Source organism: Carassius auratus, chromosome 37, assembly GCF_003368295.1.
Source record: "Carassius auratus strain Wakin chromosome 37, ASM336829v1, whole genome shotgun sequence".
NCBI lineage: Eukaryota > Metazoa > Chordata > Actinopteri > Cypriniformes > Cyprinidae > Carassius > Carassius auratus.
In genome coordinates this window covers 2,864,961-2,937,049 of record NC_039279.1, presented here as the reverse complement: position 1 = coordinate 2,937,049, position 72,089 = coordinate 2,864,961, and the positions used below count along the sequence as shown (strand labels likewise).

At 36.1% G+C, this 72,089-nt stretch overlaps 2 protein-coding genes across 2 annotated transcripts; one reads left to right on the top strand and one right to left on the bottom strand.

Moving 5' to 3' along the window:
- Window positions 1-44,227: 44,227 nt before the first annotated feature.
- On the top strand, window positions 44,228-47,276 carry LOC113055910 (serine-rich adhesin for platelets-like). Its single transcript, XM_026222291.1, has 3 exons — window positions 44,228-44,318; window positions 44,393-44,445; window positions 44,560-47,276. Exons 1-3 carry the CDS (start codon window positions 44,299-44,301, stop codon window positions 47,163-47,165), a joined length of 2,679 nt encoding a protein of 892 aa, XP_026078076.1. The 5' UTR covers window positions 44,228-44,298; the 3' UTR covers window positions 47,166-47,276.
- A 3,631-nt stretch (window positions 47,277-50,907) lies between these two features.
- On the bottom strand, window positions 50,908-62,424 carry LOC113055909 (glutaredoxin 3). Its single transcript, XM_026222290.1, has 11 exons — window positions 62,314-62,424; window positions 61,353-61,461; window positions 59,579-59,653; window positions 58,041-58,242; window positions 54,955-55,127; window positions 54,435-54,496; window positions 54,300-54,357; window positions 52,577-52,629; window positions 52,382-52,421; window positions 52,103-52,195; window positions 50,908-51,373 (listed from the first exon to the last, which is right to left on the bottom strand). Exons 1-11 carry the CDS (start codon window positions 62,388-62,390, stop codon window positions 51,323-51,325), a joined length of 993 nt encoding a protein of 330 aa, XP_026078075.1. The 5' UTR covers window positions 62,391-62,424; the 3' UTR covers window positions 50,908-51,322.
- Between the last annotated feature and the right edge of the window lie 9,665 nt (window positions 62,425-72,089).

The window sequence follows — 72,089 nt, the reverse complement described above, 5'->3', positions numbered from 1 at the left end:
GATGAGTACATTTTCAGCACATTTTCATTTTTGGGGGAACAGTTCCTTTAAGATAGCAAGAAAAATCATGTTTTCCGTAATATAATTCAAAAAGAGAGCATGTTTACATTCGCAGTAAGAGTGCAGTCCTTCAACCACATATTTATGACAAGCCCTGTACACAGTGAATAAAATTTCCCCACATTCTGCATATGCACTGCCTCCTTCTTGCTCTCTTGCCTTATTTTCTTGCACTGCAGAATGTTCTATCAGGGCGAATTGATGTTTTGGATTTACTAATGGCCGAATCAATGTCTAACATCCAACACGGCCTACTTGATTCACATGCATGAAAGAAAAATAACCTTATAAACGTTTATGCTCAGTGTTATTATGTTCTCATATCTTTCAAATCGCCTACTACATGACAAATGATTGGAGAAAAAATATTGACACCACCAAGGGATTTCATCATTAGTATTGATTTATACAAATCTACAGCTAGACAGCCTGGAAGATAAAATGTTCCTTTGTTCAACTATGTAAGGTACCAGAAGGTCATGCACTCATTTAGAAAAACAGTAGTTGAATGATCCCAGGGGAAAAATTAGAAAACAATCCTCATCAGAGCTTCATTTTTAAATGAAGTTGATTGCAGGGTACTGTAACTAGAAACACATTCCATTCCTGTACAGCTAAATATGTTTTTCTATTATGTTGTTAGAAATGCCTCCGTGCACAACGTGCTGCTGTAGTATTAGCCTATATGGTACTAAATCAGAATTTCAGAAAGAAACCTGACAGAAACACTCAGTACATTGAGAGTATTGAGATATCAACCTGATGCCTCCAGGGCTTTCTGTCCTCACCACTTTATACCTTGTCATTTCAAACACGGCAAAATAATAATAATACTCATATTCTCATCCACCAGATCAAGAAACTGTGTGTTTAAAGGAATACTTTACCTATAAATCAAAAATATGTCATTATTAATTCACTCTCACAATGTTCCAAACCCATACAAGCTTTTTTTTATATGACAATGAACTGTCAACCTCCAAAAATAAATAAATAAATAATAAAACACAAGTATAAAGGTAGATTTTCAGTGTATAAAGACTGAATGTTGGTCTGTTCCTCACCCAAAACTTTCACTTTTTTTGAACATAAAGCACAATTCACATTGAACATAAGTCATAAAGTCATAAAGGACACTTGAAATGTGGTTCATATGGATTCTGGGAAACATGTAAAGAACATATTTTCAGCCAGAGCCTATCCTTTCTCTATGCAAAATATGCAATCTGCATAGGGCCCCCGAAACACCAGGGGGCCCCCTTGCTCTCAAAGATGATTTAATTTTATTTATTTTTATTTTTTTTGGTCAGCGGTTATGAAAACATGAATGATAATTAATTTTTATGTGGTGTGCCGTCGCCCTTTTTATGTAAGAAGCAGTCAAACCGTGTATGTGAAAGTCGTACAGTTTTGATTGAGATAAAAAAAAAAAAAGAGTTAAGTGTATTGAGTCATGGAAGGGACACCGTTTCTCAAGCGTGATTCGAGACGGAGTGAAACACGGACAAATGCGTTTCAATCATTCGTTCATAACCACTCGTACACCAGTATATGGGGTATAATATATGAATGATAACTCTATTATGCCTTGATTATGCTAGTACCTGTCAGGCTTTGGTTGGGATTACAGAATAGCTATAACAATTAGTTATGTTCCTCTATCAACATCTTTATTGTAAGGATTTTTCCATCGACTTTGTCTGCAAGTTACATATTTACACCAGTAGGTGGTGAAAAGTGATTGTCTTTATGAGTGAATCATTCATTCAACCAACTCGTTCAAACACACTTGCTGCATCCCAGTTCACCCTACTATGTCCTAAAACATGTACTCTTTTTGTGAAGAAAAATTACAATCATTTGAGTAGCAGAAGAGTCGGCAAGCTTTGGGACATGCTAATTCTAATTACGAATACTATTTAGGACAGATATTGCGAATTGCAAAGCAGCAACTGATTAATTCAGGAAATATTTAAAAGAATCACTGAATCATTCACTCATCCAATTTGTTCAAATGCAATGATTCATTCAGGAATGCCTAGAGTATGGCGTTCTTCTTTTAAAATATTTAGTTTAGCAAAGAAAAAGTGATATAAAGTCAAATTTTGTCTGAAACCTAAGTTAATCGATTGTTTATTGAACTGTGACCTTGTACCGATGGCTGAATCAGTGCCGCTGCTGACACTCGGTAAACAAACAGCACTCTTGCTCGTGTGATATTGCTTAAACAACACCTCTGAGGTTGACAAAAGATAATAAACTCTGTTTGTCCTCCCTCTCTCCTCAGCGTCGTGACCTTGCACAGCTCTGTGCTCTTGGGTTCACTGGCCACTTTCATTTGTAACAGATCTTGCCAAATCCAGTCCAGCAGCTATGGGGGCATTATGGGAAATGTTCCATCACTTGCTCTGTGTCTGAAAGTAAAAGGTCACTCACAAGAACAGAGGAGACATTTTGGGGACAGGAAGTTATTATGACAAAGCTGTAAAGTTCGAAGGACTTTAAAATCTGCTTCTGAAATAAAGGGGGAAGCAAGACAACAAGATTTAAAACATGCTTGTCTACAATTCAGAAATAAATTCCTAAATTTGAATTTAGATAGAAAACAGGCTTCTACACATTAAAAACGTTTGGGGTTGGTGAGATTTTTTTTCATGTCTTTGAAAAAAAGTCTCTTATGGTAACCAAAGCTCCATTTATTTTTAATAAAAGTATTTATAATTATATTTTTATAATAAAAGTATTATTTACTTCTGAATGGTAATGGTAAATTAATTAGTTGCTAAGTTTGTGTTGGACTAATGAAGTTTCTGTTGTATGACTGCGATACATTTCTTGGCAATTTCTGCTCCCACCATTCAAATTCCATTTTAAACTCATATGGGTTTAGCCAATTCAGTTTAAATTTATGCTCATGAACTGAAAGTAAACAAATTCTTAAAGGGGGGGGGGGGGGGGGGGGGTGAATTGCTCGTTTTCACTCAATATCCTGTTAATCTTGAGTACCTATAGAGTAGTACTGCATCCTTCATAACTCCAAAAAGTCTTTAGTTTTATTATATTCATAAGAGAAAGATAGCCTGTACCGATTTTTCCCGGAAAAACATGACCGGCTGGAGGGGTGACGTGTGGGCGGAGCTAAAGAATCACGAACGCCAGTAGGCTTTTGCGTTGAGAGCGTTTGGAAGCTGTGACAATACCTTGAGGAAAAAAACATCATCCAAAACAAACCATGGCTAACAGTCAGATTCAGCCGTTTATTTATGATCCAGAATCAGATCCCGAGGCTGAAACTGAACGAGAGCAGCAGCAGCAATGACTCGCTCCGAGCGGGGCTTGAACCCGGGTCTCGGCATGGGAGGCGGACGCACTACCAAGGAGGCAGAGATATTTTAAGCAGTTTTACTTACCGCCTGCGGTTCCAACACACAATCGTGACCCTTTTTCGTTGGGATTGCATCATCCTTAAGAAATAAACGATGTGCAAATCCGGCGTCAAACTGGGCCTTGTTTGTAAAACAAGCATCTTCGAAATGCAGGGAACAAACAAAAACACTTGCACAACTCCGTTGATGCTCTGTAAAAATAAACTCCATCCACTGGTCCCTTAATGCTGTTTTTTCTTTGGTAATCTGTGCAGGGTTGTCTTACCCTGGCAACCAAAAACACACTCCTTTCGTGACATTTCGCGACGTTCTCGCTCTGATCAGTGATTGTCTGTGCTCAGCCTCTCAGTGCTCTGCTATGCGCGCGCTCTTCCGGCAGACGTGCCCTCAGGACCCATATAAGGAAATTCCGCTCCATCTAACGTCACACAGAGCCATACTCAAAAAAAACTTTCCGAAACTTGTGACAAACCGGAAGGAGTATTTTTGGAACAGAAATACTCCTTCAAACGTACAACTTAATTTTTGAAACTTTGTCCATGTTTAGCATGGGAATCCAACTCTTTAACAGTGTAAAAAACTCAGCATGCATGAAATAGCATTTCACCCCCCCTTTAAGTTATAAATTTGCACAACCCTGATTTGGAGTTGTTTACATTCGATTTGCAACATTACTAAATACGCAATCAGAATCTTTCTAAAACAGAAAAAAAGAAGTTTTGAGTGTGTACTGCCTAACAAGCATCATTTTTCTCCTCGGTCTTCGGGTATGTCCCCTGGACGATGCATGATGCTTCAGTCTAGATGATTAATTATTTTTTTTTCAATCATCTTTAACTCTAGAGCAAGACCAGGTTTGGACTAATGGCAGTCAGCCGAGCCAGACTGATCACTAGAGAAGAGAACTAAATAGTACTTCCTAATTACCTGTTCAAGAAAAGGCAGGTCGTTGCCAGCACTGTTACACTGGCTTGCCCAGATTGCTCTTTTCAGGACAGCATGACAGATAACAGAAATGGTGTGACCTGCGCAGACAGACTCACTAAATGATATTTCCTGGGGTTACTGGTGTTGAATTCCTTCTTAATGTGCTCAGCCTTATTTATTTATTTTTATTTATTTTTGCTAACGACAAAGAGGGGAATTCACTAAGATTGAATTGTCTGCATTTTATTTAGCACCCAATTCACTAATGAAATTAAAGTGAACAGAGTCCACCACACAACCTTTTGTTAGATCTCTGCATGGGTGGTGATGTTTGCTATAGTGTTTGGGACAAAGGAGTTTTCATTTGGCCCTCATTTTCAAACTGACAAGATCAAAAACGAGACACTTGTGAGGTTTGTTCATTTGTAGTGTGGAGACTGCCATCTTATATTACAATTCAGAATAATTGGAAATCTAATCAGAGATGAGGCAATTAGCTTCCTTCTCACAATATTCCATGAAGTTCATTTGTCCAGCTTTTAGCCTTGTACTCACATTGATTAGCACTTTAATGTTTGAACCTTAAAGTAGTTTTGTCCTACATTTATATGCTGAAGTGTGCAATTTTTTATGCAAATGTATTTTATTCTATATGCAAAAGTGACGCTGTTAGTCGAACACCACAAGTGGGAATATGTGTTTGGCTAAACAAAGGCAGATAGTTTGGGAAAACTTTATTATGAGAGAAAACCCTCATAATTATTTTGCTAGTGGCACCGACATGACACGCTTCAGCTTTACTCTGGGATGCAAACATTTCTGACTCCAGATATTGAGAACACACAACTTGAGCATCTTTCAAATCAGGTTTTGAAAGACCACAGCTGCCAGAACACATGTACAAAACAGTATTCTGTCCAGTAGAACATAATTACTCTCACCCACACAAGCCAATATGATAATACACACATTCTCTTTGAGAACAGAGAGATGGAGCGTGGTGATAAGGTGTTTGGCAAATATCTGGCATGTTTTTTATGCTCGGTGTCAGTCTCGGCTTCAGATCAGGATGATTCACTCTGAGCTCTTCGCTTTAGTTACAAATTGCCTGCAGCATAAACCTTCACTACCAACAAAATTAACTATTTATTTCTTGATTTCCACAGGCATTTAGTTAGCAAAGACAACCCACAGACTTCTGTAGGGATAGTCTGAGTCTCACAGATGTTCCCTGTCACAGTAAAAAAAATAAAATAAAAGCACAGTCTTCCAGGTGCACTGCAAAATGACCTTCAGCCAAAGTAAAAGGGATAAATATAGATAAATAATGTTGAATTGATTTTAGGGAGAGTATAAAAAAAAAAAGCCATGTGTATCAATATCATCATTCATTTTCAACAAACATATGTTTTCATGCTGTTTACTTCACCACTATCAACCCAGCTGGACCGAGTGTCTTGGGTAAATACTCACAGTAGGCTCGTGATGCTTTAACAAGATCTTAAAAATAATGTTGGTCCCAAGAGCTCCATCTTTGCATCTTAGAGCAACAATTCACCCACAAGTTGTCATTATTCATTCACCCTCATGTTATTCCAATCTGTGATTTCTTCTGTAGAACACAAAATTAATGAATAAATTTAATGAAGTTGAAATGGGAATCCTTCGTATACAGCTCCAAAACCATCATAAAATATACAAACTATATTCTTCTGAAATCAGTAGATTTGTGTGATGAAAAGATATGGATGCATATACATTATGTCCTTGTTGTATTACATTTACATATTAAAAGTTAAAAGAGGCATAACACACACACACACACACACACATTTTAAAAGAGACTGCATGTAGAAATGTATGGTAAAAATATATGCTGGTAGGGAGCTTAAAAAAAGGGTGTGCCCTAATACCAAACCTCTTACATATAAACACCATCCAGCAGCCTCAGGGGTCAACTTTTTTAAAAGGTCAACTCAGCTAAACTGCCTTGCAGTACACAGCGGTTGTTTGTTCCATAAACACACACACACACACACACACACACACACAAACACTATTTAATACAAGAAGCAGGTTTTTAATAAAAGCAACCTTACAGTAACCTTTGAGGATTTCAGAAAGCATGCAAGGTAGCAGCACGATCCATCTTTGTGTCTAACAAGACGTTTAGTGTCAGGGTAGAACTCGTGCCCTCACTCTCATTTTGTCATTGCCAAAGCAATTGTTGAGATTACATGAAAACAACAACCTTGTTATATCAAGCTATTCAATATGGAGAGAATTTTTTTACTGCTGGACAGGCGGTTTCAAAGCATCATGACATATTTGCTATGTTTCTCTGGAGTAGAGGGAAATTTGAATATGTGATCCAGCTGGGAATCCCTAATAGAGCTCTTAACCATCTGCATACTGACCCTTCCCTCAGATCTGTGCTAATGTCTTTCATTGTCCTTGAGCCCAGATGTTTTTGGTCATTAATTGTATTAATCATACACTATTTATTATAGATATACAGTATATAATTATTAAATGAAAATGTAATTTAACACTAAATAAAAATTATATATATATATATATATATATATATATATATATATATATATATATATATTTGTCTAATAGCCCAAACAGTAGATAATGCATATTTTTATTGCCTAATAATTCATATACATATACTACATGTGTATCTATGATGAAGCCTACACATAATATTTTCTTCTTGTGCATATTGGTGACAGTCGTGGTAGGAAATGCTCCCTTTACTTGCATGTCTTTGAAAATGTTAAGAACGGATTGTGCAGTTGGCACCCACGCTATAGACAATTGGTCAAAATCTAATATTGGTCAAAAATCTTTTCCCACCTTAAGCGTCTTAAATCCGATATTATCTTCCTTCAAGAGACACACTTACTCAATTCAGATCATCTTAGGTTGCAAAAACCATGGGTGGGACACATTTTCCATTCTAAATTTAATGCTAAGGCAAGAGGAACAGCTATAATAATACACAAAAAAATTCAATTCTCTGCCTCTAAAGTTATTAGTGACCCTCAGGGTCGTTTTATCATGGTGTCTGGAAGGCTATTTCATACCCAGGTCTTGCTGGTGAATGTTTACGGCCCTAATTGGGATGATAAGAACTTTGTAAATAAGTTGATTGCTGCTTTACCTAGCTTTAATTCAGATTATCTGATTTTAGGTGGTGATCTAAACTGTGTAATGGACCCAAATCTGGACCGCTCCAACCCAAAACCGCAGCCCCCTTCTAAAATGGCAAATTAAATCTCAGTCTTTTTGAGCCAGACTGGCTGCGTAGACCCCTGGCGCTTCTACAATCCCCATAATAAGGTTTATTCTTTTTTTTCACATGTACACCATTGTTACTCAAGAATTGACTACTTTTTTATCGACAAAAATCTCCTTTCTTCAGTAAAGGGAGTTGAATATTCAGCTATTGTAGAATCTGATCATGCTCCCTTATTACTAGATCTCTCCTTTCCATCTAATCTTACGAACCACATATGGCGATTTAATTCTTCACTATTGTCAGATGACTCATTTTGCAAACATGTATCCTCTTCAATTGACAATTTTTTAAAATTCAACTCAACGGAGCAAGTCTCCCCCTCTCTCCTCTGGGAGACGCTGAAAGTAGTGCTCAGGGGGGACATTATATCATACACTGCTTTTATTAACAAAGAGAGGGAAAGGAAAAGGCAACAGCTAATTGAGATGATATCCAAAATTGACAGTCAATACTCTACTTCTCCTACACCAGAACTTTATAAAGAAAGGATAGATCTTCAAAACCAATATAATTTAATTTCATCAAGTCACGCAGAACGGCTTATTCTCCAGTCACGAGGTTTTTTCTATGAGCATGGTGATAAGGCTGGTCGACTTTTAGCCCATCAGCTTAAATCCAGATCATCAGCTCAACATATTACTCAAATCACAAATGATGCTGGGGTTTTAACTATTGATCCCCTTGCAATTAATAACACATTTATGAACTTTTATTCTAGCCTTTATAAATCAGAAACCCCTAAGGATCAGTCTAAATTGGTAGAGTTTTTTGACATCATAAATGTCCCCACTATTTCATCGGAACATAAAAAAGATTTAGATCATCCCCTTCAGCCACAAGAAATATCTGCGGCCATATCAGCGTTGCAAAGCGGCAAGGCCCCGGGGCCTGATGGCTTTCCGATCGAATTCTATAAGAAGTTTTCTACTAAATTGTCTCCACTCTTGCTTAATATGTTTGAATATTCTTTGTCTCAAGGAACTTTACCAAAGTCCCTTACCGAAGCTCTGATTACACTTCTATTGAAGCCTGAGAAAGACCCAACACAATGTAGCTCATATCGACCAATTTCTTTGCTAAATGCAGACGTCAAAATCTTAGCCAAATTACTGGCTATTCGATTAGAGTCTCCCTTGGTCAGTATCATTTCAGCTAATCAGACTGGTTTTATAAAAGGTCGGCACATCTTCTCTAACATTCGTCATCTTTTGAATGTTCTTTACACTCCTCAATCCCAGGACACCCCTGAAATTGTAGTTTCGCTGGATGCCGAAAAGGCATTTGATCGGGTGGAATGGGACTACCTTTTTTTTGCTATGAATAAGTTTGGATTCGGCCCCAGATTTATAGAGTGGACCCGTCTTCTGTATACTTCCCCAGTTGCTTCAGTGGTTACTAATAAATGGCGATCCAAAAATTTCTCTTTATCAAGGGGCACTCGGCAGGGGTGCCCATTAAGCCCCCTTCTGTTTACAATTGCAATTGAACCACTTTCTCTGGTATTAAAAGCCACACCCTCTTTTCATGGTATAACCAGATGGGGTGTTGAACAAAAGCTCTCATTATACGCTGATGACTTGCTTCTTTACATTTCAGATCCTTTATCATGCATCAATGATATTATCAAAATCTTGCACAATTTTGGGACTTTCTCAGGCTATAAATTGAATATCTCTAAAAGTGAATGCATGCCTGTTAACACAATTGCCAGGCAAATGCCTGATTCTGCGTTCCCCTTTCACTTGGCAAGATCTGGGTTTAAATACCTGGGCATCAATATTGCACATAACTTTAAAGGACTATTTGAAAATAACTTTACTCCTCTTTTGATTAAACTTAAATCTGATCTTCAAAAATGGAGGATTCTTCATCTAACTCTGGCTGGTAGGGTGAACTGTGTTAAAATGACAGTTCTCCCGAGATTCTTATATTTATTTCAATGCCTACCCATCTTCCTATCCAAAGCTTTTTTCAAAAGATTAGACAAACTTATTTCTAGTTTTATATGGGATGGAAAAACCCCTAGGATTAGGAAAGAGTTTCTCCAGAAGCATAGGAGTGATGGGGGTTTAGCTCTCCCTAATTTCTTATATTATTATTGGGCAGCTCAAGTTCAAAAGATAGTCTATTGGATGCACCCATCAAGTACCACTGATTGGTGTGAAACAGAATCTAAATCCTGCACAGCAACCTCTCTACAAGCCCTATTAACATCTAGTCTACCTATTAAAATAGTACAATATACATCAAATCCGGTTGTTCATTCTACTCTTAAAATTTGGACTCAGCTACGCCAACATTTGCAGTTGAGACAAGCACTTTTGCTTCAGAGCCCAATATGCACTAATCATGCATTCCTCCCTGCCAAACTAGACTCTGCATTTAAACAATGGCAAGATAAGGGCATTGCTCAATTTGGTGATCTTTATATTGATGGTCTTTTTGCTAGTTTTAACGATTTGCGTTCCAAATTCAATCTTAATCAAGCCGACCTTTTTCGTTATTTTCAGATTCGACATTTTGTGAATGCCCAAAGCCCATCATTTCCACATATTCCATCTAAGTCTCCTGCAGACTCTCTGTTTGAAGCTCCCCTCCATTTACAAGGTTTTATTTCAAGAATATATACAATTTTCCTGTCCTTAAAAAATGTAGGAACAGACAAAGTTAAAAGTGGATGGGAAAAAGAGATCGGAACAGTATTCTCAGAGGAGTTCTGGAGCAATGCTCTCCATAGAGTGAATGGTAGTACCTCTTGTGCCCGATTGAGTCTTATACAGTTTAAGGTTTTGCACCGTGTGCACCTAAGCAGGGTAAGGATTGCTTCTTTTAATCCTGCTTTTGATAAGACCTGTATAAGATGTCACACTGAAGAAGCTGATTTGACTCACATGTTTTGGACGTGCCCTACACTCACTGTCTACTGGTCAACCATATTTGATACACTCTCTCAAATATGTAACGTACAACTGAAGCCTTGTGCTGAATTTGCTATATTTGGTGCTCCAACTGATGAATCGAATCTGACTCGAAGACAACTAAACATTATTGCTTTTGCATCCTTATTGGCTCGCAGACGGGTGTTATTACATTGGAAATCTGCAAACCCACCTAAAGCATCGCATTGGCTTCAGGATCTGATGTTATACCTACATTTGGAAAAGATTAAATATTCAATTAGACGTTCCCATAAATTTTCATATGTCTGGCAACCCTTATTATCCTATTTCTCTGCCATAAATGTTCTTCCTGGGGAGTAGTGGGATTTACCTTGTATAATAATTTATTTTTTTTTTTTTTTTTTTGACAAACTCATGGTCTTTGATGCTTCGGCACAAGTGCTTCAGGTGTTTCTCCAGGTATTTACATGTGTAAATATATAGGGCTTGTGTTTATTGTTGGATCATGGTTTGCACTTTTGATTGTGGTGTCCAGCTGTTTCTCTCTCTTTTTTTTTTTTTTTTTTTTTTTTTTTTTTTTTTTTTATTTATTTATTTATTTATTTATTTTTTTTATTATTTATTTATTTATTTATTTTTTAATATATTTTTTATTAACATTGCCAATGTCTAACTGTGGCATAATTTTATTATCTTAATTTATTTCATTATTGTATCATTATTATCATTATTTTCATCATCTTTTGAACTATCACTACTAATGAATATCATGTAAGGCAGATTGTTCTGGGTTGATTGGGGAGGGATTGAAAATGTAAAAAAAAAATACAATTTGTATATGCAATAGCATTTGTCCTTGAAATAGAAATAAAAATATTTATACAAAAAATCTAATATTTAATTAAAATATCAGTTTGGATCATGTCCCATTGCTAAAGGTTGAATAACCGATGAAACCATAGCAAGTGAAATGGTCCTCCAATCCAATCTGTCAAGTCGAATTGTAATTCCATTTCTGGTTTGCCTTAGAAAGACAATTTGCTCATGCTAGTGCATTAGCATATTTGCCCTCTCACACAGCCTGCGGCAAATTTTATTTAAACTAATTTGATTAGTGCAGATGCCAAGATAAATAAGCCAAAAGATACACCCTCCAGCAAAATATTTCAATTCAGGTTATAATAAACCCATTCCTCTGCAATAGATCTTTCTTGCTCAGGTTGTTTTGGTGACACTGGCTGCAAGACAAACTGGGATCATACAGAGAACATCATGCCAAGACGTAGCTGTTACTCTGTAAAAACATGATAATGTTTCTTGCACCACAGTGAATATGTATTTATAGAATGAAATGCTGCAGCTGACCATGCTAATTTGAAGTTACAGAAAAATTATAATAAATAAAATCTTGTAGAAATGTACAGTACCAGATTAAATTCAAGCTCTACTGATTACATTTGAATTACTACATAAAATAGAGTTCCAAAAGTCCTGGGGGCAGTTGCGCAATCGGTTATATTAAGACTATACTGTCTGACCAAGACAATCGTCTTACTTTTAATTAAAACTATTTATTTTATTTATTTTTTTCAGCTGACTTAAAGTTTTACCATTCTAAAAGACAAAAAAAATTGATTGCAATTTTTTTTTTTTTTTTTTTTATGAGCAAGACTTTATAAACTGCTAGCTGTAAGAAGTATACCAAAGTGCAGTAAACAGTTTAAATTATATGCGCTACAAACACTACATGTTAATCATTACAACATTACATTAAAATAATACGATGAGAATTCCAGTTTCACTATCAACCAACATGAGCCGTTTTGTACAGCTAAATATAACTGGAAGTGAATGACACCAGAAGCCTTACAAATTCAGGTTACTTTGGCTGCACTCACTCTTGCGTTCAGAGAATCAAGGAATATTTAGTATTTACTTTCATGCAAATGTTGCTTCAAGAGCTGCAACATGATGTCTAAATTATCGTCGCAAAGTAAAGGGACATTACTCGTGCTTGATCTGATGTCCAAGTACGGGTTGAACGGTTGTCCAACTGTTACACGTTTTACTCATTGGTATTATGTGCCAATTTTTTGGCATCCAAAGTGCACTTTATAAACTGTTTGCATGCAGTTTTCTGAAATGTCACATTGTGTGTTTTGCCTACCGTTTCTGAAGCTTCCCTGCCTACCAGAGAGGCAGCGACACAACACTGCTTCATTTCTCCTTTTTGTCATTGATGATGCAGCTCGGCTTCTCAGTTTACTGGGCTCATTATTTGTACAAGATGTAATTATTGATCTGTGGGCAATCTGTTTGGCCTCAAAGGTTTTTTTCAGCTCTTGTCTCAGCCCAGCTGTCGCTCTCTGCCTGGGTGGTTAGCATGTGGACTTTAGGTTTTAAAAACTAGAGGCAAACTGGTTTAGATTACTAATGACTTTTAGCTCTATCCCAGAGCAGATCATATTAGATGAGAAAACAAATCCCTAAAATTAGATTTATTATATAAACCCACATTGTTCCTCACAAATATAATAGTTACATGCTAAATAAATGGAAGTGCTAATGCTCCACAGGAATAGATCTGCAGTGTTGAAGTCTTTGGTTTGTGTAGCTTATTTCCCATGATGCTCAGCACACAAGAGCAAGCATATTGAACCGTGTACCTTTGTCAATAAATATATGGACAGCCCCACGGAAAACACTATCATTACCTTCAAGTGAAGACGCTATTATTAGCTCAGAGTGTATTCTTGCCGAAGATAAAACTGATAGCAGCCACTCTCATGAGAAAATCCCATTGAAAGCATTTACACTGGCACAGATGTGCTCGTTTTCACACTGACAATATTTCTATTCAGTGGGACATAAACAGCAGTGTGTAATGAGGTTCATAAAACCAGTGGACTGGTTAGTCGAAAACCTCCTCATGCTCCTTCATATATCCGACTGAACATCAGCAATGTATAAGAATTAACAATGTGCAAGCAGCCAAAACAGTGGCTGGCACTGTTTATTCCTCAGTCAGATATCTTCGAGGTGGAGAAAACTAGACTGTTGTGAGCTGTTGGTAAACAGTCTGACTCACTGCTTTACACTGAAGCTCTTTATATTATTATCATAAATATATATCAATTCAATCTAGACTCAACTTCTGTTGAAAGTGTTGATTCTCTTGGGAACAACAATTACTTTTATCTATCTACCTATCTATCTATCGAATGCACATCTGAACATCTCTCACGTGATCATGTGTGTGCTCCCTCTGTTATTTGTCATGCTGTGATGGATGGACTGCTAGTTTGAGTTTCTTGATTAATATTCTGCTCACTCTCCAGCTATAGTGTGTTATGTCACAAACTGGGAGTTTGTTCAGTAGGAGACGATATGGCAGGTCCCTCCAGATTCCAGAGAGAAATCTAATATAAAGTATTTTGACCTGGTTCACCAAAAAAAATAAAAAAAATAAATAAGACTGGAAGAGGTTAATCAAAGCATTTGAAATGATGCACCCATCTTTCACTTAATTGTTTTGTTCGAAAACATAGATTCATTCAAGAAATCTGACAACGAGACTCACAAGGTGCATTTAAAAATGGCTGACCATTAGCGATAATTATGAAAATGAAAGTCCAATACAATAAACTATATTGAATAAACTATTTAGATGCCAACTACTGTATATGAACAACCAAACACACACACACACACACACACACATTACCACTCCACTGTATTGCGAATATTACATTTCCTCTCTCTCAATACTCATTGTGTGTACGTCTATTAAAACAATGAAATGACATGAATTAACGTTTCTGCAGTTGGTTATACAACAAAGTTTATACCAAGGTCATATTTTATTTCATATTTTGTACAGATTATAACGTTTACTTACCCAGTGAGATTCACAATGTCTCACACAATAGAAGTTAAGATTAGTCTCTGAACCAGGAAAACTCTTTCATGAAGCTTTTAGGAACTTGCCTTTACATCTAAATTTAAAGTGAAAGACTTTCAAGAGAAATCATCACTGGATGTTTTATTTTTTTGGGTGAAGAAACACCTGAAGAAAGTTGAACTGAACATTCTTGTTGAATGTTTTTAATCTCTGCCAAAATATGATGGGATAATCAAAAGAACCTTCAAAGCCTCTCTAAATGAAATAGGCCCCCTCACAGCGGTTCTCTGATGGACTGAATAATTGGACCTCAGTCTGACAAGTTTAAACAGTCCAAGAGGAGATTCTGACTCAGTAATTGACCATTAGATCAACAGGAGATGAAGAATTACGTCTGATGGTCTGCATGCTTCCAAAGAATCACAATCTCAACATTTATTGGCTAGATAAAATTAGACAAATATTTTTCAGGGATTTCATGCACATTACATTTTCAATAACAGCACGGAAGGTTATTTGTAATGACATTTGAAAAGCTGCAATGAAACAAAAACCCATCCAGATGGAACATTAAATGAAATGGAAACTCTTGGTATCATTCACCTTCATTTGCATTCAAGGTTGTAAACTGAATTATTCATAAAGTCAGAGGTGTACAGAGGTCTCATCAAGATGCTTTGATTCAAAAACATTTTACACTATTATCCATTAAATCATCACATGGGAATACTGCACAACTTCAAAGTCTTTAAGTACAATTGTAAAAGCACAACAACTTACATGTGGTCTATATTAATCTGGCTGCTTTAAATTTGTATTCCTTACTGTTTTTTTTTTTTTTTTTTTTTAAATTGACATTCTATATACCGCTACATAACCAAGCATTTAAAAAAAAGAAATTTAAAGTAATTTCAATATGATTTAAAAACACAGACCTGCCAATAAAGAATGTCAACAATGGTGTTGTCAATGTAATTTTCAGATTTTATGGACGTTTTCCAAAAACCCAATCATTAAAAATCCTGTTAAAATTGTATTATCTCTTATCCTTTGATAATTTATATTTCAAAAAGCTGATTGGATAGATCTGTGGTTTGCATTACCCTATGCACATACATTAGAGAACATGGCAACTATTGCTTCCAGGCGTAATGTCTCGCATGCAGTGTTTTTGCAGCATATTCATTTTCACAAAACAAAAATACAACTAAACTGACTCAATAATCTCATTGAATTTAATCGAAGATTTTTTGGAGAAGCAAATTGAATCCTGCTGAAATCATTATAGCTGATAATTGTTGTGGAAATTACCAAAGGTGGATTCCTGCCACTGCTTGCTCTGTGGAGCTCTTAATGCCTTTCTAATTTATGGGAAACAGGTTTTCAAAAGTGTTGTGTTTTCATGAGCATATTTGAGAGTTTGCATGCCAAGAGAATTTCCTGTAAACCAGGAAATATTCTGTCATTTAAACTAATCACTTTTGAGTCATTAACAACTATATATGCTGGTATTTGTGTCGGTTGAAAACAAAAGAGTGAGTGAATTTAGATTTTATTTAAGCAGGTGTTTTTAAGAAGATAGCACAATTAACTTCTGCCTTGATCTGTTCAGTTTTAAATTCACTGCAGAGATGGTAACATCATGATCAACTATCCAATGATTTATGGGCTTCATTATTTAATAAAAAAGGGAGAACACTAACCCTAACCCTTAGTGTAAAAACAGTGGCTCTTAATGAATCTCATATACCGCATACTGTTCTGAACAATAAAACCTATATGGTACAAAAGAGCTAAAACTGGTGCATGCTGAAAGGTTGCTGCACATGGCAAAAATAATCTTGCTTCCATTAGAGTTTCAGATCAATGCGAATCATTTGAAACAGACAACACTCTTTGTCAGCAACGTTTAACACAGTTCTAACATCTTCTCACTGACAGTTTCATCTCGGTTGTGTTTAGTGACGTGTGAAGAGTTTGATATGCCAGCACTATCAGAGTGCTGCTGAAATTGTCCCAGACGAGCAGCAAAACATCTTACACAAAAAATAAACCATGGTCACCAAAAAAAAAAAAAAAAAAAAAAAAAACTTTAAAGAGAGAAAAAAAAAAAAAATTGTAATCTTAGCTCATTTGTTTTATACAATCTTTTAAGTCTATTTCAAATCCCAATGTTATATGAATAAATATGGATTAATGCATTTTATCATTTAAAAATATATTATATAAACATAAATACAAATGTTAATATTTTACATTTTAAAATGAATAATTATTATATTTTGCACAACCACGTTTCGTGACATTTAAGAAAAACTGACTTGAATGAATATGACATAAAATGATGACTAACTTTGAAGTACGTTTGATTCAAAACAACAACAAAACTGTGCAAAGGAACCAGCAAGTATCATTAAACCATTGATAATCAAAATAAATGATTCATCCATCAAGTAACATCATTCATTAACCTAAACGCAGGCCATTTGCAGTTGGGACACAGAAAGAATATATAACGTGTTCACTGATGGGCAGGTTTCAGACGTGGCTCCTCCAAAAATAATTCAGAGTCTGTTCTTTATTTCTTTTTTATAAAAGTACTCAAACCAAAGGGACTCCATGTCTCATCCTCCAGTTCTCTATATTTTCCGGGCAGTGTGCCGGTTTTGAATGGCACTTCAGGGGAGCTGAGCGCCGGCTGCACCACATGTTCCATCCCGACTACAAACTGTTCAACAAACACTCACCTAATTCTTGCCTTCCCCTTCTGTCCCCAACCACCTTACAGACGTCCTCTCTTGTCTTTTCTCCTCTATGTCTTTATCTCCCACTCATTTGACTGTTCTTGCACAGATGATTTGTATTCATGTTGATGTGAGCTCCTGCTCCCGTGCTCTCAGAAGCCTTGCTAAGATGACTGTTGGATTTGTGTAATGCCTCCCCTCAGCTTCCTCTTAGCAATCTCATATGTCACATTAACAATCGCATTGGATCTTCCGTCAGTCATTGTTGTTTCAATAGGGCAGTGCTGTGCGCACCCTACCAACACTCTAGCCATGGATGTTTTCCAGGCGTGTTGTCCTGCCAAGGCCTCCCTCAGGCTGGTTTCTCAGGGGTTTCCAACAGCGCTAACCCGAGAAGACAACACTAATACACTGAGGCACTTTTATTATGAAAAGATAGATGGGGAATATACTGTTTGTGTCACCTAGATAACACCTCTAGAGTAGCTTTATCCTCTCATGTAGGGCTCAGAGACATACCGTACTAGCAGGAAACATGGCTAGCATGGGAAACATTGTCAGAAATCTTTAAGGGTAATTATATTTAGACAAGTAGACAAACCAGCAACTAGAAAACCGCTTAACTGTGGACTTAGAGGTCAGATTAAAGGCCCATTCACACCCAAAATGTAAACTAAATTATCATTCAAAACAACCTACAATAATGTTCTGTTCTTATAAATTCACCCTGCAGTTTTCTGGTCTGCCACTTTAAATACATTCAATACCACGACTGAGGTAAGACCCTTGAGAAAGGCACCGAAGTTCCAAATGCTCCCCGGTGCCACAGTATTTGCTGCCCACTGCGTGTGTGTTCACTGTGTGTGTGTGTGTGTGTGTGTGTGTGTGCGCGCGCACTTGGATGGATTAAATGCAGAGCACAAATTCCAAGTATGGGAAACCATACTTAGCCACACGTCACATCCTATCCTTACCTTTCCTTTTGCTTTCCTAAATGCTTGAGCTCTTTAAAGCAGGATAGTATATGATTGGCTGTCAATGTTTTTATTGTTCATCAGTTAAAATTTCTGAAAGTGAGTCCAATGATATTGTTCCTCCGTATCATTACATAGTAGTTGCTTTTCTTTTAAATTGAGAACAAATTTGAAAACTATTGTTATAGTTATCGTGCTTGGTGTTAACGTATATATATATATGAAGTGAAGTGACGTGACATTCAGCCAAGTATGGTGACCCATACTCAGAATTTGTGCTCTGCATTTAACCCATCCAAAGTGCACACACACAGAGCAGTGTACACAAACACACACTGTGAACACACACCCGGAGCAGTGGGCAGCCACTATTATTCCAGAACTATATATATATATATAGGTATGTATGTACGGGGAAGTCGTGGCCTAATGGTTAGAGAGTTGGACTCCCAATCGAAAGGTTGTGAGTTCGAGTCCCAGGCCGGCAGGAATTGTCGGTGGGTATATATATATATATATATATATATATATATATATATATATATATATATATATTAGGGCTAGGCAAGTATTCATTATTTTATTTCGCGTTAACGCAGTTTTTTATAATGATGAAAGTCCGTTGCTCACTGGCTCTTATAAACATACAGATAAATCATGGGTCACAGGGGGGGATGCTCCCGGTTAAATTATTAAGGCCAAGCATCAACATTCACAAACGACTGTCCACTGTGTTTTTTTTTTTTTTGTTTTTTTTTTTTTTTTTTTGACTGAAATAGTAAATTTCTAATAGCATGTGAAGACAGCAGAGAAGCTTAATTTAATGTAGCATCTAGAAAAAAAATAAATAAAAAAAATAAAAATAAACAAATGAACAAAAACTATTTTTTAAGTTTGGGCTAATACACATTAGATCACTCACATCCAAAATAAGTTATTGTAAATGAAATGATCACAGATAATAGTTCTGATGTACTAAAACCTGGTTAAAACCAAATAATTAGATTATATTGGTCTAAATGAGTTTACTCCACCAAACTACTGTTATAAGCATAAGCCCCGTCAGACTGGTCATGGGGGAGGTCTTGCAACAATACATAGGGATATTCTCAAATGTTATCCAGAAAACAGGATACAGGATACAACTCATTTGAAATACTTCTGCTTAATGTTACACAGTCAAATATGCAAAATATATCTCTCATATTTCTTGCTCTGGCTATAGACCACCAGCGCTGTATGCAGAATTCCTAAAATAATTTGTGGATTTCCTCTCAGACCTTTTCGTTACAGTTGATAATATGCTAATTGTCAGAGATTTCAATATTCTCTTACTGATATAAATATTGTACCTCAAAGTGATGATGTTACTGACCATTTCCTTGTGCCGTGCATGCTGTGTATCACTGATATTAACTGTATGGCTCAGCGTTACCAGATGGGCAGAACTATTGTTCCAGCCACCAAAGACAGATTCGCAAATAACCTGCCTGATCTATCTCAACTGCTATGTGTACCCAAAAATGCACATGAACTAGATGAAATGACTGCCAACATGGGCACTATTTTCTCTAATACATTAGAAGCTCTTGCCCCCATCAAATTGAAAAAAAGGTTAGAGAAAAAAGTACTGTGCTATGGTATTACGGTAATACCCACTCTCTCAAGAAAGAAACTAGTAGTCTTGAGCACAAATGGAGAAATACTATCTTTGGAAGTTTTTAGAATTGCATGGAAAAACAGTATGTCCAGCTCTAGACAGGCTCTAAAAACTGATCAACAAATAACCAGACACATGATTCAAATACATGTTGCTCCTTGGTAATATTATTAGAAAATACGGGATTAGTTTCCACTGTTATGCTGATGATACTCAACTTTACATCTCAACGAGACCAGATGAAACTTCTAAATTATCAAAGCTAACAGAGTGTAAAATGTAAAATATTGGATGACCAATAATTTTATCCTATTAAATTTGGATAAGAGAGAGATATTACTTATTGGACCAAAAACAGTACACAGTAGATTACAATTTTCAACTAGACAAGTGTTTCTTCCTCTACAGTCAAAAATTTGGGTGTTATATTAGACAGCAACTTGTCTTTTGAAAACCATATTTCCCATGTTACAAAAACTGCATTCTTTCATCTTAGAAACATTGCCAAGCTACGAAACATTACCCGTTTCTAATGCAGAAAAGCTAGTTCATGCATTCATGACCTCTAGACTGGTCTATTGTAATGCACTTCTAGGTGGTTGTCCTGCATCTTCAATAAACAAACTACAGGTAGTCCAAACAGAGGCTAGAGTCCTTACCAGGTCAAGAAAATATGATCATATTACCCCAATTTTACAGTCTCTGCACTGGCTACCTATTAAGTTCTGTATCAGTTACAAATTATTACTTACCTATAAGGCCCTAAATGGTTTAGCTCCTGCGTACCAAACTAGTCTTCTACCATGTTACAATCCATCATGCTTCCTAAGGTCACAGAACGCTGGACTTTTGGTTGTTCCTAGGATAGCTTAGTAGTAGAGCTTTTTCACATTTGGCACACTTGGCCTTCCTGATAATGTTCAGGGCTCAGACACACTCTCTCTGTTTAAATATAGATTAAAAACACATCTCTTTCGCCAAGCATTCAAAAAATGCATCTCATAATTTGTGACTGCAGTTGTATCTGATCAAATGCGCATTATTATTCTTCAGCTTGGGTTAAACTAATTCATTTTACTTGTTTAGAACAGAAGCTATGCTAATCATGTCTCTATTTATTTCTCGGTTTTACCACGGGATAAAAAAATAATAATAATAATAGGATTTACACAAGCTCCAGTCTGGATCCAGAACAACTGAAGAGATGATGCAAACCCCTCAGAGGACCTCAGATGATGCTAACCCTGAAACAACATACAGAACTACCAAATATTGCTATATGTGTGATTGCATCATATAATAATTGCTGTTAATAATGTTCATCATCTGGTTGACTATGTCTTGTATTCATTTTTCTGAAAATGCCTGTCATATGCATATAAACTGACAGTCACCACTGATAAGCTACTACTAAATATTGTAGAAATTAAATTTTCTGTAAATTTGCTTTGCAATGATTTGTATCATAAAAATTGCTATACAAATAAACTTGAATTGAATAGAGCTGAATTTAATTAATGTCCTGGCAGTGACAGATGGCTTCTTTTATATTTAATATAATTGCATCAGTGTTATAAACTGAGATTTACGCTATAATATATATATTTTTTAAGTATCATTGCAGATGATAAAGCAATTAATCGCGATTCAAAATTGTAATCGTTGCCCAGCACTATATGTTTTTCCTCTTGCAGTAACACACAGATCAAGAGGATAAATAACATGCAAGTAAAGACCCAATTCCTCAACTAATGAAATGAACTATTCTGTGCAACCCCATCTGCTGTGGGCTGTATTTATGTAATACTTCGAAGGTGAAGGTTTTGTTACAACCGTTCATAATTTTTTCAACCCACCAAACTTACAATCAATTTCTTCTATGCTCCTTTTAAACAAGAAGACTATTCCATTCCCATTTAGAAGTTAAAATGGCTAGTTGCACCTTGAATGATATTTAAAACAAAACAAATGGCTCATACTGTAACAGCAGAGTTCAGCTAGAAGGAAGACGATCCGCTCGAGAAAAACAGTATTAAAAATTTCCATGCATCCTTGACTGACGGATTGCATTCAGCAGGATATCTGCAGCCCTTCCTTGGGAGTTTCTTGCCATCCATCACTTTGATTTAATTATTGCATCCATTAACCATGTGGCACCACAGGTTACACCACGCTAAGGCTCACCCCTCGAGACCAAATTTTTCTGTAATTAAGCCAATCATATGCATGTCTTTTTAATAATGTGGGTTGCAGAGTCGTTTGCGCCCCTGGTGTAGATTGAACGACAGCTAATTCCCGCTCAAAATGAGCAGCCGAGGAAATAACAGGTTAGTTTGGCTCCCACCTCATGTTTTATTCCCACTGGCCTCGGTAAGAGATTGATCCGGCCTTAGTCTGCTTCAGTCAGGGTCCGTAAATAACGAATGCAGGGCAGTGCTGGCTTATTTGTGCATTGGTGTGTGAAGATGATTAGCTAATTAGACTGTCAAGCCCTTCCCTCATTCAGATGGACCTTCATTACTGGCCATTACAAGCCATGAATAGGGCTGATGGTCTACAAAGTTTATATTAACAACACGGCCACATGGTCACATCAGCTGAATGTCCTTGACTTTTTAACATCTAAACTATACATATTAAATGTATTAATTTGTCATAAGGGTTGCATTGACATAATGTGCTCCTGAGGACGGAAATGGAGAGTCAGATAAATCTCCAGTCATGTCTAATGGGTAGTATACATTTCTGATGGATGCATAATAAATTTGCACTCTGATCAAAACTTCTTTGGGAATATTTTCCACATCATGCACCTGCTACATCGTGTAGAGTATTAGAGCCTTGACAAACTTCACAGAATGTCCCATAAGAGAATTCTGTATAAACTGTAATAAATTATATCTACTTCTGGGATTTTTTTTCCTAGTTTAAGTTAATATATAATATATATAATGTTTTCTTAAGTATTTAGAAAATATAAACATGTTTTATATGATTGACAGTATATCTCTTTAATTAAAATGGACACTTAAATTTAAGAGCAAATCAGTGCCAATCATTGGAGTCGGCGTGCGCTCAGCTCACTGCACGCTCTCTCCACCTGTGCTCAGTTAACAGGCTGTATATTACACACGTCAGTGACCAGAGCTCATCCACCTGTCGGTTTCCTCCAGCCCTGGCAGAACACCTGTCATCCGTGGGATAAGCATCAAACTACTGTTTAAGATGGAGGTCACAAATTGCGGACTGCACTGGGAGGAAGCCCAGCTGCCCTTCCAAAGCCCTCTGAAAGCTTTTTGCCAGGAGTTGATTTTGTTTCCCTTGGCATGGCATTCCTGCATTGATCCAGACCCTCGTGCTAATAGCTATAGATCTCAGCCCCAGCTCTAGGGGCCAATAAGACTGAAGATGCTTGTAAAGACATTTATAGATACTCAAACTGTGATACATGCAATAAACTCAAAGAGTCTGTCATCAGCTTTCAGTTGATATGTTTCACTGCAGGTAAATCATAATTGAGATCTATCTATCATCTATCCATCTATCTGTCTGTCTATCTATCCATCCATCCATCCATCCATCCATCTATCTGTCTGCAGTTGGTAACTTTTGACGCTCTAGCGGTTAATAAACAGAACTGCTTGCGTCTTGCGGAAGAACATCGTAGCTGGAACTACTTCTCTCTGTTTATGTCTATGAAGAATCACAAAGGTACTGGGTTACTCCGCCGCGGTACTCCAGAAGCAATCTAAAATAGTCTGAATATAAACACTTATTATAGGTGCACCCTAGTGATTCAGGACAAGCTAAAAACACGGTTTGGAAAATGGATTCATGGTGTACTCGCTTATTATATACATGTTTCTACATTTTGAACACAAACAAAGTTACGGACCGCAGCTCTGATTGGTTGATTTCTTACCGGGAGCGATGGAGTTTCTGCAAATGACAATAGGACACTGGGAGGAGCCAGAGGAGCTTGATTTTTTCACAGATTATCTGTCTCATATTCTACGGTCAGGACATAATGACAGGTTTAACAAATATGTAAAAAATATATTTTTACAAAAGTTACCTACTGCAGCTTTAAGTGTCACTGCTCATTGCGTTGAAGCAACTGCTAGTTTTAATTGGCAGTAACTATTAATTTACTTGCATCTTTTGGATGCAGAAATACTAATTTGCATAAGTATTGTAACATCGTTTCCATATTTATCAATGTTCTGGTATAACATCGGTTTAAGAATTACTGGACCAAGCATGTTCTGTAATGTAAAACCAGATGCACTCATTTAATTTCACATACATCAATGTGTGCCAATCTTGGCCCAGCGTAGGGGACATAAATCTTTCCTGATTGATGTTGCTTTCTGAGCTCCCACATAAATATGGAAGCCAATCTCTGGAAAGCTTCCTTATCAGTTGCAAAATGAAAACAAGTGTTTTGGTGTATCGAGCAAAATGTTTCATTGCCTGACAGTGAGAACACAAACAGAGCTTCAGGCGAGATTAGTCTAATCAAAAGCAATCCTCAAACATGTCGTCATGTCCCATGTACTGCTTATATCTACTGGCAGTGCAGGAAACACTGCGCTCTATCTGAGCTGGATGATGGAAAAGACAAACGTCGGAATAGGCTTGATTCCTGCATGAAATATGTCGTTTTGCGCATCAGTCAAAGAATAGCTTGGGTGTTTTTTTTTTTCTTCTTCTTCTTCTCTCTCCCCTCTCATCTCATCATATTTCTCCGTTTCTGCCTTCTCGTGAGTGGAGGTGTGAGATGTGTGGGTTAATGTTGGTTTATGACATTTTGCTCCTGATTTTGACATGACAATAGCTCAACATTTAAGAGGTGAAGAGCATTTTTTCTGCTCTGTGCTCAAGACAGTCCTGTGCTGTTTCTGTGATGCTCACGGTATTTTCAACCACACAGAGTTTTGTGCACCATGACTGCAGATTGTATTTATTTATTTATTTAATGTTTTCATAATTTTCATCATATTTCAGACATTTTATTCTCAATGTTTTCTGGCAGATTTTGCTCCAGTATGGGTCAATAACAGTATTCTTTAAAATGTTTGAAATGTAAATATTTGAAATATCCTTTCTATATACAGTAAGCTTTTATAATATATTCTTCTGCCTATAACCTTTAAATTTGTAATTGTTAACATTTTTTTATTATTAAAATCACTCCCCCCCCCCCATTAAATCAGCTACTCCAGCCATTTATGACTAAAAAGTTTTTTTTTTTTTTTTTTTTTTTTTTTCATAATACTATTAAAAAAACTGTTAAAAAAAAGAGGTCATTGTTTATATAAATTGCAAGTGTTTGTTAGTAGATCTGAAGGAACAAATCCCAGCATTACTTACCTACACAACGAGCAATCCATCTGAACTAATTATTACAGTCTTTGGATATTTCTGAAAGACTCAAATGACTCAAAACGTACATTTAAAATTGTAAATGAGATGACTGCAGAGTAGTGCCCATGTGTGATAGTGTGTTTAGAATGGCATAAACATATGGCTTTGTGGGAGAAAGTAATTAAGTTTGATCTAATCCCTCATCCTCCTCCGTAAGTTGCCAATATAGCAGCGATGAAATCAGAGGCTGAACGTGTGCCATGGCAGGAGGATCGAGGATGCTCTTTCAGCACTGGTTCCACAGTGAAGTATGAAGAAGTGAGTGACAGATGAAGGATTATGATCAGGCCTGGAGGCAGCCATGTGTCAGCTCTATTGATCGCACAGCCGGCTCCAGTCAATGACCATGTGATTATCATCAACCATGTCGACACCTCTCACACACATGGCATTAAGCTCTTATGCCAGTACAGGGGCTTCCTCTTCCTATTGACTCATTTCACATTGAGATGTCAGAATACCTACAGTCTCCATCTGCCGCTCCAGAGATACTGGAGGGGATTTCATTCGGGGCGGAAATATCCCATGTGTACAAACATATGCACAACAACAGGTCGAATGCTATCTGGTCATCTTTCCAAGAACAGCTCACATTTTACTTGCTTCTAAACATTTACACTTATATTCACTCAATTAGCCTGTGACTTTATCCACTGCAAACTAGTTTAGTTCTCTTTGGTGTGTTGAAACCATATGTGATAAACGTGTGTGTGTGTGTGTGTGTGTATATATATATATGAATTTTTTTGGGAATTACAAATACTTTTGTTCAACAAGGATGCACTACAGTGATTATGTGTGATAGTAAAGACATTTACTAATATACATTCACATTTTTATATTTTTATTCTTTAATGAAAAGAAAGCTCTCTTTTGCTCTCTCTCTCTCTCTTCACACACACACACACACATATATATATATATATATATATATATATATATATATACATATATATATACATATATATATACATATATATATATATATATATATATATATATATATATATATATATATATATATATATATATATATATATTTAAATTGTAATGATATTTCACAATGGTAATGGTAATGTAAAAAAAATATATATATATATATATATATATATATATATATATATATATATATATATATATATATATATATATATATATATATATATATATTCACTACTATTTTCATTGACAGAGAAAAAATGTATGAACTACCAGGCCAATTTTGATTTGAAATGTTCGTATTATTAATATAATTTAAGTTTACTCAACTGTTGTTTACAAGCAATATCACAATCATAATGTTCAAATCAAGACTGTTTAAATGTCCAATACAGCAGAATAAGATTTGAGTGTGATATTGCTACAATACACATAATCTATTTTCTGTCTTTCAGCCAATATCTAGTATGATTTGTTGTAATTCCACATAATTGATGATTACTCATTGGCTGGAACACAATGTATATATTCTTTATATTGGGTACATCTATAAAATGTTCTTAATCTTATTCACCTCCAGCACTTAACATTTATATGCATATGTCAATATTCTTGGCAAATGCTTTTATTTTTTATTTTTTTGCTTTCAGTATGTTATATTTATAGAGGTACATGCTTTATAGAAACCTCTCAATGCCAACAGAGTGACAAATTCTGACTGTCAAAAGATCATTTGATTGTCATTTTGATGTCAACATCAGCGATTCTACGTAAACTCTAAGAGGATAAACTGTCCTCTGACAAAACTCGAAACGCCAAACATTCAGTCGTATCAAACCAGAAGAACAACCATTAAAAGTAATTATCCCATGATTTGATGACGCTTAAGTGCAGACAATGTCAGTTCGACCCTATGTCTGCAAGATTTGGGTCGGTTTTAAGGCTGCGTTTAGACAATCTCAGCATTACTCATAAGAAAATGTTTTCGCTATATGTGTTTGAAATGAAGGCATGAAAACATACTAAACACTAATATGAATAGCGCACACATGCCATTAAAGCAAAGATAACACATTAAAACCCACACTGCACCCAGCATGCACTTACATACCTCACCATCTTAGTATCTGACATTTGTGTGACGTGAAAGGAACTGCACAGGCCTGCTGGCTACAGGCGAAGCTGTTCTCCGATAGGCCAAGATTAGCTGTCAAACCACAAGAAAGATGAGAATGGAGAGAGAGACACGCGACTGTGCTCATTGTTGGTGTGATTTCTCAACACAGAGCGCTTGTGCACGTCACCCTTCACATCTGACAATTGTTCGACAATTGTTCGATACTTCAATGAATAGAAGAAGAATAGAGAGAAAGGTAAAGTGTCCCACAGACTTTATAAGACAATACAAATAGATAAAAGTGAAGGCACATCAAATCTGTTAGAGTAGAGCCAGGGAGGTTTCTTTTGGTGAGAGTTCAAATTTAGATTGCAAACCCATTTCACCCCCCTTTCTACTCATAATAATCTACCATAATCACTAAAAATAGAAGCTGAAAAACGGTCTTAAAGGTGTATCATAAAAACAATTTGAATATTAATTAATTAATATTAAGTCATGATAACTGCATGCATCGTAATAGTTATTAAAACTGCAATTATCTGTAACAAGCCTTGCACTGCATCCCCACAATTACATATAGCTTTCACATATAGGAAGCAGTTATCTAAACCTTATCTGAAATACAAGGTATAAAATGTATTTTAAGATGAAAACTATATGAATAAAACAAGAATAATAAAATAAACTTAACTAAGCAGCACTGACTCTCCCAAAAGTCAGGGCTCCCGAGAGGCAAAACAATAGGCTTATAGCATATATTTCATTGAGTGTATTATTATTATTAAGTTAGTCTTGTGTTCCCAGGAAACTGGCAGCATGTCTTTAGTGAAATTACACGCTGTGAGAACAGCAGAAGGAGACTGAGCCTCATAGTTCTGCCTCTTTCGGCATGTACTTGGCATTCAAAAGTGTCCCTAAAGAGCCGTGAGAACAAAAAGGAGGCTAGAAGAGAGACTCAAACTTGCTTCATTTCATCTTTGATTATTTCATAATGTCACATACTCTATTAAAGCTTTTTTGCTTCCATTTCACTGTAATTTGATTATAATTCATATCAATGTAATTATAACCATCACAGGCTTGCATTTCAGTTAGCTAACTACATTACTAATATTCAATTTGAGGGTATTCTGAAGGCAAATTGGGCATCTGTCTCTTCAAATGTTCCTGAAGGGCAACAGATTTACTAAGTGACTTGTCAGCCAGTATGATAGATCCACACGCCTACTAGACTATGGTGCTTCAGTCCTGGACTCAATCCCAGTTCACACAGAGTGAATACAGTTAAAGTGGGACACTTAAAGGAATAGATTAGCCAAAAATAAACATTGTGACACTGTTTATTCACCCTCATGAAGTTTTAAAGCAATAGTTCACCTAAAAATGAACATTTGCTGAAAATGTACTCACCCTCAGGCCGTGCAAAATGCAGATGAGTTTGTTTCTTCATCAAAACAGAGTTGGAGAAATTAAGAATTAAGATGATAAAAACGTCACAATAATCCACAAGTAATCCAAACCACTCCAGTCCATCAGTTCACTTCTTGTAAAGTGAAAAACTGCATGAAAAAGCTGAATCAGGAGAGAAATATGCACAAATCAAGCAACTTTAACAAGTGAAAAACAGTCAAAAAGTTGTAAACAAACTTGATTTTGATGTTAGAGGAAAACAGAGGATGGAATTTTCTTCAGAAGTGGAAGAAGAGTTAATATGGATTATAGACTGGCATTTTTAATTGATTTATTTTATGATTCCTACAAACATTCATCTTTTCACTCCATAATTAATTGATGGACTGGAGTGATGTGGATTACTTGTGGACTCGTATTCTGATGGCACCCATTCACTGTAGAGGAGGCATTAGTGAGCAAGTGATGCAATGCTCAATATCTCCAAATCTGTTTCAGTGAAGAAACACATTAATTTATATCTCTGATGGCCTGAGCAAATTTTCATTTTTGGTAAAAAAACAAAACAAAACAAATACTTTTTTAAACCTGTACGACTTTACTTCTTCCACAGAACACAAAGGCTTTATGAACAGTTTATTGGTGACATTTAGGATACCATTATCTACCACTACCGATACCATTATATATCACGACTTTCAATGCAGCATGCATTCAAACCAATTCTAATATTGCATGATGTTTAAGATGGAAAACATGCGAACTGCATGCTTCAACTGTGATTAAATGTATTTATGAAGAGATATAGCAGAAAATGTATTGCACAATCTTATATTAACATAGAAGTTGCATTATGGTTGCACGATGTTACCAAACTTATCTAATTTCAAGAAAAGTTTCTCCCACTGAGATCTTTTACACGGGTGAAGATGTGGACAAGGTATAATAAATTTAGCTGCCATGGCTAATGAAAAAAGCATAAACAGATTGTTCTGTGCTTCACCATTCCTGTTTATAAGAGCAGATATCCATCATAATGACAGCCTGTTGTATTTGACTTCACCATATAGCAGAAGATTCATTTGCCCTGGTCAGAAGTTTGACTCCCAAATCATTCAGTGCCAGCACTTTAAAAAGTCAACAACGCTCAATGTCTCTCATCATTCAATCCGAAACAAAAACAGTTTATTTCCTTTTAGAGTAGAGTACACTCAGGAATCATGTTTATTTATTTTCACAGAACGGACTCATGTTTCTCCTAGTTTATGAATAAACTGATTTGGTAAATATCATGCTATATAAGATTTTACTATTCTATCCTATACGAGGATAACTAAAATAATTTGAATACAAATGTGAACAGTTTTCTTAAATTTAAAATACCTAAAGCATATAAAAAAAAAACATATACATATGAAATATTTTGATACATATTATTATAATTATTATTATTTCAGTTCAGTTTAAACTTATTTCAGTTAAGGTTTTTCTTCTTTTATTTATATTTGATCTTATTTCAGCTTTAATTAAATTACTGACAATTGTTTTAGTAGTTTTAGTTAATAACAACACTGCTGTGCAAAAAGGAAATACTAGAAACGATTTATTTTAAAATACAAATGACATTGTTACATTTTAGCATTTTAACTTTGACTTCTCAGTTTACAAAAGCCGAGGCAGTTGTTCTGGTTGTAAAAGTTACAGTGTAATATATCCAGATGCCAGAACCAGGCCTGTACACATACAATGCTCTATGTGATGTTTCCACCTAATGCCTTCCTCGATTTATCTCTTTGACAGCCAATCCATACAGAGAAATCACCTCGATAGGTTTCTCTCTTCACACTCCAACCTGCACTGTATCAAACGATTAGGAGCGCACCAGACTCTTCAGGGAGAGAAACAAAACTCTTCACTGCAGGAAACTTTCACATATAGAGTTCTAAATATCTTTAGCTTTTCGTATCATAGCTTCTCTTGTGATGATGAAAAGTGTTAATGACTTTTCCAAACAGAAACCAGCTAACTGACCATAACGACTCTTCAAAAAAATCCATTGCCGTTCCATCGAAAAAAGCTTTGAGAAAATGATTGGCCATCATTCTCTGTTTCACAGAGTCTGTTGCCTATACTCGCTTTATTCATCTCTCTTTGCTGGTGCAAAATAACAGTTTGGCCATTTGTCTGTGTAGGTCACATTTATTTTCTGCTCCATCTAAAAAGGCGTGCGGGTAACAAACCGAACACAAGCGGTGTCGATGGGTTCACGCTGGCCCGAAAGCTGCAGGTAAAATGACAGCTGGGCTGATCTAACACAGAAGCTGCTAGCTTTGAAAAGTGATCTTCTGAGTTGTCAGAATTCTGATACCTATAACCCAGGAATGGAAGCCATTGAATAAGTGATGCTGTTGTTTTGGAGAGCTTGCTGTATTTTGGTCCACGGATTGCATGAATGATTGAGCTTTATCAGTCAAGGCCTCGGAAGCGCACAAGTCTCAGCGGGAAACATCACAGCTTTATTGTCACTTTCTTTCATTTTGACATTCTCATTCCTACACCAGGAATCAAGGTGCACGAGTTGAATTTTTAACCAGGTGTCCTTTGTGAAATGTGCCCAGATGAATAAAACAAAGGTCATAAACCCAATGAAAAGTCTTACCTGCAGGTTGAGTGGCCCAAATAAACAGTTGATTGCCTGACAACATAGAAAGAGACAGAGTTATCAACTATGGTCTATGGAATAGAATGGATTTGTAAAAGTAGTTTTTGCTGCATTTAGAGATTTGACCAGCAGGAGTCATCGGTATGTGGTGTTTCGATGACTTCAAAACAGTGAATCATATCACAAATCAATTGGTTCAATTTATTTAAAGTGTCTCCCATCACTAATATCAAACAAGATGGATGTTTAACAGTGAAACAAAACCTTAACAAACTCCAGTTCATTGCAGAAACTTACAAGTGATGTTTGTGCTGTTTTCCTTTCAAAATGACATAACTTCCTGGATCATGGTGCGATCTTGTTTAAGGAAAGGGGACATGACTGGCTTCTTCACCCCTGCTGGTAGATGCAGTAACTACACCATCTTCTTCTTTTGGTGTTTTGCAAACAAACGATGGGTGCATTACTACCACCTACTGGGCTGGAGTGTGGAACAGTGACGTGACACAAAGTGACGTGACATTCAGCCAAGTATGCTGACCCATACTCAGAATTCGTGCTCTGCATTTAACCCATCCAAAGTGCACACACACAGAGCAGTGAACACACACTGTGAACACATACCCGGAGCAGTGGGCAGCTATTTATGCTGCAGCGCCCGGGGAGCAGTTGGGGGTTCGACAGTTCCTAAGTTGAGGTATTGCCGGCCTGAGATTTGAACCCACAACCCTAGGGTTAGGAGTTAAACTCTCTAACCACTGGGCCACAACTTCCCCAAATGATGTAGTGAAGTAAAAGTGATGTAAGAAGAAATAAAAAAAAAACTCTTTAAACTCTAAATCCTATTAAACACACCTACTTTAATTATCTCATTAATGTATTGTATATTCTATGATGGTTCAATCCATTATGCAGCAGTTTTAATTGTACGATCTTCTATCCCCATTCCTCTTAATTCTTCCAGCAAACATGCCCTTTCTCTTTCATAAGCAGTACTATATATTAGTACATGCTCTTCAGTTTCTGCTGACCCATAAATAATGCAATTCCCAGACTCATGTTTGTTCATTCTACATAGGGAATAATTTAGAGCTGTGAGTCCAAGGCGAAGTCTGGTAATAATTGTGTCTTCTCTTCCCTCTTTCACCACAGCTTGATCTGGAATATGAAGATATCTTCCTCTTCAAGTGTTAGGATTTTGTAAACATACATTTTGGGAAAAATGCAAACCAGTTTACCTTTATTTTATATCATTACTTTAAATTGATAAATAAAACCAGTAAACTGGCAAATTCTAGCCATGGTACATGACTCCAGGTTCATGCAAGTGAATGTTGAGAATTACAAATTTTCTCAGCTTTTTTTTCTTTTTTTTGAAGGGTAAGTGCATGTGCAATTTACAGAGATGCTGATGACTGAAGGGGGGCGAGCACAGTGTTCTTACCATTTCCTGTTCTGCAGCCAAATAGCCAAATAATGTCCCCCTTAAGCACAGGTTGCCAGGACAAAAAGACCTATTTGATCGTTCCCTTTCGTGCTGAAACATTTGCAGCATGGCCTAGAAAGAAAAATCATCTATTAAGTTGTCGTCCACACAGCAGGAAAACATAAAAAAAAAAAAAAACTTTTATCAATAAAAATATAGGACATGGTTTTATAATTTTTTTTCCACATTGGACCAAGGGAAGTGGGAATGGAAGGAGTTGAAAAGTCATTAGCCAAAAAGGAAAGTCAATTCACATAACAAATTGTTTTATTGAGAATAACATGCATTAATGAATCTTTCAAAATAATACGAGAAACGTGCATTATAAAAGCAAATAGATTCCATTTTAATTTGAGGTTGCAGTGACAAAGCCACCAGAAGCCATTCCTTTTCAAGAAGGTTGAACGATCATACTCTGAGATCCGCTGGAGTGAAAGTGTGCCAGCAGTCTCACCTAATACATTACTGATGTCCTCGAGTTCTCCTGTCTCCAACTGTTCAGTGTCCTAGTGAATCTAAATGAACTAAATCAAATATTTCTGTAACAGTGATTCTTTTTAAAAGCAAGGAAATGCATTCTCACAGCATGTTATATCACCCAAATCCATTCATTTTCATATATTACAGCTACGCCTGATATGAAACAAACTAATGTCGAAGAACAAAGACTATCAAGGCTTTAAAATCATATATGGCGCAGTGGGGAAGAAACAGAGGGACAGAAAGAGAAAGAAGCCTATAAATAAGCTGAAGATTCAGAAATGGGGTCTACCTCTCCTTTCTGAAATGAAATTGATCTGAAAGGCAGTCAGAAACAAAAAGCATCTGTGCTGTGTGGGTTACAGCAGGTGTCCCACAGCTTTCCAGGACAGGCTTTACCTTCAAAGGGTCACATTATACATTTTACTTTTAAGGTATTTAGTGAAGGTTTCTTTTCCCCCAAAAAATCCATTTTGTCCTACACAACCAATTTCTTGCTTGAGCTTTTGGAGAATGTGTATACTTTTCCATTTCATAGTGACCACATCTGTCAAGCTGTAAAGAAAACAGTTCTCACTTTTCCTCTTTTAACTTTGCTTAATCACCGGCATCATCTGTAAAGCTGTTCTTTCGAATAAATATCTCAACGAGTGAATTATCATGCATTTAAATTCATAAAAATCTGCTTAAAGTCATTCTATATCTGACAGCATAGTCACATACTGTATTGAAGATGAGAAAAACTTTTGAATTGGTCCAGATGAAAACAGCCACAATGAACAGATGGTGTAGGTTTAGCCACAAAATTAAGGCCATTTACATAATATAAATAAAGAATATAATTCTTTAAAGGTAATGTGAGGAATATTATTATTTTATTTTAATAAATTATTGGGCATTAACGTAAGGTTGTTTTTTCATGGGCATAGCTGCTTGAGGGAGGTGTTTATTGGGGTATTGCAGAATGTTACTTTCATAAAATCCAAGTTTGTATCTATTGATTTGATGCACTGTACTGAAAACATCCAATAAAATAAATTTGAAATAAAGAGTGCACCTTTAAGTCATTTCTCAATGTTTTTAATTTCCCCGCTCATTAGTTGCTCTTTGTGTATAAAATATCCCTCTCTGAATTACTTCAGGCTCGAACTCTCAGATATATACTCTATAAAATATACATATTATCTTTGGAGATAGACTAAGTACATTAATGGATTTTTGTGCTCTTTTCCACACATAACTGAGCAGCTAAATTTGGATGATTATAAAACTCTCTCTCTCACTTGCTCGCTCTTACACGCACTCACATGCGTCCGAAGTGTGACTAAAAACTGAAGAAAAAAATAGAAATAGAAATACATATTATGTGAAATTATCTTGTCAAACAGGTGCTGAGAGCTCAAGGAATCTAAACTTTTGCTCAGATTATTATTTACCCAGACCGTCGTACTTCCATCTGGAGTGAAAACTCATAACTCAAATTAATATCACATCTAGCCTCAGTTCCAAATCCTAGTAAGCTGCCTAAGTAGGCATTTGGTCAAAATATATTTTAAATATATGCTGTAAACAGCCAAGCTCAAAGAAACATATTTTTGAAACACCATATAACATTTATTTCTAAATGTATTTCAGGGGCAAGGGAAAATATGTTGGTAGACAATATATTTACATATATATATATATAAGTTCTATTTTACATAATATAATAATGCTTTAATAATGCTTTAGTCCTATACCTCACAGAACTCAAGAAAACAAAGCATTGTCATGATATCCAGTTGATCTTAATCTCACAATACTATTACTTTCTTTATTATCCCAGTTTTATAAATTTTTAAAGGACAAATTAATTAAGTCTAAAAAGTGCAATTTGAAGTAGAAGTTTGTGTGCATGTAAAATGCAAGATTTCATATCCAAAAGCAAATATAGCATGATTAAAACTTGCTTTAACAGAGCACACATTTGCATTTCTTTTATTAAAAGAAGCCAAAAAATTCTATACATGAAAAACTAGCTCTGCATTTAATAATCAGCATTCTAAGTAATAATAAATGAGAGATTTAGCATCTCTTTAAATTGTTAGTCGAGTCTCAAAATCTGGCCTCTGTAAATGCACTAGGTTTGAGCCAAGAATGTAAATGTCAGAGGATTTAAATATGCATGAAACTTTAATGAACTCACTACAAAAAAAAAAAAAAAAATAACCACATCAAACATTCTCTCAACATGACTAACCTTATTATTACAAAGTTTGTCTTTATAATACTTTTTTTTAAACGTATAACATTCTCCACCTCCAAAACTATTTATATTTTTTATTTTCATGTCAAGTCAGCTCTTCCCTCCAACTAGTTGTCATAAACAGTAACGGCACTTTTTAAAATGCAATCAATACCTGCTGAGTAAAATGATTTCGTCCCTGGTTCATTTACTTTAATTTAGAAACTCAGAACTAAAATGGGCTAATGCTATTTTATATTGACTTTAAACTTTTGATGTGATAATAAATAATGTATACGATCAAGTACAACTATCCTGATGCAAAAAGCAGCATCTGTGTGGGAAAGTGTTGCGGAGAACTATATTGCAGCATTCTGTTTTCAGTGTTACAGTGTGAACGTTTTCCAATCAGGTCAATCAGGTTTTCCAATCAGGTTTCTTTTGGGATTTCTTCCCTTTATTGAAAAATCTAATATGGGGAATCATGAGTCGGGTAATATTATGATAGTGCTTAACTAAGACTGGATAATGCATTGACATGGAATTTAACGTAAAACAGAAACAAGCAAACACGATAACTCAGAAGATATTCAACAGCCAAAGCCAAACCCTGGGACATACAAAATTAGAACAGAACCAAGGGCCTGTACCATGATGTTATCTGAACAAATTCAGAGTAACAGGATTAGTTTTGAGTTGACAAAACCAAACCTCTCCAATCTGGCTTTGTTGGTACCATGATGCTGTTCATCAACTTTCTGTCAACTCAAGCTTTGATCCTGAGTTTGCAGAGTGCAAGCACATGAATGTGTGACATCACTTGAGAACAGTCAATCATGAGCCTTGCAACTCAAAGCAAGTTTGATTTACTTCTCACGAGAGACCGAGCAAGATTCAAAACTTTTGCTAAAGATTAAGAGATTGAAGAACATGACAAATATGAAAAATTAAGGAGGACAAATGAAATAAATAATCTTGCTCTATCAGTGCAGTAACAAGTGAAACTATATATATATATATATATATATATATATATATATATATATATATATATATATATATATATATATATATATACTCCTAAAATATATAGTGATAGAGAAGTTTTTATTTTTTAAATTGTGCAATATTTTGATAGCACTGCTTATTTATATTACATGATCTGTATACTTTAATATTTAAAAAAAACTATTCAGAATAACTGTTAAACAAAAATTGCTTGTGTGTAAGATAAATAATAATAATATGAGTCATAAAAATTATATAAATCATAAAATGACTCAGTAATTATCAACAAAGCCAGACATTTTTTTTTTTTTTTTTTTTTTTAGCGCCTTTAATTTGTAGCAAGATAAACTGGGGGAGTGACTTTATGTCAGACATGTGTCACTTTTGTGATCTGATTGGTCCACCTTCAGTTTGGAGTGTACGTTACTATGACAATGAATGCCGCTAAAAGCCAAGCCACTTACATGGCACCTAAAATCCAGGATTGGTGCAAACTAAACTGAAACTTACCTGGCTAACCAGCTAAACCGGCTTCATGGTACAGGCCCCAGGACAGGAACAGGAAAACCAAATAAGAGCAAGGAAGGCACATTGGGAGCAAAAACACACACAAAACACAGGACAGAGTCTGACACTATGGCATTATTTAACTGACCTGTTGTGACTATTCCGCATACATTCATTTTTTTTCAGGCTTCATGATGAGAATATTCCACATATCTGTTGCTACCTGGAGTTCTGCAGAGACAAAATAATAATACTAATAATAATTATATTAGTCATTCAAAATAAACTAATTGTACATTTCAGAGTTTTCTTGAGTAAGTTTTATTTACTCATATTTGTCACTTGTAGAACCTGATACCAAATCTTCTATTCAAGCACTATCCAATGATTCAGTAGTCATTTCTGCCTTCAAACCCTCTGAAATGTCTTTCTCCAATCCCTCCCACACTTATGTCAAGTCCTCTCGTTATCAGTGTAAGTGTGAACATATGAGATCAGCTCATTCCTGATGATTTCTTCTCTTGACAATATGACATCATCAGTTTAATGGTCTGTAAGGGAATAATAAGATTAGATTAAATCTAATGAACAGAGCCAATCTTAATTCTCCAATTATCAAATCCCCACTGATAACCATGTGGACAGAATCCCTATTACTGTGATGATAAGCTTAGTTAAAAACTATAATGAAAAATGCAATGAAGGCAAATGACCTATGGACTTAAGAGCTGGAACTGAGCACTTTGACTTGAAGAGTCTAACAGACCACAGGCTGTTATTCGTCTCGTTGTACCAGCAGTTAACAAGACTCGATCCAACTCAAGACAATGATCTACCAACACTTATAACTGAGTTTCCGTTTATGAGAATGGACGGATTTCAGCTTAGTGAGAAGGTCACATTAAAAATATATTCTGGAAATGCCATTATTTTTCATACTTTTCAGACTTTTATCATTTGTATAATGGAAATGTAAGTGGCTTTCATTTTTAAAAACGAAATCATTATATATATATATATATAATATACAGCTGCATTGTCCTCATTTCTTATAAGCGAAACCGGTTTTAGAATGTTACTGTATGACAGCTTTGAGTCAGAAATGAAACCGTTACTTCATTGAGCATGTAAACTCAATGGGATCTGTGATGTCATGTGCCTTTCACTGAAGTGGAAACTAATAGGATACGAATAAAACGCCTCCCATGTTCACAGCTATTGAAAACAGCAGCTCTTTTCCAAAACCTATAGTGAGCATCTGACCTGCACAGCACTGTGAGCCTTTATATCCACAACTGACATGAAAAAAATAAAATAAATAATAATAATAATTTTGTCCAAATTCTAAGGCAGCACTGCATGCATCCATCACGGATAAAGCAATTTTAGAAATAATACAATTCTCCTCCAACACACTTTTTGGAAAATCATCATTATATTTTTTGTATATGTTTGAATGGTCACATGCAGGGGAAAATAATGTAGCTGACTCCACAAAACAAGCATGTAAGCACTAAACGATAATCTCACAACTAGTACTCATGCTAGCAACATCTGCTGTTCAGCAAATCAAGGAAATGTCACATAATGTAATCAATATTCATGACCAATGTCGTGCCTGGAACAGCTTGTGTGCTGAGCTGCTGACAGAAAATAAACTTCATGTGGTGAGAAGACAAGAACAACGGATGAAAATAAAAGACATCTTTGACAAAAAACATGCATCTTTATATTGAATGTTGCAACAGGTTTGAGGCCTAATTATTAAACTTATAAGATAGAAAGATAGATACAGTAAAATACAAAATAAAAAAACAACAACATTGTGCCCTTTTCTGCATGTTTTATTTGTTTTAATGCCACTCAAAAATCTGGCTTCTGTAATGCATTTTTTAAAGATAAATTAATTATTTTATTCAGCATTTAATTGATAAAAAGTCACTGTAAATAATTGTATAATGTTGCAAATACTTCTATTTTCCACAAAAATATGTTTTCAGTTTTCAACTGACAATAATAATTTTTTTGAGATAGGAATTTTTGGTTTTCATGAGCTGTATGCCAAAATCATCAGTATTAAAACAATAAAATACCTGAAATATTTCAGTTTGGTGTGCAATGAATCTAACATATATGAAAGTTTAATTTTTATCATTACATTATGGAAAATAATGAACTTTATCACAATATGCTATTTTTTTGAGAAGGACCTGTATATCCTAATAATGATTTATGAATACAAATCTAAGAAGGCCGAAGGCTTTAACAAATAAAGCAAAAACTGACAGAGGCCACTGGAAAAAATATACACACACAAGTAGAAGGACTGATCATTGTGAATGAAAATGATTGTCTGTTTTCAGCTCCTTTCTTTAAAAACACAATTTTGTATTCACTTTTCATATTTAGTAAGTAGCAATGAGCTGCCAACAATGGCCATTCATACTCTGCAAATATGATCAAGAATGTTCTCCTGGATAAACGTTCTTGGGGTTTCACTAAAGTAGAGCAGGAGAACATGAAATGGTAAACGAATCAGAGCTCAGCTCGACATGCCATTTCAAGAATTTACTAGTATTTCACCTGCTATTGAACACTTGTCTAATTTGAATGCAGATCTGTAGTCAGTCCTGAGAAGGAGAATGACAGCGGCCTAATTAAACATCTTTACAGTAGGTCCTGCAGGTAACCCTGTCTGTCACGATTAGTTTGACTGGGAAATTCACTAAGAATAAATAAATCATGCCCAATGAAATCCATTTGCATGCGCTGTCTGTATAGTTTATATATATATATATATATATATATATATATATATATATATATATATATATATATATATATATATATATATAATGTCCAAACCTGTTCTAAACAAATATGCTAGTGGAATTTTTTTGTGAGAAGACAACAGGGGATTAACTTTTTCACAGGAGGAAACAATGTTATGGACTGTAATTTTGGCCAAAAGCAATGGTTTAAAGTTAATGTGCCTCAATGCTGGATTTGATTCATACAAACACACAGCATTTCACATCACAAGTTTTAATAATGGACTGGACAGGTTGTGGATTATTTGTGGACTATTGTGATGTTTTTTATTAGATGTTTGGACTCTCATTCTGACGGCACCCATTCACTACAGATGAGCCATTGCTGAGAATATTATGGAATGCTTAATTTCTCTAAAACTGTTCTGATGAAGAAAAAAAAAAAAACTAACTCATTGACAAGTTGCATGGTGTGAGGGTGAGTACATTTTTAGCAACTTTTCATTTCTGGGTGAACTATTCCTTTAAGGAATTATTTATGACTTGAGTAATTGGTGGTGAAAAACATGTAGTCTTCTTCCACTGAAATGCGATTTCTTAAAGCAGCACATCTGTTTTGTGAATACACCTAATTGTGAGCATTCAAGAAGCTTTAGCGTTGCTCTTTAGCAGGGTGGCTGCTAATAAAGCCACCATTAATCAGTTCTGCTAATCAACACCTTCAATTCCTGACACATCTAGGACCCTCTTCTGTTTCGCACAAGAAATACTGTCTGGCTCACTCCTGCATGCTTCCTTCCCAGAATTCCTGAGATCTCAACTCTTTGAAGCCCTTTTGCATCTCCATGGTCCGTCGCACCCAAAACCCTGCCATCCACTCCCCTTCCCCACTGGGATCACGGTAGTTCAAGGAGAAGACGTTTCAGAGAGGCTTCTACAGGAAGTGCATGGAAGCAGAACATTAATTGATTTGTTTGTGGCTAAACATTCTTTCCCCAGCTCTCACGCTGACATCTTTGTGCTCTCCATCAGCCACCCCCTCATGTGTCATACAGGAATCTGAGGGGAGGAGGGGGACTCGGATGCTCCTCAGGAAAGCTTTGAATTCTCTATAGGTGTCTGCACACCAAAGATGTGTGATGAATTCCCACTGGGAATGGAAGAGCACAATCTATCGTTATTTTATATTCAATAACAAGAATCTTGTGAGCATGGCGTGTACTGGAAAAACAATATGAGGTAAAGCTCTCAGGAAATGCTCTAAAAATGCAACCCATACAGAAGCAAAAATGCATTAAACAGCAAATATCAGCCCCAGAATAAATTGCTGAATAAAAACGCATTGGGGCATCGATCACCATTATTTACTCACCTTTTCATGCTGTCCCAAACCAATGTTTTTTCTTTCTTCTGTGGAACACAAAAATAATAATGTTTTGAGAAATATTCAAGCTGCTTTTTTTAATTCAACAATGACAAAGTGAAAAAAAAAAAGGCTATTTAGGTCCAAAATTGTTTCATAAAGGCAAAAGCAAAAATTTGCTATAAGAATTTTTAAAAAATATATATTTTTTTTTCAGTTTCTTATGCTCACCAAGGCTGCATTTTTCATAAATATACAATAAAAACAAAGATATAATTTTAAATAGATATAATTGTATGCTCATTTACTGCTCAAGAAATATTTCTTATTACTAACAATATAGGACGTTTTTACTGAGTCATACTTTTCTGGAAACTGAAATTATAAAATTCTAGCATTTCATTTATTTTGAAAACTTTTATATACATCTTTATATATTTATATATATTTATGCCATGCATATTTTATACATTCAATGTTATATATATATATATATATATATATATATATATATATAAAATTAACATTGAATGTTAGAATTACAAAGTTTTGTTTGAAAGTTCTGATAAAAAGAAGGTTTCTGCCCTACAGAAAGATGGATGGATGGATAGGTGGGTGGATGAATGGATGGATGGATGGATAAAGATAGATAGATAGATAGATAGATAGATAGATAGATAGATGATTTTTTCATGTTTTTTTTTTCTTTTAATACTACTACCTGCTGCTAATTACACACTGATTAATAAATGTAAATGTTCAAACGGAGAAATGAACACACTGAGAAACAAACACACCTCAGGCAGGGGAAATCTTGCGAACGAGACTCTGTTTCACACTCTTCACACTAACAGTATGATTTGAATATGAGTTTCACACCAGCTTAGACTTCACATTTAAGGGCATGAGAGATGTTTTATAATAATTATGTTCTCCATTTTTTATCTAAAGTAGGTCTCACTTTACGTCTTTTTTTCTACTGTCATACAACCTCCAATCTCCTGAAATCTACTTACAGCACATTGTGCCTTAACTCCCCATGCCAATATTCTGTAGCAAATATCATACTTTGCATTTTTTTTTTTTTTTTTTTTACATTTTTATTACATCACCAAACACTTATGCAGTTATTAAGACTGAAGTGGGCTATTGTTAAACTCTATTTTTATTTAATGCTAAATCACTGAATCAGATTTAAAACCTTATACATTACAACATTTGTTCCACAAAATATCTTATGCTGCAAAGGTTATTCAGAGTACACTTTTGCGTGAATCCCCTTGACAAAGTGCACAATACATCTAGAATGTATTATACATAATGAAAAAGGTTCACTCTTGAAAAGAAAAGTATATTAGTTTGCTTTTAACTCAATGTTGTCTGAGACTCAAAGACAGATTTATTTGCATTAGAACAAGGAAGGGGAATGTAGCTTTGAAGGCAGTGAGTGTTGTACAGTTTCAAGGACTTACAAAGGACTTTCTTTTATGATAGAAGAGTGCGACGTCTTATTAGAAGAGACAGAGTCTCTTGCATATTAAACTTTATAAGCTGTGGAAAATATAATCTAAATGGCCAGCATTATGAGATACAAATAAATGCATGTTTGTTGGATTCCCCCACCTTCTACAAACAGCAGTGAATAGGAGTAAGGTCAAATTCTCCAACATGAAGTTTGTAGAAGACATTTTTACTATACTTTTAAAAGTAAGGACAAAACGTCTACACAATCGTTTGTTGTTAATTGTTCAATCAAACTTTTCGGTTACAATTTCACTCTGTCACTTGGCAAATTGAACATGGACAGGTTGACATGACATGCTTAAAAAACATTAACAAAACTTAATAAGAAGGTAAAGAAGACAGTATAGACTGCAATACCTAGGATAGCATGAAATTCTCAGCTGTGGTAATCAGCTTTCCTGGTACTGTGTACAAACTGTGATGAAGAGGCTTGTATGCGGTGAGAAGCAGCAGCGTCTCTACTGCTCTCTTCAGGTCAGCTGTGGTACTACACGTGATTTGCAGCACAGTCTCTGGCGCCACCCAGTGGTAAGAAAAAAATGTGAACAGTAGTAGGCTTTATTAAACACATTTTACCAGAGGACACCACAGAGATTAAACAACGTTCTATTTTTATTTACTCTTTTTTTTCCAGCGGGTTTCTCCACTTCCAATTCGATTCCTGCTAAACAGTTGCTTTAACTTTAGAGAAAAATCAATCACTCATCTGAAAAGCAATTCTAGCATTCTCCAAAGACAAAAATAAAAGAAGAGAGATGATTGAAATGTAAAGACGAGAGTCTCCATTGTGTTTTGAGGGCCACTGATGAAACAAATTGCAAAAAAAACAAAAAGCAAATGTTAAAAGAAATGGAATAGAAAGCAGAAGGGTATTTAATGAAACCTTTTTTTTATCAGCAAACAGATCTGACTGTGCATATTAAGTAGTGGATAATAATATACAATCATGGTCAATCATCGCAAAATACACCCCAACTGGGTCATCAGGTCTGATATCATCCTGAATACATTTATTTAGCAAAAATGACAGGTTTACTGTACAACATGAAATACACAGCTACTTATCTAAATATACAAATAATAGATATGATTATTCAAGTTTTCCGAGTGTATTTTTACTACAAGAAAGTGATTAGTGAGAATAGCAGTAAATTAGTATATATATATATACAAACACACACACACACACACACACACACACACACACACATTTTCAGGTAGCCACATAAGTATGCTCTGTGGTGCAGTCCTTATGAGGTGTGTAATGGTTGCGAATGGATGAGACGGGATTGTATATAATTAGTCATTGGCAAAGTCATCAGATATCCAGCTAAGTGTTCACAGGTGAACAGTATTTATGTAATTAGACGAGTAAGCTGATCGAACTAACAGGCTTATAAAATACAGATGCCTGCCTAGATTTGTAGTTGTTTTGGTTGTAGCAGTTTTCTTTTGGAATTGTAGATTCATATCTCCACAAACCAGTTTTGTTTTCTATTTGTTTCTTTTTCTGCTATGGATATGGAGTGGAAGCGGTATGTATACATTTTAAGTTGCATTGTTATCAGTTACATGTACTATGTGAATGTTTACTTTTCTTTCTCCCTAGGGTCCACTTACTGATTTTCTTGAGCTTCTTGAAACCTGCTTTTGGATATGAAGGTGAGTGTTGTGTTAATGAAGAACTTGGCCTTCTATTAAACTAACTACAACACCAACAGTTGTAGCTTTACTAATTCCCAACTAATGTAACTAATTCATGGATCTGTTCTCTAGGTTGGGTTTCACAGAGTGTTCAGCCTCAGAGCTGGTCCGTCGTCCACAAGCTCTCCTATCCTAGGAATGGCCAGTCTTCTGTGTTGGAGGCTCCAGTGACTGGAAGCATTCCTGTTGAAGAAGTGGCCTCTAATATGCTTGTTGGGAAGAACCCAGATGCCAGCAAGTCTCCACTTTCCCCTTCACAATATGTAAAAAGAGGCTTTTCCAGCAGTTATGGATCGACGTCTCATACCCAAAGTGCACCAAATGTCTTGGACAAAATTTCATCACCGCTACAACTCCAGGGTTCCTCCAGTCCAAATGCACAGAAGATATTTAACAAGGCTGCTAGTGGAGAAGGTTCCTATAGTCCGTCTGCTCTATCTTCAAAATATGGCTCTGGACTGCAAAGCGTTTCTGCTCCCCTCTCTTCCACACCAGTACGAGGTGAGATTTTCAGTGGCTCATCCAGCCGGTCAAATCTATTTTTCTCCCCTCTTGATGCTTCCGGTCCACTCCCCGGTGATCAAAGCTCTTCAAACCCGTCTACAAGCTCTCAGGGCAGCTCTGGCCTTAAGTTGGGAGGAACCTCTAGTCGGCTTTCTACACCGAGTAGCTCTTCCACAGGGTCCTCAAGCAGTTATCGCCATCTCTCTACTTCTGCTTCTACTTATCAGGGCAGCTCTGAGCCACAACTGGCAGGAGGTTCCAGCCAACATGTTTCTGCAAGTGGTTTGCTAATCCACTCTCCAAGTACTGAAAGTCAGAATACCCCTGGGTCCTTTTATGCCAAGCCTGCTGCCTCACCCATAGGTTTTCACCAGCTTACCACTGGTCCGAGTTCTTATGGCCAGTATACACCAAGCTCCGTGAGCAGAGTTGGCACTCAGCTGGCAGCTTCCCATTATGTCCCTAGACAGGATGGTAGCTCTGCTTCGTCTGTCCAGCCTCAAGGTACCACTAGCCAGCATGCTCCAGCTTTTTACTTTGGTGCAAAACTGCCTGTGTCCAGTCAGTACTCTAAAGTAACTCCAAGTGGTTATCCGTCTCCAAGCCAGTCATCTCAGAAGTGGCAGCCTTCAACCTCTAGGACCCAAGGATTTCAGACCGTATCAGGAACTGGTACATCATGGGGCACCTCTTGGCCTAATAATGGGTTCTCTTCACGGTCTTCAACAGGAGGTTCTGTGCAGTCTCAACCTGCCTCTAGCCAGAAAGCCCTGGCTTCTTTGGATGCAAGAGTGCCAGAGTACAGTCAAACTGCCTCAAGTGCATCCTCCGCTCCAAGTCCGACATCCCAGTTGGATCCTTTCACTTCTAGATGGTCCCAAGGTTTTCAAACCTCTGGAGCTGTAGCATTTCAGAGCAGCTCTCCCTCTCAAGGTTTGTCTACTAGTAAGTCCTTTACCCTTACCTCAGCAGCAAGTCCCAGCCAATTTGCCTCCAAACAGGAAGGACGTGGTAGATATAGTGGCTTATCAATCCAGTCTCCAAGTACCTCAAGTCTGCATAGTCCTGGGTCATCTGAATATGCCAAGCTTGCTACCTCAACCCCAAGTGTAAGTCTGATGACCAGTGGAGAAGGCTCTTACAGCCAGTATACATCCAGCTCCTGGAGCAGAGCTGGCACTCAGCTGGCAGGCTCTAGTCACCATGCCCCAGTCCAGACAGGAAGCCTGTTTACTGGCGGCTCCTCTCTCCAGAAGCAAGGTACCTCTCTATATGCACCACCTCATTTGGATGTTAAAATGCCTATGTACAGTCAGGTTCCAAGTGTACCATCACGCTCTCTGAGCCAACCAATTCAATGGCAGCCTTCCTCTAGTTTGTCAAAAGCTTTTCAGACCTCTGGTACAGTGGCCTCTCAGAGTAGCTCTCGATCTCAAGGCCCCAAGGCTCCCACTATGTTCTCTACCTCTGCAAGAAGTTCTGACCAATTTGCCTCCCCACAAGAAGGAAGTGGAAGCTATAGTGGCTTGTCTCAAAGTGCCTTAACTCTGACTAGCCCTGAGTCCCCTACATATATCAGGCGTGGTTCCTCCGTGTTTGATGTTTCTAGGAAATCTTCCAGTGGTTTCAGCACCCACAGCATGTATACATCAAGCTCCCAGAGCAGGGATGGCACTCAGCTGGCAGACCCTATTCCTTCTGTGCCTGTGCAGTCCGTAAGCACCTCTACTGATGGATCATCTCTGCAGCTGCCAGGTACCTCTAGCCAGTATGCCCCTTTGCCCTCGAGTGCGAAAGTGCATGTGTACAGTAACCGTGCTCCAAGTGGAACCTCATCTAAGAGCCAACCATCTCAATGGCAGACTTCAGCTAGGTGGCCACAAGGTTTTCAGACCTCTGGGGCATTCCCATTACAGAGTGGCTCTTCGTCTCAAAGCTTAAAGGCTCCCAGTAGGTTCTCCACTCAGGCTTCACCTGGATCCTCCTTGACTGGCTCAGAGGCATCTAAAAAATGGCAGCCCTCCGCTTCTCCTTGGAGCAAACGGTTTCAGGCCTCTGGCACCGCTGAATCTCAGAGCAGCCCAACATCAGTTATCTCCAGTAGCTATGGTTATGATCAGAAAGTTTCGGGCTATTCCAAATCTTCCCAGAGCTCCCCTCGTATAGGATGGTAGTCCTCTGTCAAGGGCTAAGGAACTGCCATGTACACTTGTACTGTGGAATGGCAATGCTAAATGGTATAAAGCTGCATTCAAACTTTGATGCAATAAATTGTTTCATATAAATTCTCCTTTTTGAACTTTCTGAATTTTACATGCCAATTTTCCTGCTGTAGGTGTAGCTATAATCAGGCTACATGCCTCATCTACAGGTCTTCGTTCCCTGGGCACTTATGTAATGGCTGGTTTTCTGTATCTCAATGGTTGCTTGACATCCTAGATAACTTGTTTATTCAGTGGTCCGCTGCATAATTAAAAGGTCACGGGTCAGTGTTAGAATTCCAAATATGCTAAAACCATATGATATACTGACCCCTGAGATTATTAATAGGTCAAAGGTGAGTAATGTGGGTGGTCTGAGATCAATGGGGTCAAAACCCTTAAGGCAAAATATCAGATCACCATCAATAATAAAAAAAAAAAAAAAAAAATGAAAGGAACCCCAGCATAGTGACTACTAACATGTTTTGCATCATAGCATTTTCCTGTCATGTATTTAGCTCCACTGACCGTCTAGGATAGTAGAACCATTATCCAAATAGTAGGCATGGTTTTTACTTTGGCAAGGTCATGGTCACCAGTCTCCGATTCAGACAGACTGTCTATTCACTAACCTAATAACTGAATTTGCCAAGGTTAGTTGCAAAATATATTTTGGGTTTTATTTAAGGAACTCAAAGACCGAAGAAAGACAGGTACTCAGATTTAAAAATTCTGCTTAGTTTTTGAATCATGGTTGTGAACTAATCTGTATTCATTTCTTTAGGATGCAGACCAACACATCTACAGTATTTCAGCTAAACCCCTCAATGACACACAAAAAAAGTGTTTGTTTTTCCAGATTACAAAATCATGGGAAATTTTGAACCCATACCTTTCTCCAGAATGATTGACCTCACCTGTCTACTTCAACAGTTGCTGAGCAGAATAAGCTTCATCTGGGACAATTTATGTTGTATCTCTTGCTGTTTTGCTTTCTCTCTCTCTCTCCAAACTTTGACAATTTTTGTGACCACCTGTAGAAATATCACTGTTCGAACACTCAGCAGCAGAAATCACAGGGGCAGACCAGATCAATATTTCCATTTTCTTCCTGTTAAAGAAGGCACTGAAATGCATTTTTATCTCCTCACTGGAGATGCTTGCTCCCCTTTCATTGTCTCAAATAACGGCAACAAATTCCACTCAAGGTGTACCATCTCATTTTGATTGGATTACCTTGAAGCAATACGATTCAGTGTTTAGTTGCATGACTGCGGAGACTAGAGGCTGGCAGCCCCTGGGCTTGACAGAGCAGAGTTGAGTGACTAGATTGCAGTCGGGTGATTAACTTATAGATATGGATCAATGTCGTGAAGCATGTAATGAGCTCCACAAACCCATCCACAGTGCAGTGACTTTAGAGGAAGTAAAGATATGACCAACGTTGGATACAGGCCTTTCACGACTGTAATGATACCCGACTCCATGAAAATCCTTTCATGTATTAGCGACAGCACTGAGGTGAGAGGAAACTATGAGTTTTGTTCCACAATTTGAAGTATAATTTAGTGCAATGAGAGACGTCTTTGGAGGTCTAGATTGTGGTGTGAATGTGTATGTATGTGTCCATGGTTTATTATATTCATGTGGAAAATGACACAACCCAACATCATTTCTCAAAATGAAGCTAATCTGCTCTGGAAATTATGGTTTTCTTTACTGTGAGTGTTCAGAGGACAATTTATATTACCTGTAATTTTTATCATAAAAGACATTGCTTGGTTTTGGTGAAATAATATCACATGCAAAAGTCCAAAAACAGCTAATAAAATGCAAATTACTGAGTGATGTTTACAATATAACAATCACCTATAACATACTAAACCTTTATGGAGTACAGTTATAGCCCATATTTTCAGAGGCCTTGTTCCAGAAGAACTTCTCCCATTTAGCAAGAGAAACTTTTTTTCTATTTTGCATATCTTATTCTGCTTCATATCAAGGATACTAATACCATGAGGCACTGCCAATGACTGTACAATATAAAAATAACTTATAATATTTATAATTACAATATAAACTTGCAAATTGCTTTAAGGATTTTTAACTGAGCTTATATGCTATCATATGACCTACATGCATTGTCTATTCTGAAGGTTTAAGAAAATATCTGCATATGCATAAGTCACAGTACACATAAGAAACTTTTTTTTTTTTTTTTTAACAGTGCCATATTCTGAAGGTTTAAGAAAATATCTGCATATGCATAAGTCACAGTACACATAAGAAACTTTTTTTTTTTTTAACAGTGCCATTGTAGATAAACACTATGCAGGGGTGTCCTAATTTACTTCTCAATATTAAGGGTCTGACTTTACTGACTTCAGTGATACACCTGGAAACCTACTACTGTTTTTAATACTGATGCTAAAATAAAGTGAACCATCACAATCTTTTAGGCAGTGTTATGAAACTCTGTGTACCTGTGGTGCTTATGCATGATGACTACAAACACGGGGTGGCCAAACGTTTCAGTTAACGCATCAGTAAATATGAGTTTACTATTGTGGAGAAATGTGTTTAAAAGTTTTTCTCAACACAACAATCAGGTTCTCATGGGAACGCTTCAGTTATGTGTGTGTGTGAGTGTGTGAGAGTAACATAATTGCCACTCTACGCTCTCGACTCAAAGCCAGATGAGGTGTGGGTTGACTGCTGATTAATATATATGGATCTTTAATCACAATAAGACAGTTCTTCCTGTCCCCAAAAGTTTGGCAGAGTCACTCTGTCTGAAAAGCTCAAGAATCACATTAATTAAAACCAGTGGACGTGATCGTGAATGATACATCCATCATTGACACACTCATTAAAGAGGTCACATATCCAGGATAAAAACTCAAAGACAGCAAAAATTGGCCTTATCTAACAACCTGTAATTAAAAGCAGATGGATGGGCTCATTAATGAGGGCACAGATTCACACAGGTTGGTTTTACATGCCAAATCATTGGCTCTGACAGGACTTGCATTAAAGCCAAGTTTACATGACAAACATCTGATCTGACATACCGGTAAATATTTTAACCTGTTAATTGTCATTTACGTTTTTGAAGATAGACTTGAATGTGCATGATACAAACCTAAATTTTTATAATTCATGACTGAAAACATTTTGTAACATGATTTTGATGTGCCATTTACATGGTAATGCAATGTCTGATTTTAAAATGGGTTTTAAAGGATGAATTTTGAGATTTTATGTTTTCAAGTGATATATAACTTCTGATGATTTCTAATATGTGATAGAGAAAAAGGCAACGAGGAAGTCTTATTTTTAAACAAAGGTCAAAGCTCCTTTTGTAATGTAGATTTTTGAGGGTGCACTCTTGTCATAAATTGATCTATTACTTTTCCTACATAATTTTTAACAAAAAATATTGGTAAAATATATATTTGGGAGTCTTAGACCTTTCCAACGATATATAGTTTGTCAAGATTAGATTTGATTAGATTTGGTTGAAATATAGTATAGTCAACGTAGGCGTCCCGCATACGGGATGGGGTGACAGTTAAATATAAAGGAAAATGCACACTGATGCATCACAGAAAACATTAAAGCATCACCTACCCAACTAACATCTAATCATTTTGTTAAAACAGTAAATTACTAGCAGTTTAATAAGAAAATACCCATACAAATACATGCATAAGTCTTATATTTTGCCCAATACTATTTTTATTGAAATTGGTTTTAATGGGATGGACATTCTCATTTTAAACTATTTGATTTGGCAAAAATGTGGTCACAGCAGACATATTTAAGACACATCAATCCCTGGTGTACATTTTAAATCTTGGCTGTCCACTTTTAATCAGATTACCAGAGACAGATGTAAATACCAGGTATGAATAAGATCTAAAACATGTCAGTGCAACAAAAACAGATTAGAACACAATAAGCTTCATTGGATTTACATGATAGGATCAACATTGACTTTGGAAATGAGTAATTTCCTAATAAAATGTGATTTCCTAAAAAAAACTCGGATGGAATAAGTATAACGTGAGTCCTCCATTCCTGAGGTTAGCGGTGCAGTTTGCAGGCATGTTCTTCAGTGCTGGAGTGGTTTAGTTTTCTCCTTTCAACACCGATACCAGCTCACCATTCTCTTTCAGCTCCTGTTTAACAATATACACATTTCCCATCAGTTATGAAACACCATTCAACACTAACTTCTTCATGCTATATTTTGTTTTATACTTCTTTAAAATAAATAACAATTGGCTGGATAACTAATGCAATGACCTTAATATTTAGGTTCAGAGATGGTCCTGTCAGTTAGTTACAGAGCTTCATCTACCCTCTGCTGGAGAAAAACGACTACTGCAGGACACAGTATATCTCTACAGGCAGATGAGATAACTCTTACACTACCATTCAAAAGTCTGGGGTCTTATTAATAACTCCACCCAACAAGGATGCATGAATCAAAGGAATACATACACACAAATATATAAATATATATATATATATATATATATATATATATATATATATATATATATATATATATATATATATATATATATATACATATATACACATACACACACACACACACACAGGAAAATATTTTATTTACAATTTAATTAATATTTCACAATATTTATTTTTGATCAAATAAATGCAACCTTGGGGAGTTTCTTAAAAAAAAAAAAAAACATTAAAACATATTATTGACCATAGGTAATATATTTTGCACTTCAAACCTGTATACTAAGGAATAAAAAATAAAAAATACAAATAAAATTGTAGCATTCTATATGGAATTAATACCTGAAATCTAGCATTATTTACATTAATTACAGCTGAAACATTACATTTGCAGTGCTATTTATGCATTTCACCTTGATTATGTCCAGTCCTCCGATCAGTTCCCCTTTAACGTACAGCTGTGGGTATGTTGGCCAGTTGGAGTATGTCTTGAGTCCTTGTCTAACCTAAAAACATAACAAACAAACAATTTATTTAGGGACATTTACATAACTGTTTAACAGTTCATTATTCAGTTCTCAGTATGTAAGAAGCTCACTAAGATTTGTAACACAGTTGTTCTTGAAGCGTCTATGGCGAGAAAACATTTACTAAAAATGGAAAGACAAACTTAAAACTGAAGGAACTCTCACCTCTTCATCTTCTAATATGTCAAACGTACTGTATTCAACTCTGAAATGTAAAAAAAAAAAAAAAAAAAAAAAAAAAAACATTTGTTACTATATTAACATACATTTAGTCTTTCAGTAATTCATAATTCGTGTTAAGAACATTATCCAAAAAGAGCGTCTGTCTTAATTAGATAACGCTGTAATAGATTCTCTCACCCCGTGCTGTTCATTATTTCCAGTATCTGACGGCTGAATCCACATTTGGCAGCCTGAGTATTCACAAAGACACGAGTTAGGAGGGTGAAAACGCTAGAACATCATGAGAGGCTGGAGTAAAGCGAAACCCTGCGCTTGAAAGCCAATCAGAGGAAGCACGTTTTCAACTCCACCAAAACACATGCAGACTACTGGAGAAGCTCAAACCAGCACAGAACCAAACTTACAACTACAACCACCTACAAAGGACATTCTGAAGTGTGTCTCAATAACTAGGGGAGAAAGAGGAGGTAATAGAACAAGAGAGACGGAGAGAGAGAAACCAGTCAGACCAGAGAAAAGAGAGGTCTCATGAGGAAAGACTTTAAACTACTGCAAAGAATGTTTTTCATGTGTGAGTGTTAAAGATCAATAGAGTTATGAGGAGGGAGGTGAGGGGTCTTTCTCCTCCATTAAAGAAAGAGAACGCAGCTCTATCAGTGCCAGAGCCGCCTGACAATGATTTCCAGCACTGCTTCATCCCTGTGCATGTTTTTTTTTTTTTTTTTTATTGTAAAGTAAAAGTTCACCCCAAAAACAGATCTTTTGGTAATTATTTACTCACCTTTATGTCATTTTCAAACCCACCTCATGACTTTTTTTCTTCTTCATTAGAACATAAAGGAAGACATTTTGCAGACTGTTTTCAAAGCATGCTCTAAAATAATTATATACAAAGTATTTTATATTTAATAAAATAATTTATCAATTTATCCATCTACTATGGAATACAATAAAATTATTACATTTTCTCTTGAGTGGAACACAAAGGAAGACATTCAGCAGAATGTTCACATTATTACTTTAGAACATTCTTATTTTTTTTATTACTCTAATAATAATAATAATAATAATAATAATAATAATAATAATAATAACAGTGGTGGTATTGTTAACTAAAACTTATAAAACATCTTTGTTAACTTAAGTTGAAATAAAATATAAATATCAGATTAACTTATTTTGCCTTGGCAACTAGGTGAAGGACTAGAAACACTAACTACAATAAAACTAAAATTAAAGTAAAATTAAAACTAATATTTTGACAAAACCCAGAAAAAAAGAAAAAAAAAAAACATACAATTACTAAATTAAACTAATATTAAATTGAAAACTATATATATATATATATATATAAATCTAAAAGAACAAACTGAAATAACACTACATAATAATTACAATAATAATAGTAGTAATTTATTTGATATTGCATAGCGTTGTATAAATATTAATTTCTTCAACCTATACTGTTAACTTTGAATGACATTCAATGTAGAAAGATGCTTTTTGGCAACTTAATGGTGTATCCGCTGGCCCAAGCTAATATACCCGCTACTTAAATAAACTTAAATTTAGATCCAGCTCCTTGAAATTTGGTCTGTTTTTTTTTTTTATATATATATATATATATATATATATATATATATATATATATTATATATTTTTTTTCTGTACTTGTGGAGCATGAGATACATGGTCACTATGAAGTTGTTGTAGGAAAAAGTGTACTTAATAAAAAAAGGAAATCATATTGGTATGAAATACCAAGAGCTTGAATAAATAAGTGTTTTCATTTTGGGGGGGCGATTTATCCCTTTAACAGCCCCTGCTTTCTCCTCACTCTTTTAAACTGGGTTTCATTAGAAAGAAAAGGGAGAAAAATAGCGCATTTAAGTCCACTCACCTCTTTATTTCCTTTCATGAAGAGCATGACGGGTGATTTATTGATTAGAGATTTCAGCCTGTCAGAAAAGAGTGTTTAAACAAGTCCAGTTGTACTGAAGGGGGTCTGTTTGAGCGAGTGTGTATCTGTCTTTACCTGCTTTCCAGTGAGACGGTCTTGGGGAAAGTATTCTCAAGTTCACCAGACTCGACCAGCTCCTGTGGAGGATATCAAATATCTCTGAATCCCGATCCCTTTCAACTTGACTCACACATGCACGCTCTCCTTTCATAACTAACAGCTCCCTGCTGAGACAGTTTACCTCTCTGGAAAGGTAAATGCAGTATATTAATGAGGAAGGGCCTCTTGGACTCCAGAGAGAAGAGAGAGGATGGATGCTGGCTGATCCAGCCCTCCTCTCTCAGCAGGAGTGCTCTGCTTGATTTAAGCAGTATGAGCTCGCTGGGAATGTAAAGCAACATAAAGCTAATAACAGAAAGCTGAGAACACACACTGCATCAAAAGTCCATTTAAGATAATACGCATGGGATAAAACGCTCAACCATCAAGCAATGAAGAAATCGGTGTTTGGAAAAATAGCCCATATTTCCATTGAACGCAATCAACAGCATTAAAGTTTCTCCTCGTATCTCATCGACAACGGGATTCCTCGTACCTTTACGATGTCCAGTCCTCCGATGAGCTCTCCGTTGACGTACACTTGCGGAAAAGTGGGCCAGTTGGAGTAGGTCTTGAGTCCCTGTCGGACCTCTTCATCTGAGAGGATGTCAAAACTGCTGTACTGTACACTGTGGTCCTTCAAAATCTGAACAATCTGACGACTAAAACCTGCAACAGGTTAAAAAGAGTATCATTACTGCAGTGTGCTTTTTACTAGCTTGCACTCATTTAAAGGCTTCGAAGAAACAAAAAGCAAACTTTTATATTTGAGATGTCACTACAATGACAACTAATGTTTTCATTTGTGATTTCAAAATTAAAATCAATTAATTGTATTATGAAACAATTATTAAGTTCACCCTTTAGTTTGCTTGTGAGCTTTTTACTAGCTTTCACTTAATTAAGCACTTTAAAGAAAGAAACTAAACATTTTATACAAGCAAATAAACCTATTCATATTTTAATGTCACCACAATGACAAAAGTTGTGATTTATCATTGCATTTTCTTGTTCAGAGTTAACTTTTTTTTTGGTTTGACTGTGTACATTTTACTTCCTCACACTTGTTTTAAAGTTTGGAGGAACTATCTATCTATCTATCTATCTATCTATCTATCTATCTATCTATCTATCTATCTATCTATCTATCTATCTGTGTGTGCAGTTAGTCAATTCGGTTTTTTTTTGTTTTTGTTTTTTTTGTCATGTTCCATTTTAATATCAATTAAGGTTTTATTATTTTTATGTTGGTATATTTATTATATGGTTTTAATCAATGTAATTAAAAAAAAATAGTTATTATAATTTTAGTAGCAAATCATGTTAAACTATTGTGATAGATGTTGCTGAAATTTAGATTTTTTTTTTTTTTTAATGGTTTTAGTTTAATAACTCCGTAATGGCAACAAAACATTTTTGTATGTTTTAGTCACACAGTGAGTGAAATATCCAGCAATCACAACTACCCTGCAATCTGCATAATAACCCTTTCGTCCATTTTAGATACTACGCAATATTGGGCAACACAAGCTACAACACAGTTGTAGAATACAGTTTTCTGATTTCTGAATTTTAAATACTTCTGTTCCTATGAGCCGACTACGAGTCAAAAATGAGAGAAGATAAAAAGAGAGAGAGGGATATTATATGGGAGGAGACAAAGAGAACAAGAAGCAAGAGAAGTGGCGCACAAGGAGGAGTGAGCGAGAGAAAGAAACAAGATCAGGAGAGAAGGATGTGCAAGGTGATGTGTAGAGTCTGTGTAGCCCCTGCAGTAAAACACCCATTTTCATCTTGTGTGGCTCATGAGGGAATTCATTATAAAACAGCTCCAGGCGCCTCACTTGTGCTTATGCATTTGCTGGTATATTAGCTCAACTCTATCAGAGCGGGCAAACAGGCGGGCAGCTGCTTTCTCTGGCTCCGGGCGAACTCCACCAGACATGCTGCATTGATTGCCGAGTTCTTTCCCCCTCTATGCCTGCACCTAGAAGGGCTGAAGACCGTTCACTTTGGCCGACTCTGCTCCAGGAAAGGGGCGATGTTACAGCATCGTTCCTCTTTTCAAGGACAACCCACTCTGAGCGAGAAAGGCTGAGAGATCTGAATTGATAGATGGACCCCTAACCTTTTAATTTGACATGCATAACTGCTTTAGAGTTAGCGTTAGCCGAACACTTGATCATTTGGCTCGACGTTTGCATTGGAACGAAAGAGCGTGTTTACATTTAGAACCCAATGCACGCTACCAACAGGCATGGCTCGCTCTCTGTGCATTATTTCTTGATTTGGGTATAAGCCAAGTGAATGAGAACATCAATAAGTTTCAGTATTATAATATCTCCGAGTCGGACCGACCCACTGACACCTAGCACGGCTTCAAATAACATCAACGGCGCCGAGCAACAGGTTCCGGGCTCAGAGACGAAGCGGCGTAAACTCGGAGGATCTTCTATTAATAAAGCAGAGCTGGAGGAGCTGGCAGCCGTTGAAAGCTCAACATCTTGTTTGAGATTAGAGTTCAATATCGTTTTTAGTTTGATCTCAGGATGGCAAACGCCAGCATTCCCCTAGACCTTCCTCCTTACACAGACAAAACGTCAAGCGCTAAACTGCGCCTCAGTCCATGACCAAATATGCACTTTGAACTATCAAAAAGTATTTTGTTAAAAATGGGTGAAATTAATACGAGGATGTTTTCCAACTCTACACCACACATCTTTGACATGAGGAAGAAAAAAGCATGCCAGAAAATCAGCAAATCAAACAGAAATAAGCAAGATCAAGCTAAAAGCCTAAAGTTAAACAAACTAAAGAATAAAACCTTATTAAGTGCTCAAGCTTTCACTGTGAGGATTTAATGAGTATAACTAACTTACAAAAGCAGAATATGTTCCTAATTTAGAGTGACTGCTTATCAACCAACGTTTGATTAACAAAAGTGGCTGTTCACACTTGTAGCAGCTTCAAAATCGACCAGCAGCCTCGTCAAGAGAATTTCAATTAATATGGATCCTTTCCACAGACTGTGAATGCAAGTCAATTTGGATAAAAAGCATTAATAAAATTGCATATTTTATATTGTTTATCTGCATGTCATGCAACCATTAAACAATACCAGAGAACCATTAGTATGCAAATGTAGTGTTAAACGGTTCAAAAAAGATTAACTTAATATCTCAGTTGATTCATTCAAGAACATATTTAAGTCTGGGAATCACTGCCATACACACAGCACAAAACACCCAAGAAGTCGTGAAAGCAGAGATGCAATATGACAAAAAAGTAACTGAATGCACATTGCACTGTGCTGCAGAATCTTTGTTGATTGCAACGGGAGCTATTCAGATCATCAAGTTAGAAACTCTGGGTCAAACCGAGCCAGGCTGTATTTTGGTGGAACTTGGAATATAGTGGTTCATCCATACTGACTGTCCATCGCTCTTAAGAAAGATGCAATGTACTTCTCTTTCCGTCCTGTTCATGCAACTTTGATTTGTGTCACTCCATCACCAATGGTTGCTCTAACGGTTGCTGACCCCGTGTTAATTTATGCGAGTGAGTATATACGCGTGTGTTTACCACAGCGAGGCTCCTGGGGCGATCCCTTCATGAAGAGCATGCAGGGTGCGGCGTTGATCAGCCTCTTCAGTCTCTCGTTGAGATCCTCTTTAGGGACGTCCCCCGCCCTGGCAGCCCCGCCCCCACCGGACCCCAGCCGCTGCACCTTATTGGTCAGCTCAGGGGCATGCGCACCATCCAACCTGTCAATCTTCTCACCGCCCTAAGGGTTGTCGGTAAACAAATAAATAAAAAACACTCAAGAGTGAGTAGTGATAGATTGAGAGGGAGGAAGAAAAAAAAAAAAAAAAACAGCATTAATTTTTTAGGATGCTTGCCAGTTTGTTTAGATTGTTTGCAGGGAGAGAGAGAGAAAACAGGCCGCAGGCTCTCCTGGTTCTTTGACATGTTACACCGAGAGAGGGAAAGTCTTGCCAAGCCGTGTGTTTGTTTAACCTCCCATTATTTCTCAGTTGCTTGATTCTAACACGAGGAGATTTTGCAGCTCACATTACTTGATCGTTAAACTCAAGCTTCCCAACAGGCTCTGTTTTTCTAACCCCGCCTCCCTCTGCTAAATAAACGCTAAACATTATCGCAGCACACCTAAAATAAATGCAAGCTGTGTGTACTGAAAAACACAACCTGGCCTAGATATGCTTTATGAAACACAAAGAACAAGGCATATTAGGTCTTAAATTCTTTTATTTAAATGTGTTAACTTTCTCTGCCTTTGAAACAACTTTTCTTCTAAAGTGAGAAAGGCTGTGTAGGCGAGGATAACTAATACTAGCCAATAATATCACAGCCTAACATTCACAATCCAGTCATATAGTAAGTCACTAATTTTACATACAAAATGGTTTCATTTGTAATTTAAATAAGTCACTTTGAATGTCTTGGGAAAGAAGCAATCCATTTATTGAATTGCTGTTCACAGTTTTACTTCGGTGACCTGGTCTATTTATGATTAAAACAAACTTGGATAAACAAATACAATTTTAATAGAATAATTCATGCAACTTTTTTGTAACACTTTAACATTCTGCAAGGAACCAGATTTAAACCTATGCTATAAAATATGAATAAATATATTCAATATATGCTGTTCTTTTGAACCTTCAAAGAACTCAAAGAATCCTAAAAAATAAGAAAAATTTAAGTTATGTTTTCCACAAAAAAAAAGTCCAATATTGAAGATCAAATCAGCATATCTGTATGATTTCTAAAGGATTAAGACAAAGAAGATCGGAGTAATGATGCAGCTTTGATCACATGAATAACTAACATTTTAAATATATATTTAAACAGAAAGTAGTTATTTTAAATTGTAAGTCTGCAGTCTGTTAAAAGGTTTAAATCATATATAATATAATGTTCCTATTTGTGGCAAAATTAACCTCCTACTCTCTAAAAACATCCCTTTATTTTATATATATATATATATATATATATATATATATATATATATATATATATATATATATATATATATATATATAAAAATCATAATTTTAGGTAAATGTGAGCACAGCTGGAGTCAAACGTGGAAGTTTTACCTTGAAGAAGAGGAAGGTGGGAACTGAAGTGATCTCATACTTTTCAGAAACCTCCGGGACTGCCTCTGCCTCCAGCTAAAAACAGAGAGAGAGAGAGAGAACTACTGTACTAATGATTCTTTATAATTCACATTAATAAAACATCACACGCATCAACATGTCAAATATAACACACGCACTGACAGTTTATATGGCTGTAAAAAAAAACACTTATGACAGAAAACACACACACACAAAACATTTCACATACAAATGAAAACTAATACAAATCTAAACTCCACTGCCACAGCTACAACATGTAAAACACACTTCATAATTAATTTGCTTCTGATGATGATAATTATTGAAATTACATTTCTGGACACATAAACCGAACTTAAAAATGAATTTCTTAAAAGAACTCAAATTAAAAGCAAAGATAAATTCTCCAATTCTGAATGTTTTCTAAGGAATTCCACATCATTTATTCCATATAGATTATAAAAGGGCAGTTTTGGCTTGAAGAACTCTTCTGCTCTGCTGACTGTGTGATGAAAGGCAGTATTAACCCTTAACAGAAGGACAAATTTCTCTCTGCTGGTTTAAGGCCATGAGGAAGGTAAAGTCATTCAGAGCCCGAGGCATTTCAATGTGCTCCACTGCGAGCCGGAGCAGAGGGAGGAGAGCAGCTGGATCTGTGTTACTGGAGCTACAGCCGTTTCACCATCAGTTAGAGCCCGGTGCACACAGGAACATTTGCAAGAATAATGGGCATTTTCAAACAGGTACCACACACATGCATTTGCAGATGGTCAAACAAAAAAAAAAGAGATTCACACCAAAACTCACACTATTGCTTGAGGCATATCTCAACTAGTTTAGATGTTGAAACAAACATAACCAAATTGACTGTGCCAGAGTGTTGTACACATTTATTTGGGATAAGAAAATGCATTTAATAAAAATAAAAATGAAATCATAAATTTTAAGTTCATATAAGAATGTATTACCAAATAACAGAAAAAAAATACATTTCTGGAAAAATAATAATTTAAACACAAAGTCACAATCTTTCTTCACTTTTTGTGAATCTATGAAATATTTCCCAGTAAAACGGTCTCAGAAATGGGAAAAACCATGGGATGGGTCTTGATTTTAACCGTCTATAATTGACTGGATCACTGAATTGGAAATCATTGATAAACAATGAAATATTCCATTTAAAAAAAATGACTTTAATAAAATTAATAAAAATTATATATCTTAAACCTTTTCAAATAAAAATATTAAATTAAAATTCAATGCAATTTTCAATTATAATCAATAATTTATTAAGTAATAGGTGTTCCCATAGACCTTAAATATTATTATCTGAGCATATTTTGTTTAAAATTAATTACTTCTGTTGCTTATATATATATATATATATATATATATATATATATATATATATATATATATATATATAATATTTTTTCATTATACTTTCATTGAAAGAGTTCTGTCATTTCCATTTATGCAAACTGGCCAGATAACAATGCATGAAAACATTCATAACACAGCTCTGCTGGTTTTAGCAGCTAGAGAGGTCATTTTCTGTCCACAGGTATGATTTGGGGGCGACTGGAGTCTGTGTGAAACTTGTCTGGAAATAAGCTTTCTTTTTAACCAATTCTGCTAATGATACAGAAACTACACATCACCACGGCTTTAACCACAATTTGCACAAATTAAGCATGAATGTTATTGTTGAAATGATTTCCAGAATGGCCGTGAGTGTCAGTGGTTCCCATACCTTCACAAACATGGTGTGTTTGTGCTCTTTGGCTAATTCTGCCATCACATCGTTCATCTGCGAACACTGCGGAGCCCATGCTGCATGGAAATGGACAACGGTGAGGGACCTGGACAGAGGACAGAGAAGGAATGATGTTGAGCTGGAAATACAGATTTAAAGCAAATCCATGTAGATCTGAATTACAATTTATTTAAATGTGAATCTAGACCAGGGGTCTACAAACTCGGTCCTGGAGAGCTGGTGTCCTGTAGAGTTTAGGTCCAACTCTAATCATACACACCTCCACCAGCTAATCAAGGTCTTACTAGTATACCTTACTTGAAGCTTCCAGGCAGATGTGTTCAGGTGTGTTAAAATCTGCAGGACCTAATTTGGAGAACCCTGCACAGAATCATTTAATTGTATATAATCTGTTTATAGTGCTCCTCAACAATGACACCAGATGAACAGGATCTAACGTTACCATTATTCAATGAAGAATCAAACTGACCCATGCTATTTCGGATTTAACATACAGGTTTGGACTGACATGAGGGACACAAGGATTCGTTTAGGGACATAGTAAACAAGGCTAACTCAGCCTAAAGAGGTCTGATTATGAGAAAAGACCATTAAGTTAGCCTAATATTCATAATAACAACAACATCAGCCTTTGAGTGCAAGCTCATGAATTTCCAAAGGCTTCTAAAAAACAAATAGACATATTACAGAGAGCTGAATATTAAAACAATCAATCCAAAATCATGTGATGTAGATCATATTAATCCATCGATAGATTTGCATCACATTTACTTAAGAGTTTAACGTTAACGTTACCCTATCTGAGCGGGCCATCGGTTATTTCATTCTCAACTCTATAAACGTTTCATTCCCGTGTATACATGTTAAATCAGTTACATATCTTTTCGATATTAAATAAATTTGAAAGATTTGAAAAAATGATTTATTTTTCACTTACTTGTTGTTATTTTTTAATAATTCCTCGAACTGTTTTAGGGATGTCGCGTCCGTGAGGTTCGCCATGCTGCCAGACATTACTAAGCGATCATCGAACCCTTCATCAGGACACTGTACTGAAGCAAGACATTACTAAACAATATACGATATCACTGAGATATCACTGAGAAATGTTTTGGAAAAATGTTGAGTTGAATATTAAGACGTTGGTTAAATATATAAACATTTGAATTGTATACGTACTATATTTTAAGTACGTAGAGGTGAAATGTACAGTTAAATAACTACTGTACTGTTTTTTTTTTATGCTTTTATTGAACTGATTGAAAACATTTCAAAGAGTTATCTCAGAACAATCAAATAGCAATGATAAAAAGACATACAGACAAAAGATACAAATTGTGTATATAGGTCACACAAAATAGGTTAAAAAAGAACAATACTAAAATACTAGACTACTATAAATTTACTAAAAGGTGTACTAGAAATGTACAGAATTTTATAGAAAGTAACAAACTACAAATAATTTGTCTATAAAAAGTGATGTCTCCTTTTGTATATAATTGTAGAATCCGGTCTGATAAGGGTTACCTTGTGCATCCCAAAATACTGGTACTAAACTAATTTTAAAGTCTGCATAAAGTGAAGTTTTCAGGTCTGCTGGTCTTAAAAAGTCTTAAAATTCACCCTTCCACAAATTAAAGCCTAAAAAAGAGCAGAGATTTAAATCCATAAAGTCAGTTTAAAGTTAATTAAAGGCTTTATATATATATATAATTTATACAGTCATTAAACTAAAGTAATGCAGATCTGTCAGAAGCTGTATTTTCAAACATTTAAGCATTGCTAATACATTTACATTTTGAAACTGATGTATTGTGCTCCATTTAATTTATTCCTTAAACCAGGAGTGTCAAACTCAATTTCTGGAGGCCTGGAGCCCTGTAGAGTTTTTTTTTAAACCCTGCTCCAACACACAAGCCATGCAGTTTTCAAATAAGCCTGAAGGACTTGATTAGTTGGATCAGGTGTGTTTAATTAGGGTTGGATCTAAACACTGCAGGGCTCCGGCCCTCCAGGAATTCAGCTTGACACCCCTGCCTTAAATTTTCTTTACTTACTAATATAAAAAGTCTGACATTTACCATCATGAACCCTGATTTTACATTTAAAGTACCATTGTTTTGTTAGTACTGATCTTTACCAAAAAATAAATAAAAATACAATTTATAGTAATCATTTTATACCAAATATACTATATTTGATATTTTTCTGTGTGGGTTACAAATAATATTCCCCTCTTTATGTCTAAAGGGTGTGTGGATAGCATGCCACTTTTTATAAAATGACACATTCATCATTTTTTTTTGGTGCAATTTTCACACACACATACACACTCAATCTACCCACAGCGCTTTCACTGGACGGTGTTGATACAAGCAATATGATTGCCTTTGGAAATAGTGTACTTCCTGCAAATCAATATTTATTCATGAAGAAAAAGAAATGCACATTTTGAACGGTTTTCCCGCAGGCCAGAGTACCTACCAGCTGATCTAACCACTACGACACGAGAACAGTCAGCATATATGAATAGCAATTTGCGTAGGGTTAATGAACATTATACACACAATGTGTTGAGTGAAGCTGATCTGTGTCTCATCAATGTTTCTCTCTGTCTCTGACAGGGCCATATAAACCACATCATGAGGTATTGATCAGCATTGCCAATGGCTACTGGAGAAAATGAATCGACTGAATAAACGGCCGATATAGAGAAACAATCAGCAGGTTTATCTGTACCATGTGCGGTTTTCATGCATGCTTTGTGTCTTCCATGCATTTCCCAAATCTTCTCACCTAGTGCTGTTTTACCTACATCAGTATGTATTATGTATCCATCCATCTATCTATCTATCTATCTATCTATCTATCTATCTATCTATCTATCTATCTATCTATCTATCTATCTATCTATCTATCTATATATATATATATATATATATATATATATATATATATATATATATATATATATATATATATAATGTAAATTATGAAAGGGTTTTCAGGATTAAATGTTATTTCATGTAGATTTGTACTTATTTGTGTGGTTTAACATTTCAGTTACATTAAATTTGGTCATTAAATGCCCATGAATGTATTTTCACTTCATCTGAATGATATTTTTGTAGATATATTGTTCTTCTCTTAATAGATTTATCTTTTTTTTTTTTTTTTAACATTATTGATTGTTGGAAACATTTCAACACATTCAGTGATTTAACCTATTTATATATATATTTTTAAACCAATCCAGAATATTTTGCGTAAAGTCTAATTTGATTAAAGCTTTTGTGTTTTCTTTAGAGCCAATTCAGGCTTTTCAAAAAAAAAAAAAAAAAAAATCAATACATGCTCTTCCCCAAAGTGCACACAAGATGGCAGTGTCCCATTCCGTTTCTCTTCCATGGGGACTTGGACAACTCACTAGTGTTTAAAAGCCAGCTTTTAAATATTTAATACCACCATACATCTGTTTCTGTGTTTAATTAATTGGAAAAATATCCCTGGTATTTTATTCTAAAGTTTTACAATACATGCATTTTTTTATTGGTCCACTTCAGTCCGAGCCGCATACATATCTAACCCATCCTTAACATTCTTATGAAGTTTCATCTTCTCAATAATGACTCTGATTAATAAAAAGAACACCTGCAACACATGGTGATGCTTTTTCCATATCAGCTATTCCCCTCAGACAGCAAGTTTTAATACTCATTTTGACATGAGCATCTCTTCTAGCAGATATGACTTCCTCAATCTGCGGCCCAGCTCATAAAACAAGCTTCTCCTACAAGAGACTTATAAGAGTGGCCCTGTATTCATAAGTCATAGTTTCTGCTCCTGTAAGTTATAAAGGAATTACCTCAGCTCAGGAGGAGCCGTGGGGACGGGTCGAAGTTTGTGCTAAGTCAACCAAGATGGATTTAAGTATATTACCAGCTCAATCTTCCTCACCCTCCCTCAGTGTTAGCTTTTGTCGGTGGAGAAATGAGAGGCAGCGTTCAGACAAAGCTTGACCTCTTGGGGCCGGCTCTCAGAGCCTAGATTTTCAATAATGTAGGACAATAAAGCTTAGTCCTATAACCTACTGCAATATGCTACAAGTGTAAAGAGCTTAGCTGCTAATAAAGGAGGCCGAGGAGTGAGAGCGCGAGCGGGGAAAAAAACAACATCTCATCTTCAGAACTCATATTTGGAGATCAAGTGCGGCCCATAAGAGCTTTTCATAAGGACAGTAATGAGATGCGGAGGAGATCAGACCGGTCAAGCCTGACAACTGCTATCTGACACAGTAGATATGAACACGAGTCCCTCTGAGCACTTGTGACAGGTGCACATATATGTTTGTTTAGATGTTGGTGCTTTCGGCCTCATAGATGAGTTATTATTTTCCTCTCCAGCCCCCTCTCCTCTCGCGGTGACCTGATGCTGTGTGGACCTGCTCCTGGTTTCCCGTAAGTGGCCCAGGTTGCCGGTGTGTTCTCCTTAGGGAGACGAAGGGCTATTATGGGTTTATTGTACAGATCAGCGGGGTCAGGGTACACCGTGTGCACATGCAGGGGAAATTTCTGGTTCGTTTTCGTTGTCAGCAGGGAGGAGGAAAACCAATCGAGCGTTCTAACATGCTGACTAGCTGCTTTCTTGATTATATATGCGTATTAATGATGAAAGTATTGTTGGCTGAGCTCTTATAAACAAAGGTTCTTTAATGGCATTGTTGATGATTCCATGAAGAATGGAGGAAATATTCCAAAGGATATTTTCTCCACTATAAAGAACCCTTCGTGCTCCATGGATGTTTTTTTTTTTTTTTTTTTTTCATAGAACCACTGATGCCAAAAAAAAAAAAAAAAAACTTACTACATAGCATATTTTTAATTAATACTAAAAAGTGAATATGAGTGGCAGCAACTTGTATCAGTAAAGAGATGTTAAAAATAAAGTTGATAATTATATTACACCGGAATTGGAAGATCAGTTTAAGTGCATTGCATTGTGGGATACACCATTACACACAAAAGAACTTCAAACCGTAGTATGCTACATTGCTGTGCTGTCACATGGCCACATAATTTGTGTAAAAATGACTTAAGTTTTGGCAATTTAATCAAATAATAAAAAAAAAGAAATAAAAAAAATCAAGGCATGGCCTTTGATGTACAAATAAATAAATAAAATATTTTTGGGGGGGAGAATTTCTCCTCCCTTTTAACAAATAATAAGTCTGCTATTGTGCTGTCCTAGTTGGACTATTTCCCTACAGTCTTTACCTCTGCCAATTTTTGGATGAGAAGCACTACTTTATCCATTCTGAAACAGTTGTGGACATAAACTGTTATTTACTGTAGAAACAGTACGAGTAGAATTTAGTATTGCTTCTCTGAAAAAAAAGGAACTGTTGTAATACGCAGGCCCTTCTTTAGACTCAAGAATCTCGTTAAAGCTGCATTTTCCTCTAGCTCAATGGGAAATCTAAGTTAAAGAGTCTAAAGGCCGAAATGTAGCAGTGACAACATTTCCGTCTTTCCTCTGCCTCTTCCTGAAGTTTAGGCCCGTCTCTTTCATGGCTGTGTTCTTTTCTGGATCTCATATACTCTTACACCATTTCCCCCTACTTTGTTTATGAGGCTTTGATCCACAATATTCTAGGCTAAGTTACACCCATGCTCTGCAAGTTGAACCTGTCGGCATTGTTCCCAACAGGAACCTAATACTCGTGGAGTCTTTCCTCTCTCCTCTCAAAAAACTGCTCTCTTTAGTAACAGAATTCTCCAAAGATGCTGAACAAAAGGTCATGCACAAAGACACAATTTTATGCTCCTTTAATGAGTCAAATTTGCTACCTCTGCACTCACTTAAAGATACTTTGCTAGATAACGGCGCATTATCAAAACCCTCGTCAATAAAGGGCGTAACTCTTTGAATGTGGTTAAAGGGAGAGAAAAGTGTAAATGCACCACGCGGGTGACCTGCGTATTTATGACCATTTTGCACTGTTAAGATATCTACATCTTTCGGCCTAATCTTTTGATGTTTCCTGTTTATGAATGGACTGAAAGCTGCACATTGTGGGGAAGAATAAAGAGCCGTGGAGGTGTCTGCATTATATCTGTTAAAGAGAGTCTCAGAGACATGAATGTGGGGCACTGATTCATTGTTGCCTCATTCAGACTTTAATGGAAGCCTTTTGTCCTAAATCTTTAGATCCATCCATTTAAAATCACATCTGACAATGCTCTCATAGACGGTTAATATGCATTTGTGGACTGGTGAGGTGGCTTTCATAAATTGATGATTTGGAAGGGATTCACTGGATTGTTTATTTATTTCATTTTTATAGAATCAATATCCCACTGCAGAGAGATATTGTAATGTGTAACCTTTACCCAATATGTTTTATTCATCTTCAGAGAAAAACGTGGGATGCAGAGGCCATAATAATCAAACCACAAATTAATCTGACTGCAAACAATATGTGGCGAAACCTCCCAATTATCATAAAATTAAATGAGAAGAATGCAATGCTTGAAAATTTGCTTGAAATATAAGAAAGTGTCACAGAGGATTTCTTTTGTTCTACCTCGGGAATCCTTCATGGTCTGAACATAATCATATGAAGGTGTCTAGGACATCTTTATCAAATATTAATGCCTCAGGATGTCAAGGTCGGTGGATGATAAAAACAGCTAGAGAAATGGATGATTATAATTGTGGACCTCAACTTGGTCATATCTGATTATTATTTTTTTAAATAATAAAAAAAAAGGTTAAAATAAGAAATAATATGTTGCTTAATGAAAATAAGGCAGTGCAATGAGATTTTGGTATAATACACTGACTACAATTTAGAGCAGAATTTGTTTAACTTTCATAATGATGCTATATGGCCTTGACATGTTCTTGACAGGATTTGTGATATTCAACCATAAACTGTCTTTATAGACACACACCTGAATTCATGCGGATAGGCTAATAGAATATCATTTGCAGCATTATGTCTGTAGTCTATTTTTATTTTATTTCCCCTACATGTGACATGTTTCAAAACAATGCCACCATATTTCTATTGTTTTTACTGAATTATCTGTTGTGTGATATATGTCACACTAACCATGTGCAAATTTGTAGCTTGTGCTTTGAAAGAAACACACATCAAGTCATGTAAAAGGTGCTTTTATTTTTCTAAAAGCCACATCTCTTAGCATCGCTCGCTCTCCTGGGAACGAGGACCTCGACGAGACCTCTTTCCCTTCAGTGAAAAAACAAAACAAAACAAAAAACAATAGCACAACTGATGCGGGTGTATTTGAAGGTTTTTTTTACTTAGCCTCGATCACCTCTGTGGCTCTTAGTGAGCCTTGACAGTGCTCGAAGCTCTCCAGGCGCTCAAAGCATTCCCCACAGACCCGCACAACATACATGATGCCATGAAAGCATGTAGAGTAGCACTGGCGTGTCGACCTGTCAGTCAGGAGTCAGACGCCGCTAACAGTTGAAATGCTGGAAGTGTTCGAGCATGTACACACACACACACACACACACAAACAGGCCTCTTTCGCTCTGCTTCCCGTCAGGCTGCTTTGTCAGAAGAGACTGAAGTGAACAAAAGGAAGCGAGGCCCACGTGTGTCATGCAGGAAGAGAGCAAAAGCACCTAATGCTTGCGTTTTATCTTCTCACTCCCTCCTGATAGAGAAAATAAAGCATAATCTAGATTAATAATGCATGCCGAGTTCACAGCCCCCCTGTCTTGTTTGTAGCCCATCTACGCATCAGCAGTCGTGGTAAATACATCGGAGGATGTTTACAGAGGAAGCCGCGCACCTGGCTTTAAAGGTTAAATCAAATCCGAGTCAAAGAGGGGCGAACTTGCAGCCTGTCCCCTGAGGAAGCGCAGAAAGGTAAAGAGAATTAAGACGCATGCTGTTCTTCTGGGGAGGAAACTTTGCGATTCTTGGCAATGACAGGCCTGTTGATTCACACTCACGAAGATTCAATTCACATCTTTCTACTCACCTCCGGCAGCCAAAGGGGATAAACATGCTGCTGGCTGTTCTCTGATTAGCTTGAAATATAAATTTGAGGCAGCGTAAAATGCTTGAAAACACCTGCGAGTGATAGAGTTGAGCTTCCTCCGAAATGTGTTGCTGCGTTGACAGTTTTTCAGTAATGATTTCTGCCATAAAACAACAACAAACTATAGGCTACATGTTATGTGTGTGTGTGTATTAGTTGTATATTTATACACATATAAACCCTCAGGTGAGGTGTTTGAATCTCAGCTTGCACAAAAAAAGCTTGCTTATATATTTTTGCATTATATATATATATATATATATATATATATATATATATATATATATATATATATATATATATATATATATATATATATATATACTGTATATAATGCAAAAAATATAAACAAGCTTTTTCCACCCATCTCTTTGATTTGAAAAGAAACAATTTTTACAATTTTTTTTTTTTTTTTTTAATACTGTTTTCTTGGGAATATTTCAAGTGATAATCAGTTATTTATTTATTTTTTTCATGTGTCCTCATCACTTGTCATCCTGAAATGTCTTTTGTAAAATCTTTTTAAATTACAGACACTCCTTAATGACATTATCATCATCATCCAGGCAGGAAGTCACATCACTTTGGAGGGAAAACAACAGTACAAATATTAGTGAGTAAGAGCGATGGATTTGTTGAATTCTGTTGTTTTGGTATTGCACTCTTAAATATAAAGCTGCTTTACTATGCCATAGAAGAACCTTTCTGTCTAAATGGTTCCATAAAGAACCTTTCTCTTCTTCAGCTTATAAAAAGGTAAGAAAGAGATAGTTCTATTAAGAACCTTTGACGGAATGGGTCATCGCTGTGAAGAATCTTTTAAGCACCTTTACTGAGTGTATATGGTTTGTCTCATTCTAGAACATCCCATCTGGTTTAATGAAAGATATGTGCTAACAGAAATCAGCTTTGGTTATATAAACGTTGGTTAAATAACACAAGTTCAAGCTGCACACTCATGTAAATTTATAATAGCATACATTTCAGTGTCTGGTTTTGACCATTAAAGGTCTGTGGAATCCTCTTATAATTTTATGAGTTAAAAGAGTGTTTTTGCTCAAGTTGAAGTTGGCAAATGTTAAATGATCTGAGCAGTTTAGGTTGTTTATAATCCAACTGATGTGTGAAATGTTTCATGTTGTGTTCATTCTAGTCAATGGTTCTGTAAAAAGTCCTTAAAGTGAAGAACATTCTGAGAACAGTCTTTTATGGCCCATAGTTCACATTCAAACCCATTTCACAATGAGTTATGAGTTTATTTTCTGCTCCAAACAGGAAATAACATGTACACACGAGTGCATCAATTTTATTTATTGCATATTTAGCCCATGCCACAACTCAATGAACAAAATCATCATAAACAATAAACACATTTCTTTGCGCGTTCCCTGTGATCAAAGCTTTGGCTGCTTAATCTAACCAATTAATCCATTTATCAGCTGTGCATGCACTAACAAACATGCCCTCCATATGCTGTTTCCAGCACACCCTCTTCCTCGCAGAGTAGCTCAGGAAACTAGGGCGGCTCTTCACCAAGGCGATGTTCACCACAATCACATCGTTGTTCATTCCCTTACATTTTTAAATCTGTGGAAATGAGATGAGCATTTCAGCGCCTACAATCTTTTCAAACTTCTGCACATACATAGACACACACACACACATAAAAAAAGAGAAAACAATACATGTGAAATTGTGGGTAAAAGAATTTTGAACGCAGATACTGCCTTTTACTGTTTAATTTAAAGCTCTGTAAATTTTCACAGTTTTTTTTCACCTCTGTGGTACACAGTGCCAAGCTGACAGTGCTTATTTTAAGCATTTTGGGGAGTGTGCTTTTTTTTTTTTCACGGCTGCATCTTCATCTTCCTGTCTGTTAATAATGTAGTGTTCACACATCGGAATGATCTTCACGTTCTCCATCTGAGCAGGTTTCCTTTCTTACTTTCTCTGCCTTTTTCTTTGGTTTTGCAGGTCTTAGATTCTCTGACAGCATCTGTCAAAACCTACTGCTTTACAAAACACAGACATTCATTGAAAAACCTTTAACTTGAAGACTACACAACTAAATTTGATGTTTAAGTCAATTTTGTATTCCATTAGGAATCAAACTATCATGAGCGACATTCACTAATAAACTGTGAATATTGTGTTGATTGAGCTACTACACAGTGGGATCCAGAATTTTCTTTTTTTTTTTTTTTTTTGATTATTATTATTACAATTAAACCAAGATTGAGAATAAAAAATAGCTATTCTAGGTCACCAATCAAAAGCATGCAAATTAGAGACTCTTGTGACAAAATGTTCTTAGTTTTCTCAGAAGAATCTTTAGAACATTCTATGTCTGAATTACACTCAGGTTTTAAATATTAAATGAAGATCCACTGCAATGTTCTTCATACCGTAGTCAAGTACTCTTAAATGTATTTTATTAAATGATGCTGATTCTGCTGACATGGAGTTAAAAAGCCAAACGACCCTCTTTGTCAACATATGTGCTGCTGTGATTAAAGCAAATGGGTGACGCTAAATACTAAGACATTCTGCAATTCATAAAATTGTTATTCCACTCTGTAAATTTTGCACTAAATGAACAAATCCCCAGCCTTCTGGACCCCACTGTATATTTTGC

Bases quoted from the DNA above. Each gene is read 5' to 3' on its own strand.
- LOC113055910 (XM_026222291.1), top strand. From the start codon at position 44,299: ATGGATATGGAGTGGAAGCG. The intron at 44,319-44,392 runs GTATGTATACAT...CTTTCTCCCTAG, and splicing joins ATGGATATGGAGTGGAAGCG to GGTCCACTTACTGATTTTCT. The intron at 44,446-44,559 runs GTGAGTGTTGTG...TCTGTTCTCTAG, and splicing joins ACCTGCTTTTGGATATGAAG to GTTGGGTTTCACAGAGTGTT.
- LOC113055909 (XM_026222290.1), bottom strand. From the start codon at position 62,390: ATGTCTGGCAGCATGGCGAACCTCACGGACGCGACATCCCTAAAACAG. The intron at 58,243-59,578 runs GTAAAACTTCCA...GACAACCCTTAG, and splicing joins CCACCTTCCTCTTCTTCAAG to GGCGGTGAGAAGATTGACAG. The intron at 52,630-54,299 runs GTGAGTGGACTT...GTGAATACTCAG, and splicing joins TCATGAAAGGAAATAAAGAG to GCTGCCAAATGTGGATTCAG.